This window comes from Cajanus cajan, chromosome 6 (genome assembly GCF_000230855.2).
Source record: "Cajanus cajan strain Asha chromosome 6, NIPB_CcT2T_4, whole genome shotgun sequence".
Lineage (NCBI taxonomy): Eukaryota > Viridiplantae > Streptophyta > Magnoliopsida > Fabales > Fabaceae > Cajanus > Cajanus cajan.
The window spans coordinates 64,462,637-64,534,725 of NC_138522.1; the positions used below are offsets into that span (position 1 = coordinate 64,462,637).

The 72,089-nt window shown below is 32.3% G+C and overlaps 4 protein-coding genes across 4 annotated transcripts; 3 read left to right on the top strand and 1 right to left on the bottom strand.

The window, feature by feature from the left end:
• The first annotated feature begins 2,022 nt into the window (after positions 1-2,022).
• On the top strand, positions 2,023-5,188 carry LOC109798067 (fatty-acid-binding protein 1). Its single transcript, XM_020358274.2, has 5 exons — positions 2,023-2,434; positions 2,559-2,770; positions 3,088-3,337; positions 3,696-3,787; positions 4,789-5,188. Exons 2-5 carry the CDS (start codon positions 2,584-2,586, stop codon positions 4,920-4,922), a joined length of 663 nt encoding a protein of 220 aa, XP_020213863.1. The 5' UTR covers positions 2,023-2,434; positions 2,559-2,583; the 3' UTR covers positions 4,923-5,188.
• Positions 5,189-14,633: 9,445 nt separating this feature from the next.
• LOC145958816 (uncharacterized) lies at positions 14,634-19,557 on the top strand. Its single transcript, XM_083076363.1, has 3 exons — positions 14,634-15,266; positions 16,472-19,205; positions 19,508-19,557. Exons 2-3 carry the CDS (start codon positions 16,475-16,477, stop codon positions 19,555-19,557), a joined length of 2,781 nt encoding a protein of 926 aa, XP_082932489.1. The 5' UTR covers positions 14,634-15,266; positions 16,472-16,474.
• Positions 19,558-24,101: 4,544 nt separating this feature from the next.
• Positions 24,102-31,823, bottom strand: LOC109797402 (ent-copalyl diphosphate synthase 1). The gene is made up of 15 exons (XM_020357434.3): positions 31,223-31,823; positions 29,203-29,280; positions 29,013-29,065; positions 28,625-28,928; positions 28,222-28,405; positions 27,881-28,095; positions 27,321-27,441; positions 26,999-27,111; positions 26,651-26,877; positions 26,336-26,451; positions 25,813-25,911; positions 25,471-25,710; positions 25,183-25,300; positions 24,694-24,885; positions 24,102-24,509 (listed from the first exon to the last, which is right to left on the bottom strand). Exons 1-15 carry the CDS (start codon positions 31,332-31,334, stop codon positions 24,276-24,278), a joined length of 2,406 nt encoding a protein of 801 aa, XP_020213023.1. The 5' UTR covers positions 31,335-31,823; the 3' UTR covers positions 24,102-24,275.
• Positions 31,824-66,578: 34,755 nt separating this feature from the next.
• Positions 66,579-68,103, top strand: PLP9 (PATATIN-like protein 9). Its single transcript, XM_020357655.3, has 2 exons — positions 66,579-67,626; positions 67,744-68,103. Exons 1-2 carry the CDS (start codon positions 66,700-66,702, stop codon positions 67,939-67,941), a joined length of 1,125 nt encoding a protein of 374 aa, XP_020213244.1. The 5' UTR covers positions 66,579-66,699; the 3' UTR covers positions 67,942-68,103.
• Positions 68,104-72,089: the final 3,986 nt, after the last annotated feature.

A 72,089-nucleotide genomic window follows, 5' to 3' on the forward strand; every position in this document is an offset into this window, starting at 1 on the left:
TAATCCAAGTGCAATTTTTAAAAACACTTAAAAATTTTCGGTGAGTTCTGTCAGTATAATAATAATTATAATGAGTATTTTTTTATATTTTGGACAAAAATATTCTCCTATGATATATTGAGTAAAAAAGAATTTTTATCTTGTTTTTTTCATCTTCTTTATCATATCTTATGATCCTTTTGTAAATCAAAAAACAAATACCATTTTTTTTCACAAAATAAACAGATTTTAATAGTTGTGATGAGATACATTATGTTTAGTGATCTTTTATGTCAAGTTAATTAAATAAATAAAACAAGAAGAATATTCATAATTTACAATAACTTATCTAGAGTACTACTTTCCACTATTACATTTAACATATTTAGAATGATTTGCTTATTCATATTTATTAAAATATCTAACTAGTTAAATTTTAAATTTTAACTAATTAGATGTTAACTGAGATGAAACTAATAAACTCTTAAAAATTTCTTTTTGATACATTACTAGAAAAGTATCATTTTCCTGTAAATTTTCTTACAAAATATTATTTACATAATTTTTTGTGTGAATTTTCTTGCAATAATAATTTCACAAAAAGTTTTTGCGAATTTATTTACAAAAAATAATTTATAAATATTTCTTAAAAAAATTATAAAAAATAATCTACAACTCTTTTTTTACAAATTTCACAACAATTTTAATGACCATAAAAAAATTCCATGATAAAATTTGTAGAAAATGTTGTAAGAATTTTATTTTGTTTCTTGCAGATTTTCTTGTAAAAATAAATTCGGAAATAATATTTACTAAATGGTAGAAAAATTTTACAGGTAACTTTCCTACGAATTTTTCTGCAAATTTTAATCTGCAAGAAAAATAAAAAAAAATGTTTAAATTTATAAGTTTAATAATTAAAATATTTTTAATTAAAAATGTCATTTTACTAAATTATTTATAAATATATTATTATAATTAATTTTAATTAAATTAAATATATAAAATTTTATAAATATGGTAAATTAATAATAATGAGTTTTAATTTAATGATAATTTATTAAATCTTAAAATTAAAAGCATTTACTTAATAAAATATTATTTTACTAAATTATTTATAAATATTTCATAAAAATTTAATTTAAATTTAAAATATTAATAAATTAAACATTTATTTTACTTAAATGTATAAAGTAATGATGATGAGTTTTAATTTAATGATACTTTTTAAAATAAAATTATTTAATAAAAAAACTAATTTTTTTATAATATTGAATATTTTAAGAGTTAAAATAATTTATAATAATATAATTTTGTTGTTTAATATAATGAATTAATCCTCTTTCTAAAGACATGATCTAATTAATATTTAAAGATAACTTTAAGTTCTACATCGATTGGAAATAAAATAATTAAAGAGTATATGAATTGGGACAATACTTGCCTTATAAGTTGATTTTGTATGGTTGAGTATTACACTTATAATCTACAATCTAAGAGACAATCTAAGAGTTTAAAAAGTTATGTATCACATGTTGAAGGCGTGGAAGCAAATTTCTTAATATTTGGGATGAATTCATTGTAAGTATTTGAAAGTTAAAAAATTATTAATAGAATTTACACAAAAATTACCTTTGAATTTTAAATTCGTAATAAACTCTCTGTAGTAATTTTTTTTATTTTTTTTGTAAGAAATTTTCCTGTAGTTTTTCTTACAAAAAAATTCGCTGGAAACTTCTCTGCAAATTTTTTTTACAAGAAATTTCATAGAAAATTTATTGTGAATTTTAAAATTTACAAAAATATATTATCCACAAAAATATTACTTATAAATAAAATTTTGCAGAAAAATTTAAAAGAACAATATTTATTACAAATTTTTATATAAAATTCACGTGAAAATTGCATATAATAAAAAAAATTATAATAATCTTCGATTATAGCTTTTATATTCAGTTATATAATATATTCAGTTATATAAATAAGTCGAGAATAAATAGCATATTCAATAGTCATATACATTTGCTTTGTTTCTAATCTTTTATATTTTGTTTGGATTTTGAAAATTCTAGAAAGAAAGAAGTAGAATAAAAAATAATTAAAAGAAAATTAATAAAAATAAAAATAAATTTTCAAAGTGTTTAAGTTAAAAAAAATAAAAGAAAATGAAAGTAAAGATATGTTCAAAAAATATTTGTGCTTATCAACATATTTATATAATAAAAAAAGAGTAAATATGTTATTTAATTGTTTAATTTAATGGGCTCACGATATTTTTTTCTTCTCTTTTTTATTTCAAATTTGAAAGTTATTTTGTGGTGTGGGTCCACCAAACTTTTATTTCTTCATTTATTTTTCTTGTTTCACAAACAACCAAAAACTTCATTCACTTTCGCACTTTATTCTGACACATTTCTCTCTTCCCAACATCATCCTATCCGAACAATACGTTAAGGTGAATGCATTTGGTTGATATTACATTTACAGCTATCCACCGACCGAGGAATTTCTGAGGAATTTTCCTTCGCTTAAATTTGCAGTGCCTTGACATTTTCTTCATATTTCTTCTAATTGAATAGGAATTTCAAACTGAAATCTCTCATTATGAGTTCTGTCATCTCTTCTCACTCATCGATGCCTCTCAGTTTGGAGGACAATGGTGTTTACGTGCATGAGAAACGAACTGGAGTGCCCTTCCCTTCTGCTTTAGGCCCTTCTCTCAAACTCTGTGGAGTTGGTTTGCGTAAAAAAAGCCTTATTCCATTCATAAGCTTTGATGTTTATGCATTTGGTATGAAAAAAAGAAGAAGAATTTTTTCAATTTAACTTGTACTTTCAGATCTAATGTCTCTATCACCTTTTTCTTTTGTTCTTCATAGAATTGCTTTTACTTTGATTTTACCTACCGGAGATAACTCACATTAAAAATATCTAGATTAATTTTTTTTATTAGATGAAGTATAACTATCTGTTTGGTTTCACTGTAACTTAATTTTTATGTAATTAATTGTTAATTTGAAATATATAACACAAATAATGATAGTGATTATGGGAGAAAATAAAAACAAAAAAAAATTATGGTATTTAGAAAAATTGTTATTTGGGCAGGTGTTTATGCTGCTGATTTGGACATAAAGGAATATCTTTCTGCAAAATATAGGAAATTTTCTGCGTCCAAGTTGCAGGGCAAAAAGGAGTTTACTGATGATCTTATGGAAAGTGATATACCCATGGCAATTAGACTTCAGATTGTCCACAACGAATTGAGCATCGGTTTCTTTCGTAGTATATTTGAAGAGTCTGTGGGAAGCAGACTGCAAAAGTTTGGGGGATCGGACTATAAAGAATTGCTTCAAAGGTGAATACTTCCTTCAACTTGTAATATCATTTTCTTATGTTGAGACTTAGTTATTATATCATCATATTTAGTTTATTAGAACTTGTGGCAAAACTTCAAATTTGAGAATGAATCCTTACTTTCACACACATACACAAATGTTTGTCAAATAATAGGTATGTATGTGCATATAATAGGTATGTATGTGCATAGAAACTATTATTAAAAAGTATTTCATAATAGTTGATGATATATTAGTTTTGGTAATCTGTGAAAAATTTTGTTATGAATTTTTGTTCATGAGATATAACTTTTTTCATTCAAGTGGGTAAGAATTTTTTGTTGCATATTATAATTTTACTTCACTAACGTGATGCAGGTTCACTTCACAATTTAGAGACGAACACAAAATACCTAATGGATCTATAATTCATCTCTTAAGAGAAAAGGGTCATTTCCTTCGCACATTGAGTAAGTCATCTTTCTTCATCTACATTTTCATTTCAAGTTTCAGAATTATAATACAATTCTAAATAATTCTCCTGCTTCAATTGTGTTTTGTATGAGGAAAAATCAAGTCTTTACAGTGATTCATGAATATATTTTTTCTGACACCTTTCTTCATTTAGAACTGAGTCTAAGTTAAGAAGTGTTCCCTTGTGTATACATTAAACCGTAGTCCAAATAGGCTACACATTATAACACAAATAGTTTTTAGTAACATTTGAAAAATGTTACTTAATTATGTATAAATGTTACTAATTTGCTTTAGCAATATATAGTCCATGTTGCTAAAGACTTTTAATAACATTTTTATATAATTAGCTAACATTTTTCAAATGTTAGCAAAGTAGTGTTTTTGTAACATTTTAATGATGTTGCTAATATTTTGTTAATTTATAAAATAATAACTAATTTTAATTTAAATATATTACTATCAATTATTATATTTTTATACCTCTTAAACTCCTAGAAATTCTTAGTCATTTTTTAGGGGAAGACATTCTTAATTAGTTACCACTAATTATATATAAAATATCAAATTTTATTTATCTTAAGTATAACTATATGGTTATATATACTCTTTATGAGTTATTAATCTATTCGATGTGGAATTTTAATTATGGATAATAATTAGAGATAAGAGAAATATACTTTTTTTTACTTGATGTGGGACTTTGATTTTATAAGCAATTATAGTAACATTTTTCAAAAAAAATGTTACAAAATAACTTATGTGAAATTTTTTTACTCGATATGGGATTTTAATTTTAAAAATAATTAGAAAGAATAATATTAAAATAAAAATGTTACTCTATCTATAATGACATTTTTTAAAAAAGTGTTGCAAAATAACCTATTTATTTAATATTTAGTAACATTTTAACAAATGTAAACAAGAAAATGTTGTTAAAGAATTAAAATCTAGTAGTGACATAAAGTTAATGCAATTTATCTTGTTTCTTGTATAGTTGATGGACAGGAAGTGGGAAGCATCCAGAGCAAACTCCTGTGTAAGTCAATCCTAGATATATATGTTGGGGAGGAAGCATTTGATGAACCGGCCAAAGAAGACATTGAGCACAACGTGGCTACATACCTCTAGATGTTGAGTGTTTAACTAAGAATCTTCTCTAAGACATTGATTCTATATTAGTTATATACCTTTGTCTCATTATGTTTACTTTAAACTTGTTGATGCGTACCTTCAACGTTATGTTTACTTTAAACTTGTTGATATATGCATACCTTGAACTTCAAGACTGCAATAAGTATTTAGTTATATTTCTAATATTTGTTTAGAGTATTAATTAATTCTGTTCCTATTTAATTTCCTATCCTACTTGTGTTGTATAATGATATTTAATTATACAAATGACTCTTTGAAATATTCTTCAAAAATTCAAATCTACTTATATATTCTAGATAATTCTATATACTACTCTAGAATTATTTTCTAATGCCATTTTTTTAGAATATGTTTCTAAAATTGACCTTAACATGTTTCTAACAATTGGGCTTTTATTTAGATCAATCAAGACCCAAAATCAAGTTTATATTTTAACAATTACGTTTTTAAGTGGTTGAAAATATAGATTGAAATTTGATCCTCATATAAAATCTATCTCGTCCCTAAATAAAATTGATCTTCAACTTTTAAGTTCATTCTTTTATTTAGACAAATTATTTGAAAGATCTTGTGTGACTCAAGAGATTTACATAAGAAATTTTACTCAATCATATAACTTAAATGGTTGATTTATCATCTTTACTTAATAAAAAGTTATTTATTATTGTGTTATATATTATATTAGTGCCCTTAAATTTCAACTAAAGAAAGTTCTATAACACATGATTGGTGGAATCTCTTGTAGCTAGTTTTAGTTAACAAGAATGCCTAGTCACTTAAAAATTCTCTGCACACTACATCTTAAATTGTAGTAATCTTTCTTTATGATAACAAAGTTTGTCTTCTATAGGTTTTACTCATTTCTCATGACAAATTTACTAGAGGTCTCTGATTACATCAAGTCATCATCAAAGCTCAAGTATCTGGTAATTAACCAAATTATATAGGGAATTGTGTTTACTGAAACTTTGAAACTTGGCCATCTAAGTTTCCTACTAGTAACATTGCACAAATTAGGCTACAAAATGTGATAGTGACATTAGAATGCCCTTTTTAGATTACAATCCCGACTAGATAACAGTTTTTTTATTAAATATTATTCCAATATATAAGAACAATTTAGACGAATTATTTATTTTTTTATATAAAATACAATTCATAATATTTATTATATTAATTATTTTATACTGAAACATTCCAAATTAAAACATGTTTTTTTAAAAGGTGTTTTCTAGCTACTGACCCGGTTGAGTAGCCTTCCAAGTTCCGACTAAGCACCCCATCCATACAATAGGCTTTGTAAAGTTCGGCAGTTCTCCCTTTTTTCTTGTTTAGATGGGACTCCTTCTATCTAGTCCTTCTATCTAGTTCGTTTAATTGAACTGATATAACGATTAACTTCTACATGGAAGAAAGGGCGAGGGCAGGAAAACAAGAGTTAGCAGGGGTCTCCGCTATCACAAGAGTAGGTTTAATGCATCGTATAATAAGATGGCAATGCTAAAAAGATTGGCATTTACTATTTCTAGTTCTAGAGCAACTGTCGAATCTCGTGCAGGGGATGGGAAAGTTTCTCTTTGCATGAGTAGGCTGTTTGCAAGAACAGGTTTCACATGAATCTCTGGAAGGGCTTTCTACTTGGGGTGTCGAAGGGAAGGTTGCTAGCAGCTTCCATTGCTGTCTGGGATAGGCCACAAAGGGAAGTAGAAGGGGAGATGGAGCTGCTCAGAAGTAACTGATCCCGCATTAGCATTAGTAAGGGAAGGACCTGACTATCTTTTGGTCAAGTTTTCTAGGCCTATACTAGAATAGGTTTCGAACGACTCACTTCTCTTACTTTCGGTGCTTATCTTCACTTCTCCCAACGCGTAGAAATCTTATATATGCTCTTCTTTGATGGATTGTAATTGAGTTGACTGACTCAAGAACTTTCCCTTAGGGTGAATGCACGAGGTGAGCGTCTTTCAATGCTTGCATTTTTAGTTGTTTAGCCTGCTATAGCTAGCCTTGTTGCTAAAGCTGTTTGCGCGTAGTCTGTCTCATATACCTCCAAGAGCGGTGAGTGGGTGTAGTAAGATAACATGTAGGTAGGCATACTTATGTTTGGGCACTGAACATGGTAGCTATAGCGAGGGGAAATTAAGATCCATAGCAAAGACCGGTAAGCTCGCTTCCCACATTCCATTCGATGCTTTCCCTCCTTCTTTCTTTGCTTGAAGCGCCGCTCGGTGTGCTCAAATGGTTCTGCTTCATGCTCGTCGACTCTGAGTTCTTAATTTGTTTAAAAAGTAAACAATATTAATTATGAAAGGAAAATAGTATATGATATGTACTCTAATCGGGTAAGAAAAAGCATAAGTATTAATTAAAAAATAAGTAGTACAAGGAGGTTGTGAAAAATAAAATAAAATAAATTTATTAGTATCAATTATATTACTATTTTTCTTAATCTTGATAAATTAAATATTGTCATAAATATATATATATATATATATAAGGAGAGTTCAAACGACATCGGTATAATTTTTACTAAGTATTACATCGCTTATAACTTTATATTAAATATGAATTTTATAAATCTAATCATTAGATTGAAAGTTTATATCACTTTATATGTTTATATCAAATTTTGTTAAAATTGAATAATAACTTGAAGGTAATCAAAGTGTTCATATTTTATTATATTTAAAAGTGTATATATTACGTCAATTTTATTTTATAAGAATGAAGTATCAAATCATCTTAGATTAATATAAAATTTTGTATATATGATCTATGTTTATGTCAACTTAGCCGTGCTTAAGTTGACTTAGTCAATCATAGTATGACTTAGATATATTTAAGCCAACTTAATCACTATTAGACTAGGTAAATTATGTGTAATATTGTGTGATTTGTAACAAATTACCCATATGTAGGATAATGAGTTTCTTTCTCTTACATCTTTCTTTGGTTATAAATAATGATACATTACAAGTATGATTACATTCTACATCAATTTTGGACCCATCATAAATTCGAACAACATAGAATATCCAAATACTTTGTAACAAGCAAACACTCAACATACAATGTGGATCTTCTATAATGGATGTCAACATTTGTCATAGTGGTGCCAAATGTGGTGTATTGACACATTAACACCCACTTTTCTACGACGGTGTGGTTACACCCGCCACAGAAAGTGAGTTTTTATTATTTTTGTTTTTTTAATTTTACCTAACATGTAAGCAGGAAACAACATCCAAGTAATTTAATATAAAATATGATTGTTTAGTTCAATACAACCTTTTATAATACATTATATGTCTCAATTCATATCTACAATTTATGGTAAATTAAAGTAACACCCAAATAATATATATATATATATATATATATATATATATATATATATATATATATATATGATAAACTATCAACCATCCAACATTATGTTAAAGTAAATAATGTTAATGAACTAGAATCAATGTCATGAGCAATATAAATTTTATACATATAATATAAATTAAAAATAGGTCAAAATTAAAGTAATAAATTTCATAAATAAATAAATAAAGCATTATTCATAGAATCCTAAAGAGAAAGTTGCATATCTAGTTCAAATGTCTTACAAATCTTCATCAGTTAATAGAATAAATAAATATTAGTTGATGAATAAATAATAAAATGACAAGTAAATCTATTTTCATATGTATTACCTCTTTCCATAAATTCATAATATTTATGAAGATAATGGTGAAAAGGTACTTCATCACGTAATAATCAATTAGGAAATAATTTAATTTGTTATTGATTATTAAGTTGACATTTTACTTACTTTTAGAGCAATATATTAAAGCTTCTTCCAAGATGCTGAAGAAAATCTTGCAACCTCAAGTTAGCATCCAAATATCTATGAAAATGAATGATAATTCAAACTAATAATGAAGAAAATTACCATAATCAAATTAAAAAGAATGTATTCAAATTAGAAATTTAGAGTTCAATAAGATGTTTAATGGGTAACTCAATAATTTTATTGTACAATGAATAAAAGAGAACCATAAGAAATTGTCAAGGAATAATAACGAGTTGTCTATTAACCCTGCATTTTATAATAATGTTAGTAACAAGTTACTTTAAATTTCAAATAAAATTAAAATTTGTACTTATTCATTCAAATAAGATACTAAATATATCTTTTTGCCTCCAACCAAAAACCTCTCTATCAAATATTGTTGCACCTTAGTATCTTATTCCCAACACATTAATTGGATGCCAACATGGTCAATGAATTTTAAAATAAATGCATTATATTTTTCTAAACAAATGCATCGTAGATACCTTAAATGAAGAAAATAAACTAATGTAGGAAAAATAGTTCAATATATAAGCATCATATATAAATAGTACAAATGATATTTACAATATCCACAATTACGTTATTGATATCGAAAGCAAGTTGTCACAAGAAACGATGTCAAAAACATCACTATTGCATATAAAGAAAGGACTCACATGATTATAATCATCAACTTTTATATTAAACACAAACTTTTATTTTGTATGAAAGAATTTTTAAAAGTTTTCCTTCGATAAAAGTATTTTTAGAAATTTTTTTCACTTCTTATCTATTTTAATTTTTATTTATCATAATTATTTATGAATTAAATTTTAATATTTTTAAAATAAATTATTAATAAATAGAAATAATATTGTGTTACAATATAAAGTATTTATCATAAATCTAAAATAAATTTATATGTTTTAAATATTTGTTTATGCAAATTTTAAATATAATTTATATATCCAAACATAATATTAATTTATATATAATTTATTATAAATTTTATTTATATATGATAAATAATTAATCCATACATTATACAAACAAAAATACTAGTTACACATTAATGGTTTAAACATTATATTTGATCTAAAATGAAAAATTAACATTCACTCACAATCGATCAATCTTAACAATTATAATATAATTAAAACATTTAATGAAACAAACACAATAATATAAATTATATAAGTTAATATCTACGATTATGCAAGGATACCTAAAAAGAGTCAAGATTATAAATACGTACCTAAAATATTTCCAAGTATCAAAATTTAACAAATATTTCTAAGTTAATTATAAAGAAAATAAATAAGTCAAAAACTTATTTTGAATTTACTTAACTTGATTATGGTTACCTATATAATTTTTTAAGTTCATAATACAATAAATTAATATTTTTATAGCTAACATTTTCTAACTTATAATCTAGTTAAATAAATTTAAAATAGGTTTATTTAATATGTCCCTAAAATCATATATGTTAAAGTCTAATTTGGCTTCCTAATTCAAATTAATTGCCCTTAAATAATTTATATATAACTTATGCATGAATTTGTGTTAAGGTAATTTGTTAGACATGAGCACACAACAAACATACAATCAGCCCCAAAAGAGTCTCTAATTGAACGCTAAAAATATCCCAAACCAACCCTCTCACTAAACCCCACACTAGTACAAAAATAGGATTTTACGTCACTCTATTTACGTCAGAACTCCCAAAATACGACGTTATAAATACGCGGTGACATTATCGTAAATAAAAGCTAACTAATTTACGTCGGATAAGGGGGGGTCCGACGTAAATTATACATTCTACGTCGGATACAATTACCCTCCGACGTAGATTGCATAATTTACGTCGGACCCTCCCTTGTCCGACGTAAATAATGCACATCACTGCCCTTAAAAGAAGGTCACAAGCAGCTGGAGATTTGGAGACATTTCAAAAACTTCTTCTCCCGCGCGTTGAAATCCTTTCGCCTCCTATACTCCTTCCTTCCTTATTATAATTTTTCTAACATTTCAGTCTCCATTCATACGACAAATGGGTGAGGAAGCAAAAACAGGTGATATTTCTTGGTGAAACCTTTTTTCTTGTTGATAGTGTTATAACTTGATCTACATTAATTAGTTCTTGTACTCATTATGTGTGTTCCTTTTTATATTTTGAGTAGGAACAACCAGTGGCTGAAGCCAAGCCTGAGGAGAACAGAGAAGAGAAGCCAGACGAAAAACCAGCAGAGGAAAATAAGGAGGAGAGCCAAGTCCGGGTTGCAGAACGGGGCGTTCTGCTTGGAGAACGGGTCGTTCTGCTTGCTTACAGTCATTTTTCTTTTTTTTTTAATTTTTTTACAACTTTTTACGTCGGATTTGTTATGTCCGACGTAAATTTATGTCGTATTTGTTATGTTCGACGTAAATTTTACGTCTCCTGCTTCCACGTCACACATTTTTCTGTCGTAAAATCCGTAAAATAATAGACGTAGAATGTATATTTTGTACTAGTGCCAATTCACATCTTTCTATTACCAAAGTCAACCAACCTAAAATGTGTTTCAAACTAAACATCATAACAGCCCAAAACAACAGCAAATCAGACTCCCAATTTCATTGAAACATTTATCGAACACCATATATTCATATTAGAGGTACCTTCAATCGCATACGTATTACAAATCAGCCACCCAAAAATTAAACAAAACTACAGTCATACAATGTTCAAACAACACCAATACAATATCCAAACGGTGATGGGAATGAAGACAAAAAATGATAAGGTGAAAGGGGGGAATACCTGGAATGATAGTCGCTACGATAAGGGTCACCAACTGTCACTACAAGAAAAATGATTATTATCTACAGAATATTATCTACGGAATTTTTTCCGTAGATAATTTTTAGTTATCTACGGAATATTATCTACGGAATTTTTTCCGTAGATAATTTTTAGTTATCCACGGAATATTACCTACGGAATTATTTCCATAGATAATATTTAATTATCTACGGAAATTTCCGTAGATAAATTATCTACAGATTTTTCCGTAGATAATTTATCTTCCGTAGATAATTTATCTACGAAAATTTCCGTGGATAACTTCACTCATAGATAAATTTCGTAGATAAAACATTTTATTTGAAATATCAATTAACATACTTTATTATCGTTTCATTTTAATTTATTATAAAATAATTAAAATATTTAATTTAGTATCATTAAAAAAATAATCATTATAAAATTTAATTTTTTTAAAATTTAATTATTTATTATAATACTTTTAGTTACTGTATCGACCAAAAAATATATTTTTGATTAAAATATATTTTAAAATTTAGTTAATTCATTATAATATTTTAAAATAAATATTTTTAAAATTGTTATTAGATAAGTTATTTAAGAAAATTTTCGTAGATAAGTTATCTACGGAAATTTCCGTAGATAAGTTACCTACAGAAAAATCCATAGGTAACTTATCTACGGATTTTTCCGTAGGTAACTTATCTACGGATTTTTCCGTAGATAAGTTACCTACGGAAATTTCTGTAGATAAGTTATCTACGAAAATTTCCGTAGATAACTTATCTATGGAAATTTCCGTAGGTAACTTATCTACAGAAATTTCCGTAGGTAACTTATCTACGGAAATTTCCGTAGATAACTTTACCCGTAGATAAATTCCGTAGGTAATACATTTTATTTGAAACATCAATTAACATATTTTATTATCTTTCATTTTAATTTATTGTAAAATAATTAGAATATTTAATTTAGCATCATTAAAAAAATAATTCATTATCATTCACTCTTGATTAAAAAGTAATAAAATATAATTAATTTTTAATTTATTTAATAAAATAAAAACTTTAAAATATATATTTAAAATGTATAACAATTTCTTAAATATAAATATTTAATTAATTAATTTTAATATATACTAAATTTAATATTAGAAAATATATAAATATTTTAGTTATAATTTTTATTATCTTTTGATTTAATATTGGATTTCTTTTGATTATGAAAGATATTTACCTGGATTTGAGTTATGATTGTTATAATCTTTTGATTTAATATTGGATTTTATTTATTATAAAATATAATAAATAAAAGCTAAAATTTGTAGCAATTTCTTTGATACAAATATGTAATTAATTTTGATATATAATAAATTTAATATCAGAATATTTATTATAATTTTAGTTATGATTTATATAATCTTTTGATTTAATATTAAATTTCTTTTGATTAAAATATTTTAATTTATTTTATTGAAATATCAGTTAACATATTTTATTATATTTTCATTTTAATTAAATTATTTTTTAAGAATATTTTTGTTTTTTTGTCTTAAATTTTTGAATTTCTATATTGTAATTTTAATAATTTTTTATTTCTATTATTTATTATTTATTTTTCTTTCTTAATGTTTTATAAAATTATTGAAATTTTATAATTAACAAAAAAACTGAAAATATTTAATATAATAAAATTTAATTTAATTTAATTTAATGTACGATCATTGCAAAGCTTATTACATTGCCGTAATAAAAAATATTTTAGGTATTAATCAACTCATTATATAAAATCATTTATGATTGAATGACAATTTATATCAATAAAATACATATATAACTAAATTAAAAAAAATTAATAATCTCATTTAATAATCATCAGGATAATTGGGTGGGAAATCATTATCGAACCTACTATAATAATGGATTCAAAATCGAGTACGTAATTCAAACTTCAAACTTCAAATATCAAAATTTAATATTAATCGAGTAGGATAATTGTTTAATCTCATTTAATATTAATTGAGTAGGATAGTTGTTTAAGGACATGGGTTTCAAACTTCAAAGTTTTTGATTTGGCAGCCCAATTTTCAGAACCCGCCCAAATATCAAAATTTCTTTTCGTTTCCTCTTCAAGAATACACCAATCCGCGTCGTGTAACGCAATTCAATCTCCGCCCTTCATTATCGCAAGATCAACGGCCTTCCGTACTCCTCCCTGCCACGTCACCAATCCGCGCACTGTCACACTCTCAAACGAATACCACCCATTCATTTTCCCAACAAATCAACGCTCAATATTCCCCATTCATCTCTCTCACCGTTCTCGCACACACCGCAAGTTCAAAATCCCATTCAACTCAACGAATACCACCCATCCATAAACCCTAAACAAATCAATGCTCAATATTCCCCCAATATACAATAGTGAAAAATATATATAATAAAGAAGTATAAATATATATAACACTAGTACAAAAATGGCTTTTAAAATCGAGGTTTTAAAATCGGTCATTAGGCAGCCGAATTTAAAAGTGACGCGGTGACAATTTTGTAAATAATGACATTACTTTTAAAATCGACTACGTTATGACCGATTTTAAAAGTCTCTGACGCTACTTTTAAAATTGGCTCTTGAACAGCCGATTTTAAAAGTGAGACTTTTAAAATCGGCTCCAAACAGCCGATTTTAAAAGTATTGAGTAGCCGATTTTAAATATATTACTTTTAAAATCGGTTATTGAACAACCGATTTTAAAAGTAGTAACAGAAAGTTAATTACATTATCTCTGCTTCCATTGCTCCATTCTCTTCTATTTTGCTTCAATATCATATATATTCTTCTCCTTACTCTCTCGGACTCTCATCTGAAGTGTGCAGCTTCTCATTTTCTGGGACGAATACAACATTGAGGTAACATTCTCGTCTCATGCGTATTATTTCGTTATTTTTGGGCGAACTTTGAGTCTGGAACGGCCTCAAAATGGCCTGTACTGCAAGCAGAACGGCCTGTACTGCTTGCAGAACGAGCCGTTCTGCAAGCAGTACATGTAATACCTTATTTTTTTATTTATTATTATTATTTATTATTAAAATGGCATTTTCGTGAATTTTATAAAGGTATAGGGGTATTATTGTAATTATTGATGGCATTTTCGCAATTTTCAAAAAGTTTGAAGGGTGTTTTGGTAACTTGGAACGGGCCGTTCCAAAAGCAAAACGGGCCGTTCCAAGCTTTAAAATTTAACTAAAAATCTTGAGTTAGAACGGGCTCAGAACGGCCGTTCCGACAAGGAGAACGGGCCGTTCTGATTGTGAAACGGGCCGTTCTAAAGGGAGAACAGGCCGTTTCAAAAGGAGTACGGGCCGTTCTGCTGGAAATTGGGAACGGGCCGTTCCGTATTTGGAACGGGCCGTTCCAGTTCAAAAATTTGCGTAGCTTTTTCGAGCCCAGAACGGGCGTTCCGCTTTTTGGAACGGCCGTACCGGGTAGAGGAGCCAGAATTGCTATAAATAGGGGCTTGGGGAGTTACGAAAATTCATACCTTGGGAAGAGAAAATCCTTAGAGAAAGAGGGAGGAAAGGAAAGGGGGAGAAAGAGGAAGAGGAATCCGGTAGAGGTGGTTCTGTCAGAATAAAGAAAAGAGGAGAAAGAGGAGGAGGTTCTGCTCAAATTTCGGTTCAGGATTATCCAAGTAAGGGAAGTTAGTTTTTGAAATTATTAATTTTTTTATGATTAATAATAAATGAATATTTTTGAACTGTGTCAAATTTTGTTGTTGAGTCGAGCTGAATTATATGTTGATTTTTAACAGTATTGTACTATAAGGATGTTGAACTGAGTTATGAGTAGTAAGTTGTGTTGAATACTACTTAGCTGTGTTGTATGCTGATTTGTTGTACTATATAATGCTGAGCTGTATGCTGATTATACCCACTTGAGGTGGTGTTGTTGGTGCTGTTGTTGCCGCTAAGTCGGTGTTGTTATAGCCACTAGAGTGGTGTTGTTGTTGCCGCTAAGTCGGTGTTGTTATAGCCACTAGAGTGGTGCTGTTGTTACCGCTAAGTCGGTGTTGTTATAGCCACTAGAGTGGTGCTGTTGTTGCCGCTAAGTCGGTGTTGTTATAGCCACTAGAGTGGTGCTGTTGTTGCCGCTAAGTCGGTGTTGTTATAGCCACTAGAGTGGTGTTGTTGTTGCCGCTAAGTCGGTGCCGTTATAGCCACTAGAGTGGTGCTGTTGCTGCTACTAAGCAGTGTTGATATAACCGCATTATGGTGCTGATGTTGTTGAGCAATATAAGCTGTGCAGATGTGTTGATAATTATAACGATGAATTTATTTACATTGCTAATCCTTTGCTAGTATGATTTTTTTTTTTAAAAGAATACTAGCTTACCCTTGCATGTTTTCCATGTGGTTGGAACTGCGATGATCATACTATGTATGGGAGTAGAGCAGGAATAGGTGGGCTTCTTGGGATGAGTCTCCGGCGGACTTTGGAGCTAATTTGCTTGTGTGGATATTTTGCTTGTAGCTACTTGGGATAGTAGCATTTGGTTGTAATTTTCCTTGGTACACTTTAACTCTAGTCAGACTGGAATCTTGTATATTTATATATTCTAGATCCTATATTTATATACTTGTTCTATCTGTCTGGTGTTTTAGTGTGCTATACCGTGTGTAGTGACCAGCCGGGTCGTTACACTTAATGGTATCAGAGCAGTTAGAGTCTAGTGGACACTCTTTGGGGGTAGTTCCTTTAGGCTTTTTGCTGTGTTAGCTCTGTGCTGTGTTGTTTTGCTGTGATGTCTGCTGTACTGAAATTGTTGTGGTGATTTGTTGTGCTATTGATTTTGTGTGGCTTAGTTACTGTTTACTAAAGAAGTTGTTATCTTTGTAGAAGATGACTAGGACAAATGAGCAGATAGCCCGTGCCCTCGAGATGTTGGCCATGGCTATGCAACAACAAAATACCTATTTTGCTAGGATGGAGGTTGAGAGAGCTGCAGTTAGTGCAGCAAGACCTGCAGGGTCACAGGAGAGCCGGGATCTTGCTGAGTTCCGAAAGTGTAACCCTCCACAGTTTACTGGAGATGGGGATTCAGAGGTAGCTGACCGCTGGATCCGTGAATTAGAGAAGATCTTTACCGTACTGGGATGTCCTCCAGAGAAGAGGTTAGCATATGCTGTGTACATGCTTGTGGGAGAGGCTGAGCATTGGTGGAGAGGCACCTATCAGATGCTTGTTGCTAGAGGAGTTACCGTTGACTGGGAGTGTTTCAGGACAGTGTTCATGGAGAAATACTTTCCTGACAGTGTAAGGCACGCCAAGGAGGTTGAATTTATGCGACTGCATCAGGGTGGGATGACAGTTTCTGAGTATGCGATAAAATTCGAGCACCTGGCCCGTTTTTATTCGCAGGTTATGCCTGAGGCTTGGAAATGCAGGAAATTTGCAGATGGATTGAGATATGAGCTGAAGAGGATGGTGGTGCCTATGGCCATCACGGAGTTCCCAGCCTTAGTGGAGAAGGCGAAGGTGGTTGAACAGTTGGAAGGTGGCAACCGTACTGTAAGGACTATTGGGGGACCATATGGGTCCAAGAAGGGTGAGAGTCAGAGGAAACCATATGACAGGCCCCAACCACAGCGAGGGGGTTCTGTTTATAGGCAATCTTTCAGTGCTGCTAGTGGAGATAGACAGAGTGGAGGTGCCACTCTGAGATGTTTCAGGTGTGCTGGGCCCCACTTTATCAGGGACTGTCCGCACACGGAGAACCGTTGCTTCAGATGTCATCAGATGGGCCACGAATCGGCAAATTGTCCTACGGGGGATAGACCAGAGAGGAGCACTCAGAGGAGTAATGTACAGAGGGCTGATACTCAGAGGAGTGGTGCACAGAGAGCTGATACACAGAGGGGTGACAGACCTACTACTGCTGGTAGGGTATTTGCTTTGACGGGTGCTGAGGCTTCGACTTCTTCTGATCTTGTGAAGGGGAAGGGCAAGGCCGCTGGTAAGGATGTGATGATTCTATTTGACTCTGGTGCTACGCATTCATTTATATCATATGCATGTGCTGCTTTGTTGGGTGTGCCTGTGTGTGAGTTGGGGTTGAGACTACTTGTGTCGACGCCCGCTTCTACTTCTGTGATTGCTTCTGAATTGTGCGTGGGTTGTCCAGTTGTGGTGGATGAGAAGAAGTACAAGGTGAACTTGATTTGTTTACCTTTGGTGGATATTGACATAATCTTAGGGATGGATTGGTTGTCTGCCAATCGCATCCTTATAGACTGTGCCAATAGGCGGTTAATCTTCCCTCAAGAGGAGGATGAGCTGTTGATCTCAGCTATTCAAGCTGAGTCCTTGCTGAGGGATGGGGCAGAGTGCTGTCTTCTGCTTGCTACCACGAGTGTGGAGACCGAGAGGATCTTAGCTGGTATCGATGTGGTGAAGGAGTATGCCGAGGTGTTCCCTGACGAGGTGCCTGGGTTGCCTCCTGTTAGGGAGATGGAGTTCAGCATTGACCTGGTTCCAAGTGCGGGACCAGTGTCAGTAGCTCCCTATAGGATGGCTCCTGCTGAGCTGGCTGAGCTGAAAGATCAGTTGGAGGACTTATTGGAAAAGCAGTTGGTGCGACCGAGTGTTTCGCCGTGGGGTGCTCCTGTGTTGTTGGTAAAGAAGAAGGATGGGGGTAGTCGACTGTGTGTTGATTACAGGCAGCTGAACAAATTGACCATTAAGAACAAATATCCACTTCCCCGGATAGATGACTTAATGGATCAATTGAGGGGCGCGACGGTGTTTTCTAAGATTGACTTGAGGTCAGGATATCACCAGATTAGGGTGAAGGAGGGTGACATACCGAAGACTGCTTTCAGGACTAGGTATGGTCACTATGAATATGTTGTGATGCCGTTCGGTGTGACCAACGCCCCCGCTGTGTTCATGGACTACATGAACAGAATCTTCCGGCCGTTCTTGGATAAATTCGTGGTAGTGTTTATTGATGATATCTTAGTTTATTCAAGGACCCCGGAGGAACATGGAGAGCACTTGAGGACAGTGTTGGAGATTTTGAAAGCGAAGCAATTGTATGCTAAGCTTTCAAAATGTGAGTTCTGGTTGGATGAGGTGAAGTTCTTGGGCCACGTGATTTCAGCTAAGGGGATTGCTGTTGATCCGGCTAAGGTGGAGTCGGTATTGCAGTGGGAACGCCCGAGGACTGTCACGGATATACGGAGCTTTGTGGGCTTAGCGGGTTACTATCGGAGGTTCATTGAAGGGTTCTCTAGGATAGTAGCGCCTCTGACCCAGTTGACGAGGAAGGAGCAGCCGTTTATTTGGACAGATGCCTGTGAACGGAGCTTTGAGGAGTTGAAGAGAAGGTTGACTACTTCTCCTGTGTTGGTGTTACCGAATTCTGGTGAGCCTTTTGATGTGTACTGTGATGCTTCTCATCAGGGTCTGGGGTGTGTGTTGATGCAAAACGGGAAAGTGGTGGCGTATGCTTCAAGGCAACTGAAGACTCATGAGAGGAACTATCCCACTCATGATCTGGAGTTAGCAGCTGTGGTGTTTGCCTTAAAGACTTGGAGGCATTACTTGTATGGAGCTCGATTCAGTGTCTTCAGTAATCACAAAAGTCTGAAGTATCTGTTTGATCAGAAGGAGCTGAACATGAGACAGAGGCGATGGATGGAGTTTCTGAAGGATTTTGATTTTCAGTTGATGTATCATCCAGGCAAGGCCAATGTGGTGGCAGATGCGCTGAGTAGGAAATCCATCCATATGACAAGTATGATGATTAGAGAGCTGGAGTTGGTTGAGAAGTTCAGAGATTTGAATCTCTGTGTGGAGTTAGCTCAGGATCACATTAGTTGTGGGGCAGTTACCATAACTAATGAGTTCTTGAGGCAAGTTGGACTTAAGCAGTTGCAAGACACCGAACTGGTGAAGCTTCTTGGGATGTTGGGTACCGATAAAGCTGTAGGCTTTGAGCTGGGAGAGGATGGGATCTTAAGGTTCAGAGGCAGGATTTGCCTACCTCAGGATGCTGAGCTAAGGAGAGTTGTGCTAGAGGAAGATCACAAGAGCAAACTTAGCATACATCCAGGTATGACTAAGATGTACCAAGACCTCAAGAAGACTTTCTGGTGGTCTGGTATGAAGAGAGAGATAGCTGAGTATGTGGCGGCCTGTTTAACCTGTCAGAAGGCAAAGGTTGAACATCAAAAGCCTAGTGGGTTAATGCAACAGATTGAGACTCCCGAGTGGAAATGGGATAGCATTACTATGGATTTCATCGTGGGGTTGCCTAGGTCATCTAGGAATAGTGATGCTATCTGGGTGATTGTTGATCGGTTGACCAAGTGTGCGCATTTCTTGCCTGTCAATATCAAGTGGTCCTTAGAGAAGCTGACGCAGTTGTATATAAGGGAGATAGTTCGGTTGCACGGGGTGCCTTCCAGTATTATTTCCGACCGAGATCCGAGGTTCACTTCCAGATTCTGGCAGAGTCTACACCGAGCTTTAGGCACAAAGCTGAAGCTGAGTTCTGCTTATCATCCACAGACGGATGGTCAGTCAGAGAGGACAATCCAGTCCTTGGAGGATCTGCTGAGGGCTTGTATGTTAGATCACTTGGGTAGTTGGGAGGAAGTATTACCGCTTGTGGAGTTTACTTACAACAACAGTTTCCATGCTAGTATTTGGATGGCGCCGTTTGAAGCCTTATATGGCAGGAGATGTAGGACTCCTCTGTGCTGGTATCAGGATGGTGAGTCAGTGGTTGTGGGACCGGAGTTGATCCTACAGACTACTGAGAAGGTGAAGATGATTCAGGAGAAAATGAGGACTGCTCAGAGTAGGCAGAAATCATATGCTGACAAAAGGCGTAAGCCTTTAGAATTTGCTGAGGGGGAACATGTGTTTCTGAAGGTGACTCCGACTTCTGGTGTGGGTAGAGCGCTGAAGACTCGGAAGTTAACACCAAGATTCGTGGGTCCCTATCAGATAATACAGCGTGTGGGTCCGGTTGCTTATCGGTTGGCTTTGCCACCGTCTCTTTCAAACCTACACGATGTATTTCATGTGTCCCAGCTGAGGAAGTATGTTCATGACCCGAGTCATGTGGTGGAGATGGATGAGGTGCAGGTGAAGGAGAATCTGACTTATGAAAAGAAACCGGTAGCTATAATTGATCATAAGTTGAAGGAGCTTCGTGGCAAGTCCATAAAATTGGTGAAAATTCTTTGGGATGCAACTACGGGTGAGGCAACTTGGGAAGTAGAAAGTCAGTTCAGCGAACAGTACCCATATCTCTTCTAAGTAAGTGAATTTTCGAGGACGAAAATTTTTGTTGTTGGGGAGAATTGTAATACCTTATTTTTTTATTTATTATTATTATTTATTATTAAAATGGCATTTTCGTGAATTTTATAAAGGTATAGGGGTATTATTGTAATTATTGATGGCATTTTCGCAATTTTCAAAAAGTTTGAAGGGTGTTTTGGTAACTTGGAACGGGCCGTTCCAAAAGCAAAACGGGCCGTTCCAAGCTTTAAAATTTAACTAAAAATCTTGAGTTAGAACGGGCTCAGAACGGCCGTTCCGACAAGGAGAACGGGCCGTTCTGATTGTGAAACGGGCCGTTCTAAAGGGAGAACAGGCCGTTTCAAAAGGAGTACGGGCCGTTCTGCTGGAAATTGGGAACGGGCCGTTCCGTATTTGGAACGGGCCGTTCCAGTTCAAAAATTTGCGTAGCTTTTTCGAGCCCAGAACGGGCGTTCCGCTTTTTGGAACGGCCGTACCGGGTAGAGGAGCCAGAATTGCTATAAATAGGGGCTTGGGGAGTTACGAAAATTCATACCTTGGGAAGAGAAAATCCTTAGAGAAAGAGGGAGGAAAGGAAAGGGGGAGAAAGAGGAAGAGGAATCCGGTAGAGGTGGTTCTGTCAGAATAAAGAAAAGAGGAGAAAGAGGAGGAGGTTCTGCTCAAATTTCGGTTCAGGATTATCCAAGTAAGGGAAGTTAGTTTTTGAAATTATTAATTTTTTTATGATTAATAATAAATGAATATTTTTGAACTGTGTCAAATTTTGTTGTTGAGTCGAGCTGAATTATATGTTGATTTTTAACAGTATTGTACTATAAGGATGTTGAACTGAGTTATGAGTAGTAAGTTGTGTTGAATACTACTTAGCTGTGTTGTATGCTGATTTGTTGTACTATATAATGCTGAGCTGTATGCTGATTATACCCACTTGAGGTGGTGTTGTTGGTGCTGTTGTTGCCGCTAAGTCGGTGTTGTTATAGCCACTAGAGTGGTGTTGTTGTTGCCGCTAAGTCGGTGTTGTTATAGCCACTAGAGTGGTGCTGTTGTTACCGCTAAGTCGGTGTTGTTATAGCCACTAGAGTGGTGCTGTTGTTGCCGCTAAGTCGGTGTTGTTATAGCCACTAGAGTGGTGCTGTTGTTGCCGCTAAGTCGGTGTTGTTATAGCCACTAGAGTGGTGTTGTTGTTGCCGCTAAGTCGGTGCCGTTATAGCCACTAGAGTGGTGCTGTTGCTGCTACTAAGCAGTGTTGATATAACCGCATTATGGTGCTGATGTTGTTGAGCAATATAAGCTGTGCAGATGTGTTGATAATTATAACGATGAATTTATTTACATTGCTAATCCTTTGCTAGTATGATTTTTTTTTTTAAAAGAATACTAGCTTACCCTTGCATGTTTTCCATGTGGTTGGAACTGCGATGATCATACTATGTATGGGAGTAGAGCAGGAATAGGTGGGCTTCTTGGGATGAGTCTCCGGCGGACTTTGGAGCTAATTTGCTTGTGTGGATATTTTGCTTGTAGCTACTTGGGATAGTAGCATTTGGTTGTAATTTTCCTTGGTACACTTTAACTCTAGTCAGACTGGAATCTTGTATATTTATATATTCTAGATCCTATATTTATATACTTGTTCTATCTGTCTGGTGTTTTAGTGTGCTATACCGTGTGTAGTGACCAGCCGGGTCGTTACAGTACAGGCCGTTCTGCTTGCAGAACAGCCCGTTCTGGGGCCGTTCCAGGGTCATTCCAGACACTCAAAGTTCGCCCGGAAATAACGAAATAATACGGTGGCAACATGGGAGAAACCATTGGCAAGTTGAAACTGAGAGTTTCCTAACATAATAGTTTTGCCTTAATGCGCGCATGTGTCACCATATTTCATTTACCTTATAAGTTTTCATTAGCACTTAATTTTAGAGTTTCACTAGTGTTATAACTTCACATATACCTACACATCTTTGTTAAGTATATTTGTGTCTTCTACCTTGTTATAATGCGCTTGTTTCTTTCTTTTCCTTAGATGCATGGTAGATGATAAAAATAAGTGAAACGCATAGAGAAATGAAAACTAGGAGAACTTTGAAATAATGGCTCTCATCATCGAAGGTTCTATGGAGCATGATATTAGTGCAAGTTTTTATTAGTGGGATGCAGCTATTATCAAAGGCCATACTAGTTAAAGGCTCTTTCATCTTTGCTATCGTTTCATATCGTCATACGGTTGCTGCCATTTGTATTCTCCCCTTTGCAATCTACTTTGAAAGGTAAGTTATTATTTTTTTATTCTTTTTATTATTTCATGCTTTGCTTTTATTCTCTCTATTTCTCTCTTACATTGTTTCTTCCTCTTCTTCAACTCCTCAATTCTTCATTTTCTCTTTTCTTTTACCTTCCATGTTTTTGGTTATGAAAGTGAATTGTTAGAGAGGATTTACGAGTTATGATTATAGTTTTACTCATTTTGTAGTTTAGGATGTACATAATTTGTAAGTTACTTTGATTACATATATGGTTGACATTTACCAACTATTGTTATTTGTATGTAATTTAGTATATTAAAAATATATGAATTGTCTGGTATTTTATTAATTTACAGGTTTTGTTTAGGGATCCTCCTAAAATAAGTCAAATATTTAAAAAAAATTAACAACTTTTAAAATCGGTCATGCCATGACCGATGTTAAAAGTAGGACTTTTAAAATCGGTCATGCCATGACCGACTTTAAAAGTGTCATTTTTAACATCGGTCATGGTATGACCGATTTTAAAAGTGAGACTTTTAAAATCGGTCAGCAACCGGTGTTAAAAGTCCCACTTTTCAAAATCGGTTCTTTTAAAATCGGTCAGAGAACCGATTTTAAAAATTAAAAACGACCGATTTTAAAAGTGTTTTTTTCACTAGTATAAAAAAATGTAACAATCAAAGGAAGGTATTTTCTTTATATAAAGTATAAATTCATTAAAATGTTATCTTGTTTCTAGAATAATTATCTTCGTTGAAGAAATGAAATTTTGAATCCCCGTTAAGAGATAATTCCCTTCTCTCAAAGGAGTTATTACAATGATCTGTCCTATTAAGTATTAACGATTTCTTAGTTAGTAATGGTACGGAGATTCTTGAAGATGAAGGGGCAAGTACACTACATTGAGAAACATATCCCACTTTGATGTGACAAGCTCAAAATCAAATAAAAAATTTCAGCATCTGATAAAATTTGCCACGCTGGATTCCTTTTCCCTTTGATTTTATTGCATTCTCAGTTTATAAAATAACAATATAATTGCCAATTTAGCACTTATCCCAACTGGAGAAAAAAAAAAGGAAAATATTATCGAGAACGGTGACAATTGTTCTATTAGTGATTTACATCACTTTTTGAAAGAGAACCTTCTCAATATGAGAGTTTATGGTCTCTGGATCAAAATATGCTGAATAATAAAAGCCCTTCGCCACCATGAAGAATGAATTCTTGACACTGGAGTGCACGCAATCTGAGGAATTTTGGAGCACCAATTCCACAAGTTCTTGCATGTCTGATTCTATTTGAGGGGTAGTAACGCTGGTTGTACTCAAGTTGTCTTTGCCACTATCATGTGCCTGACAATAATAACAGAAACGCAGAATTCAGGATCTGTAAATTATTCTAGGCATAATTTTAGAAGGGCTTGTACACATCTTATTTAAATATATAAAAATGTCTTGTAACATTTTTATAATGATATAAACTTTATTGAATAAACGATTGATTAATATATACCACACTATTGTCTTTGTAACTGACCTTGCTGCTTTGATAATTGCGAAGCCCTTGGCAGACTCTGTTAGTGACTTCCATCAACCTCTGGTACTGTGGATTGAGCTCTAGTTCTTCTGACCAATGACCAGCAATTCCATTTGTGATTTTCACAATCAGCTCAGCTTCTCTTCCGAAGCTGTTCCCTTCATTTTGCCAACTTGAAAGCCAGCTTTGCCACTGATCATTACAAATAATAATCACTTTTAGCCGGAAATTTTTAAGTATTTGTTTCATTTAAGAAAATATTTTCTGTTTTATATTTATCTTTATAATTTTTATCCACGTAAGAAAATATTTTTGATAAAACTTTTAAGATTAAAAATTAATAAATTTATAATATAAAAAAGTAAAAATAGTGTCTACGTTATGGTGCATAGGGCATGCAATTTACTCTTTGCTATAACTGAAACTGTTTTGACTGTGCTTGTCAGAAGTGCATGGAAATTTGCAAAGCTCAAAAGGGTTTCCACTCACCACTTTATACAAATAATGGGAGAATTCCTGAGAACGACTCGGAAACATTTCGAGCTCAAGGTAATCAAGATTTTTCAGCAAGATCTCCAGAAGTTTCTCCTCTCTCTTGTTCAATTGCCTGCAACACAACATTTGTTGCATCAGCGTTTTCATTTTTCCATATACAAGTATCATCTTCCAACAAGCACAAATTTATGCGCAACTATAAGGAACCTCGTATTAAACACATGATGAATCAATAATTGTGTGATAGGACAAACAACGAATATGACATGTTAATTTAATTACTTGTTGTTTGAGTTGTTTCGTCCATTAATGTTGCTGTTGAACGAATCTACAAAAGCACTACTAGTTTCTCCATCCTTTATGTAGGACCTCAGTGTCTCGACCAATGCTGCTGTTACAGCCCATGCAAGTCTCTCTCGAGACCTTTCAGGCTCAAATATGTTGGCTGCTGCTATGAAATAAGCAAATAGGAGACTTTGTTTGCTCAATCCAAACCCCTCTAGTTCTGCTTCCGAGTACCACCTAATATGCACATGAGTGACATGTCATTAATATATTACAAATATTGGAATTCATTTGGATGTTGCTTTTGTCAAATTATTAGAGCATTTTTTTCTGGGTTACCTTTGGATCTTTTCCCATTCTGCAAGATGCACTTTTTGACAGTTGCTGTAATCCAGTTTTGCCAGCTCTACATAAACATCATTGTTCACGTACGGCATCCTGTTAAGGAGAATGATAACTAGATTTATTATGACTTAACTATATATATCTCGGGTATTTAAGTTATTAGCTGAAGATATATGAACAATTTTATATCATTAGAAATACATCGAAGTTTTAATACAACTATAACCTATCTATGTGAAAATCTTGAGTTATTAGCTAAGAAAATAAATTATTTATGCAACGAATTATATAACCAGTTTTGGTACAGTAACCATATTAACATTTTAGTTATTTAAATATATTCTATTAACATTTTGTATACATTATATTAAATATTTTAAATTGATAAAAAAAATAATTTTATTGCGTCTCGTTTTTAAAAAAAAATAGTTATAAATATATATAACCTTACTAAAATTCAGAAAAGTGTCGATATATAATTTCCTCTATTAGTATCATAAATTTAAAAGAGTGGTACCTGTAAAGGGTCTTGCCAATCCAAACATCACTGCTACCACCATATTGTTCAAAGTAAAATCTTGTCTCCAGTCTAGGTAAGCTGGCATACCAGGGCACGTCCAGCGCGTAACCCACCTGTAATGTTAATTGGCTTAAGTAAAAATGAAAACATTGGGAAAATAAAATAAATAGCTCTAACCACATACCATTATCCTTTGTTTTATTGTTTTTTCTCAGTACATGCACACAAACAAAGTACGTAGGATTTTATTTTTATTTCATTTTTGGTTTTCTAAGTTAATAGGCAATTAGTTGTAATGATATTGGTACGCACCTCGGCTGGTAAATCTTTGGTTATGATCCATTTATCTAGGAGCTCATTTGCAGCACGTTTCTGAGTTAAAAATTTGGAAGAAAAGTTCTTGGCATCCTCTAGAATCTTCTCTCCTTGAAATAGCACTTGAGATGCTCTATAAAGGTTAAACATTCCAGTAACTGCTTGGTTTGACTGCCCAGAAAAGCAGAAGAACTTGCCATTTTTCTTAAAGTTCTCAAACACATCTACCAAATTCAGAATAAAAAATACTTAGTCATTTGTGAAAATCATCCCTCTCTCTCTCTCTAAGCAATAATATAAGATGAAAAGAGATATTTTAGCTTTTGTAGTTTAGAAAAAACTTACTGGGTGAAACTTGGTGCCCATTCAACCTTAGGAGTCTAAATCCCATTGCTGTGTCATCTATATCTTGAACCTCTGAATTCCTTGCCCAGCAAATACCCTTCTCATTCCAATACCTGAAAAGTTTTAAGTTGTATTTGTCCGGTGATTAATTAGCCAATTAGAAAGTATTTAATTATAATATAATATTCAATATATTAAAATTAAAAAAAATAATTATTTTTTGTTGTTAAATCCTTCATAAGTATATATATATACACACCAGTACTGGATAACCCTTTTTAGTATTTACAATTGTAGATCAATTCATCTAGATCTTACGTACCTTGAAACATAATTCGCACAATCTTTAATCTCTGACTGAAAATATCTTGAAATTCCAAGCCGATCGAGTCGATCAGGAACCCATATGTGTTCAAACAAATCCACCGGGTAGACATTTGGAACTGGATGGATGAATGAATAAGTAAATAATTAAATACATACTGTCACATGAATATTGGATTGATCAGGTAACTCATTTTTCTCTTCTTTTTGTTGTCAATCTAACAAAAAAAGACATCTTAATAATAAAAAAATCTATTTTAAATATTAAATTATCTTTCTTAATTGTTATTTTTCTTATTGTGTTGTAAGTTTTTTGAGTTGTATTAAATTATATATCTATTTTGAAGGTGTAGGTAATCATTTATTTGCCTCAAATGTTAATTCAATTGTTTTAAGTGACGCCAATTCAATTGGAAAAATACAGAGTTAAAAGAGAAAGAAATGTTAAACAAAATGAAGCTTTTATTTTATTAGAAAATTCCTTTCATAATCTGTAATGACAAAGTTAATTTGTGTACAGTATAATAAAATAAGCATTATTATTCAAGACAAAATTACCTCCCCCATTGAACCTCTTCACTGTTTTGTTCAGATATTTGAGAGCTTTTTCATCTTTAGTGTTCATTAGAGCATAGGCTGTGGAGGATGGAGAGAATAAGAATGATCCGTCTTGTGACTGCAACTTTAGAAGCTGATTCCAGTCTAAATTTGGCATTCCCTCCAAACTATGAAGCAGCGTTGTTGGCACCTTGTGCAGAACTTCTTTCGGTATTCTATATATTTAAGTAAAATATTATAGTCAAGTAATAACAAAATTACTATTATTCATATATATATAACTAAAATGGCCCAAGTAAACATCAATATTGTGTTAAGGTTAGGGTTACAGGAATATATACTTTTTAAGCTTCAGGTCTCTCATTGCTAAAATATCTTTCAAGATAGAAGAGTCATCTGGCACTTCAATATTCAAACTTCGAGCCAAATCGAGAAGAGAAGGGAAAGCAACTTCAAACCCAATAGGCATATGCTCTGCATTCACGTCCTTAAGCTTGTACAAATTTTTCTTAAAGAATGTCATTCCTGTGACATATGAATGCGTGTGCACAATAGAAACATTTTAAATTAATGTCACACTATATTTCTCACTCGTCTACTTAATTTGATCACGAGTTAAAAGTACTGTAGAAAAGAAATGATTGAGGAGTTAAAAGTACTGTAGAAAAGAAATGACAAAATCAAAGTCGGCACAAGGAATTTTCAGAAAGCAATAATGAAATTCATGAATGTAACATTACGTACCCTTCTCACACTTCTCAGGATGCATGTTCCACGATCTTAGTGCTATAACACAAGCTAACGTGTTGAGAATGCGATCATGTGCTTCGAATGATTCACCGTCTCCCCATGAGCCATCGTGTAGCTGATTATTCGCAATCCATTCAAGACACGATGGGAATTGAGGTGAATTTCCATCATCAACATTTTTCACTAGAGCAACCCATGCTGTGTCATAAGCTGATATCGTGATTTCTCCATCTTCCATCGAATCCAACATCAATTTTATTTCATTTATCTTCTTTTGAATCTCGTTTGTTACCAAAACCTTCAAAATTACGGTTACAAAAATCAAATATTAGATGTCCAAATGCTTTTGTGATAGCTACAAATCAAAGGGAGAACACGTTACATTCTGAAGAGCTTCCTCTTCCAAATTATCCTTAGACACTTCATCAACACATTCTGCTAAATAGAGTAATTGTATTAATTCTAATACTGTATAGGAAAAATATAAGTACTAACTGAGTTAATTAAATTAAATGATAGTAATATATATGCATATGGATCTCCTATAACAAACTAACTAAAATTAACATTACCTTGAGCCCGAGAGCGTATTGGCTGAAATCCACAAACCTTGAGATGCTTGATTTCTGTGAATCGAAGAGGACGAATACCTATATGAAATTTGAAGTGATATTCTATCAAAACGCATTTGGAATTATGTGGTGTTTTACTGTTCTAATTAACCTCCCACTACATGTTTTCTCACCAAAACAATAATAAAGGTTAAAACGTGATCTTTCTTTCTTACCACTACACTTGTTTTCTACTCAAGTTCGAAGAATAATTCGGTCCCGTGTTAACAATTTAATTTCCAAGAATTAAATATCTAAGCTTACAACAGTCAAATTTTGTCGCCACAAATATTCTCCAATTCAGTCTTCTTTTCTGTAATCATCCCCCCCTTCCCCAAACTCAATGAGTACATGAATCAATTGGTTTTATTGGTAAGAAAAATTAACAAAAATCAATTATAAATGAAAATAAATATTTAGAGATTAAACTTTAAGTAAGTGATAACATAAACAATTAAGCTACCTGTTAATTCAAACGTTAAGTAGAATTACAAGAAATGAAAATTTAACATAGATAAACATTTAAAAGTTTAATATAAAACATTGTAATCGAAAACCAGTTAGTGACGTTAATAGTAAATAGTCACCAATATAATGTAATTGAAACTTGTGAATATTTCTCGTACCTCTATGTCTAATGTTATTACGCCAATGTTAACCCGTAAGACATATTGGCGTCTATTTGTGTAGTTTATTCAAATAATGAGTTAAATAGGTGATTTTACTCTACCAAGCCTATTTTATTATAAATACAAACTCTATAGTTTAAATATTTAAGACGAAAAATGCTAGTAATATATATTTTCCACATACTTTATATTGAATGAATTTCAAATAAAAATTATTCAGTGATGTTAATTAGTATCAGTGTTTATTTAATAAAATTTGCATAAAACTCTTTTAATAAAATAATTTGTAAAAAATAATGAAAATCCGTAAATACTCACTCATTTTTTCTTTTATCTCATTTTCCCACTGTAAAATATTGATATACAATACACCTTATAATGATATAATACTTATATTAAAAAATATTTTTAGCTACATTATAAATACAATGTATATTTGTGTATTATTAAAAAATATAGGTATAAATTATAATAACATAAAATATATGTTATTAATTTTTATTCAAAATCAATACTTAAATTTTTTATATGTTATTATACATAACATTTCTTGTATTATCCCTTCCTTTTCTTCTTATATCTCTCTTTATTTTTCAATAATATCTCTTATCACATGTATTATTTCTTCTCTATTATTTTCTTTTCTTCATATCTCTCTCCTCTTTCGGATAAATTATTACATAGTGAAGAATCATTGCTTGTTTATTATCTCAGCCAATTTTTATGTGACACGTAGTTAAAAAAAATTAATTTATAAAAAAACTCAACTATGTATTTTATAAAAATTAGTCGAAAAGAAAATTATCATCATACATATAGTTTCTCTTCCATCTCAGTTTTATCCAATTATTTTATGATTTTTCCATCGCTCTTCTCTTACCCTTTTTTATTCCTCCTAAATCCTGAGATGTATGAATCTAGTCAAAACCACAACTATTCAAGACCATAAAATAATTTCCGATTTCCATGACTCAAACACTAATCGTCAACAAGAGTGAATTAGTACATTTTCCTTTTCGTGATGCATGTAGTATGAAGTCTTCTTTGACGCATTTCACATCATAGAAAGGTTGACTTCTTGGTTAGGTGAGGGACAATCAAGCTATACAATATCAATATAGATGGAATATCTTTTTCCACGATGGCAATCGAAAATCGGACACGATCTCCTCAAAAAAAGGAGAAAAAAAAAACAAAATTCAAATGTTAAAACCGTTTTGGAGACTATATATATATACCCGTTGAACTTTAAATATTAAGATCAAAAACGATTGGAAACGAAGAAAATCAGATTAAATATGAATTTAAACAACAAAACACGATTAAAAGAAAAAACATAGATGGACACATACCCCTTGAAATATTATAAGATGGTTGAAAGGAGAAAAAGACAGGAACACGAGATTTTGGTGCACATGAAGAAAGAGGCCTATGACTGAGAGTGAAGGACAACCTGGAAGCCATGGTGCTAGTGGCTCTTCAGAATGATTTAGGTATTGTTGTGGACTATGGCTCAGTAATTCAGGAAGTACTACAATGTATATTTATAATAATGGGATTCAAACCAAGTATTATGAAAATCATTGTCGATCCACCTTACTTACCTTTTGGTTCGTGTATTTTGCCGCAGTGTAAAATTGTGACCATCTTTTCCAATTTGGTAAAATTTGAACTATTCCGTTCGTGTGCATCTCACCTCTTTTCTTGGTGCATATCTCCCTTAATTTTCTAAATACATGGAACTGTGTTGCCGTGTTAATCAGTATCATTCTTTATTTGACCAATTTTTTTCTATAATTGATGTTTTACCTACCACGATGAATACATTTTTGTAGGTTAAACTTGTAATATTTTCTTACATGTGATAATAATATTGAATAAGGAGAATGTGATATCTTTAAGAAATCTTTTAGTTTATAAAATGGAAAATAATAAATATTATTATAAATTTTAAAATGCATTAAATATTTGATTTTATTAATTAAAATTTATTATTTTTAATTAATGTACTATTGATAAGAAATTTTGGTTCTTTATCAAATTAACATATATTAATCATTAAATTTTAACTTTCACACGTACGTAAGTGATGTGACATTTAGTCACATGACATCTAAAAATTAAAAACTAAAAAAAATGTAAATAAGATTTTATTAATAAAATAAATATCTATAATTTATAAAAATAAATATAAATGAAAATCTTTTATAAATTATTTTTTAAAAATTTTCTATAAAAAAATGTCATTAAATATTACATCAATTAAGTGTTGACAAATCATTAGACAACATCAAAAGTTTAACGATTAATAATAAGACCAAAATTTTATATTTTAAAAATAAAAAATTAAATATTTTTATTTTAAAATAGAGGAATCAAAACAAAAATAAAGTCAAAAGTGCAATTTAGCCTAATTACAAATAAGAACTCATTATGTTGATTTTTTTCTATATAAAAATTCATTATATCTCTTATTATTAAATCAAAGAAATTCTTCCCATAGATTTTCTCACCATTTCTATATGTCATATCATATAATTTTTTTGGCATCCAATATAATAATATAATAATACAAAAAATATGCAATAAAATATTATATATCCAATTAAATTAATATAATCATGATTAATTTATGAAAGATATATGATATCTTGTGATTAACTTTTAACTGATATATTAATTTCTGAAAGATGTATAATATCTCGTGATTAATTTTTAATTGATATATAACTTAATTTTTGAAAGATATATGGTATCTCGTGATTAATTTTTAATTGGTATATAACTGTTTCATTTAATGTTGTAAAAAGAAACATCATTTCATTTAAATAATTATATTTCTACATATCTCTTTAAAAAAAAATAACCAAAATCACCATACATCCCACAGATAAACTAACCAGTTGTTATTACATGTACTATTTTATTGATTATGTTGTATTTATTTTTATAATAACTATATTTTCACATTGATCTTTCTTTTTTTACATGTATTATTTATTTATTTATTTTTATTGATTAAACATTATTTTAACACATAAAAGTTGAATATGTAAATACCAAGTTGACCTCCTATATTTCAGAGCACGCCCTACAACCATTAAACTAAGAGACTTGGTTATATTAATCCTATTTTACATGTGCTAATTAATAATATTTAATATGGTGCATGTAATATTTTTAAGAAAATTCTTTTAATTTCAAAAATATAAAATAATAAATGTTCTAAATTTCAAAATGCCTGAAACTTTTACTTTAATTAATTCACTTATCATTTTTATTAAAATACTAACAACCAACCATCAAGAGTTGGCATAAAACTTAAACATCCTCACATAAACACCAACAACACAAATATGATTCAGATACTAACAATTCATGAATGATTTGGGCCTCATCACTTTTATCAAAATAGACAAAATTTCATAATTAGATTATGTTTGAGTTTAATAGACATGTATTGCGTGAAGAGATTTAACTCAATTAGTTTAGCATGATGAGTAAGTGTATTTATATTAAATTTAATTTCCATAGGTAAATAAAATAGGTTACATTGTGTAAATAATTTATTTGTCTTTTAAGAATGGTGATTATAAAAGTCGATAATTGGGACATTTAGCCATCGGGAACCGACAAAGCCGAGGCCCCTTTGATAGGGGTATTCAAAAAATTATATTAAACTAAACTATTGGAAAAACTAAACTAAACTATAAAAAACTAAACTAATTTTTATAAAAACTAAACTAAACTATATTTGAAGTTTAGTTTTAAAAACTAAACTATTATAAAATGTAGTTTAGTGCACTTTAACTGTTAAAAAAAACTTATAATTAGGAAATGTTCTACATAATTAATTAGAACTAAACTAATAAATAATTAAATTAAATTAAAATAATAATAAAAACTAAATTATTTTTATAAAAATTGAACTAAAATGAATTTTATGTTTAGTTTTATAAATCTAAAATTATTTTCTAAAGAGTAATTTGTTAAACCAAGCTATTAATAAAACTGAATTCTTATTATTAATACCTTTTTTGTAGCTTTTTATTTTTGACTATTGTCCACTTTTGAGTCAGTATACTAGTGGTTTAGTGCTATTATGCACAACTAGACATTTTTTTATTTATTAATTTATAGGATTAAAAGAAAAAATTAATTTTCATTTATTAATTGAATAAAAATTTATATACCTTTCGTAATTATTACTCTTTCAATATTTTTAATATAGTTATTATAAAAATTAAAAAAACATATTATATATATATATATGTACAAACTTCTCTCTTTATTATCCAAATAATTTTATTTTTGATGCTAAAAAATATTATTATTTTAATAAAAAAATTATAATATTAATTAACTAAGTTTAACAATTGAGTTTACAACATTATAAAAGTAACGGTATACATTTTTATAATATTTTTTAAAATTCATACTATTTTGTAAAGAACGTATTAACTTAAAAAAATAGTTACATGTAATATTTAGATATTATTTTTAAACTTTTTTATTTAATAATTAATAAGATCAGGAAATTGATTAAAAATTAATAAGATTTTATTGATTTTCAAAAAATATGAATGAAAAATCTATCATGTGGACTTTTATCAATATTATACTTGTTTTACATTTTAAACTATTTTTAATTTAATTCATAATTAATATTAATGATTTGGCAGCTCAATTTAAAAATGTTGATTTTAAAGTTTTTTTTTAATTTAGTTCAATTTAATTTATAGTTAATAATAGTTTAATTTAATTGATATTATAGTTTAGTTCAAACTCCTAGAACTATAGTGCACTAAGCTAGATAATAGTTTAGTTTAGTTTAATCAATATTTATTTTAGTTCAATTTAGTTTTGTGAACTATTTATTATAGTTTAGTTTGTTTAGTTCAATTTAGCAATTTGGACACCCCTACCCTTTGACATATATGAGCCAAAAGAATTGCATGAAAACCTTACAGATACTCTCTTCAGCATCTTTGGTAGTTGAAGGTATCAAGTAAGCACTCCTCTTGACATCCTCAGTAGTTGAAGAGGTCAAATGAGCACTCCCTTTGACATCCTTGGTAGTCGAAGATGTTAAGTATGCATTCCCTTTGGCACTCTTGGTAACCGAAGGTGTCAAATGAGCACTGCTTTTGATACCTTCAGTAGTCAAAGATGACAAATTAACACTTCTTTTGATACCTTTAATAGTTGAAGGTGTCATTTGGTCACTCCCTTCAACACCCTCAGTTGCTAAAGGTGTCCATTGATCATTCTCTTTGACACTTATAAGTATCCAAAGACTTGTGTAAGAAAGACATTGTCGATAGGACCAACAAGATGTGGTGATCTGTAGCTTAGATTGTGATGAGCATAGGTGATTAGAGCATAATCATAAGTACAATATTAATTGTCGACATATTACCTAATTGATAATCATAGGTTGCAACTCATTGAGATCTAGACCCATCACAATTAATATAAATAATCTGTATCTCAAGATAAAGTCATTGTTCATTATTCTTATTTAATACATCGAGAGAGTAACTTATTTGAACGTTAGAGTGTCTTTTGCATATGCATCTCCCTTAATGTGGATAGACATCGGACCGAAGATTGAAGAGAAGTAAAGGCATCTACAAGGGAAAGAAAGAAGTATCTCTTAGCATATACAAAAAAAATTATTGTTTATGTAATTTGTGATTAAATAATAATATAAAAAATTTGTTATATTGTTATTACATATATTATTTATTAATTATATTGTATTTACTTTTCTAATAACAATCTTTAAAATTTATAAAAAAATATTGGTTGATTTTTTATTTTTTATTTTTATAATTAATATTTTCTCTAGTTTAAAGTTTTATATTCTTTATATATGTGTGTGCGTGCGTGTGTGCTTGCGTGCATATATGTGTGTGAGCTTGAAATGTTTTATATGAAAATTAACTTTCAAAGTTCATTTGCTGTGCCAAAACAGAAATATTTTGTGACTTAAATAAAATTTCAAGTTTGAATATTTTTATAATTGATATTTTCTCTAAGTGAATTTTTCCTTTTTTTTTGTATTCATTATTATGTTTTCCAAGTTTGATTATTTATTTTAAATGGTACTCAAACATTTTCAGAACTTATTTGCTGTAATAGAAGGGAGAAAAACAAAACACTTTGTGACTGTCGGTAAAACCCAAGTCCTTTGGAATAGGTTATAATCCGGTTATAGGCCGATTGACCAAAGAGGAACACCTTTTAAAATTTATTACGGAACTAGGGTTGTTTTTCAAACATTTTACCAATTAAAATTGGGCAGTATTTTCACGGTCAAGTCAGTTTTTTATATTTTTTTTATTAATTTTTTACTCACTATCCTTCTACATGTTTGTCAAGTAAAAACAACACAAAATAATTTTGTGTTTAAAAAACCAGAATATGTCTCTACGTTTTTCACATGGCTCTATGTTAATATTCCCTCAGTTTAATATGTAATACTATGAGTTATGGGGTATTATAATTATTTCAAGTTATTTTACGTTATTAAATTGAGTTATTATTTAATGTTAAAAGAGATTTTAGGATCTGAAAATTCTTTAAAAAGATTCTATAATGTTGGAGGCTTTTTCTGAGTAGAGATTCAGTTTGACCCAAGTGGATGAGTATATATATAAGGCTTCTATTTGTAATAGAGTCCCATAAACTCAAGTACTCAAGATTCTAGAGAGAGGATTATAAAGAGAAAGACTCTGATTCATGATTTTCCTTCTGCTCAAAATTTTCTTCTCTTTCTTTCCAGATCCTTACTAATGTAATGTTGTTGTGATTCAGGTCTATAGGAACCTTGAATCAAGTTGTGGATCCGTTCGGAGTTGTGCTACAGATTGTTCAAAGTTTTCTTCTTCTCTTTCCTTGGCTCTTTTCGATTCTAAGGTTAAAAAAAATAGTTGGATTGGATGAAAACTAGCTAGTAGATGATTCTTGTGTTGCATATGATGTCAAACTTTGAAGATTTGTGGTTGTGTTGGTGACTTTTAAAAAGAAAAGCATGTTGGTAGTTTGAGTATTTGGGTTCATGGGGGAGAGTGTGATGATTTGCTATGAATTTTCGTTGCCTGTTACTTTTTGAGCTAGATTTGAGTTGTTTGTGTTGAGTAGAAGTATTATTTCATGTTGTATGTGTTGGATTTTTGCTAAGTTTCAGATTATGAGTCAAAAACAGGTTTTGCATATGCAAAATTTTGATATCGCATCGGACGTGCCTTCATGGTGTTGAGCGTCATTCCAACATGAGGCTCTCTATTTCGATCACGTCAGACACAGGATTGATGGCACTGGGCTTGAGGAAAAAGACTCGTCTCAAATTGAAATGACATCGAGTGTGATTTGAATAGCGTCAAGCGTGAAAATATTGGGAGGTCTCTAACTTGTTGACACTAAACCCAAGGTTGAGTGGCACCTAATATGGCCAAGATAGAGCTCTTTGTCTGGATGACGTCGGGTACTGGTATGGTGACGCTAGGAGTAAGTCAAGCAAAGACTCCCTACCTGAGATGGGGTCGAGTGTGGTAACTTACCACACCAAGCATGAGGTCTCAAGGGCCTCTGCCTTATCCACACCAACCATAGGTTGTGTAGTATTGGGCATGGGTGAGGCAGAGAGTTTCCTGCTTAGATGGCATCGAGTGTTGGGTGTGTAGTGTCGGGTACTAGTTGTTGAAAGAAAATATGTTGATTTATTCAATAAATTGTTGAATATGAGATGTGTGACACTCATCTACCACTCATATGATAACACCTAATAACATGGATAAACTATAAAATCTCAAAACACATCCTTATAGAATTCATAAATAAACAATCCTATTCATTGGAAAATTAAATAAGCGAAGTAGTAATAAACTAATTGTAATTTTAATAAAATACTGAATTAACAAGAAATAATATAACTCCTAAACTACGCCAATCCCCGGTGTCACATTGGCATCAAAGCTACACACACTTAGGCCTCCCCTTGCTCCTCCCAAGGTTGAGGGTCCTGTCTGCAAAACATACCAAAACACACCAACAAAAGAAATAGGGAGTGAGAACAATCTCACTCTATAGGGAATGGGCCGCAACCCTTGACATCTCATTCCTTCGCGATAAAAAAATATAATTACAATAATTAATACTTTAAAATATAGTAACAATAATTCCTACTTCAACTAAATAACAACCATTCATATACTTCAACTTCAATAGCAACATCATCCATCTCATTCACAAAGACACACATATATATGTAATGCATCGTGCACATACACCTAAATGTATGGGGTACCCGATCATCATCATCATCGTAAATATATAGTTGGTACCTAAGTCCCGAGTTAATCTTAGGCTACCAACACACCAGTGTTCCCACCAGAACACCAATATCAGGTTTCCACCTGAACCTCAAATATGCAACTATGATGCATGTCACCATCATGCAAATGCTTCTATACTATCACACCATGTTTATCATTTAAATTATCATTCACCAACATCTATTATCAATCCAAATCAAGTTTATCTATCAACATGAAAATCATCTATCACAAGGTATATACGTCATTCATAATCATGTCATTCGTCGTTCGTCAACATATATATATATATATATATATATATATATATATACACACACACACACACCCACATTCATCATCGTATAAATCAATCATAAACACAAACATCATGAAACATCATAAAATATCATTTGACATATCAAAATACGTTTCCTACACTCAAAACCCCAAAACGCAGAAAATACATTCATTATTCAAATCACTTATATTAACCAGAAATTCATTTTCCCTCTATAATAATTAATTTCATCGTCTATCATGATTCTTTTAGTCAAACATTTAAGAATCGGTTTCATCTAATTCATCAAATCCTCCCCCCTAAGGCTTTGAACCCCCTCGTACAGAGCACTCAATTAATTATCTAAAAATATTTGGAATAAATTACACTTGATCGTCAAATAAATTATGTATTTGGATTCTACACACCAAACCACATTAAATAGATGTCAAATTTTATCCAACAAAAAATTTATGGGATTAGGGGTCAATCCCTCTAGGATTCTAACCTCTTTCTACAGAGCACTCAATTAATTACTCTAAAATATCTTATCATCAAATTAATTAAATATTCCAAATCTACTCATTGAATCACATCAAACGCACATCAAATTTTGTCCAACAGAAATCTTATGGGATTGGGGTCAATCCTCTAGAGTTCTAACCCCTCTCTAGAGAGCACTCAATTATTTATTCTAAAACATCTGATCATGAAATTAATTACATATTCCAAATCTACTCATCAAATCACATCAAACGCACATCAAATATCATCAAACAGAAATCTTATGGAATTGGGGGTCAATCCCTTTAAGGTTCTAACTCCCTTCTACAGAGCACTCAATTCATTATCTAGAAGCATCTAATCATCAATCAAATTACATATTCTTATTCCATTCATCAAACCACATCAAACGCACATCAAATTTCATTAAACAAAAATCTTATGGGATTGGAGGTCAATCCTTCTACCCTTCATGCATACACCTAAATCCCAAGAATAAGTGTTCTCACTCCCCCTTACCTGGAGTGATGTTAAAATATCCGATCTACGCTTCTCACTCCTCTCTGGTGACTTTCCTCCTTGTTCTCTTGATTCGTCCTCCTCAAAGCACCCGAGTGATAGAGGACGTGAAATGAATAATAAATAATAACAGTCCTTCTCCCTTTTCTTCTAATATATAATTAATATAATAATACCTCATTTCTCTAAAACCCCTCTATTCTCTTAGTAATATATATTTCTCCTCTTAATAATTAAATCTATTGAAATAAAATAATAATCATTAATCGCAATATAAAATAAAATCACCCTCATTCCCCTAATTAATAATTATTAAAAAAAATCTTAGGGTGTTACAAGATGAATAGAAATTTTATTGCATACTCTATATATGATGATGTTTTAAGATGAATGATGATTGAGAAGTTGAGTGTCAGTTGAGATGTGGTTTGTGAGTTGTGGAGTTGTGTGCTATTTGTGTGGTTGTGTTGAATATGCAAGAAGTTGTTGTATTGTTTGAAATGATGAATATTGAGAATGCTTTGGGTATTTAGGCATCATGTTGGTGAGTTGTGATGAAAAACCTAGGAATAGAGAAGAGGTTTTAAAAAAATTGCATATTTCATTGTATGGATATTGTGTTGTGGTGTGTAGAGAGCCCAATTTTATTGAAAAATCCTTCTTGCAAAGTTGACCCTAGAAGTGGATAGTTGTGTTGAATTTCCTCTAGAACTTAGTTGATACTGTGTGTGAACAAAGTCGAGGCGCGCATGTATAAATCAACCATGGTATAAGGGTCAAGTCAAATTATATTGATTACAAATGACCAGTTGAATAAAATACAAAGTCAGAATCTTAATTCCTAAATGAGTATCAAAAAAGCATAATATTTGGAGGGTAGTCAGTTGGCTAATTCTATAAGAGGCTTAGTTAAGCTAGCTAATGTCGTTGTAAGCTCATACTTAGTTGGGGTACCCTGATAGTAATACTGGGCTTCCTTGTTTAGGTGGTAACATCTGAGAAACCAAGTTGTTTTGTTGTGAATTGATATCCAATTTTTTGTTGATCTAACAAGCCAAAAGATCACCTTGTGTTGTTGGTTCGGTAAGGTCAAGCCACTTAAACTACTTACCCTGTGTTATAGGAGATCTCCTAGTTGAAATACGTGACAACGCATGTAATTGTTGTGGTGTAAATAATATGTTGTTGTAATGAACAATCTCAGTTGCTAATGCTATGATGTTCAAGTTGATATTTTGTTATAGTAGAATAATGAGTTGTCCATGCTAATATATGTGCTTGTATTATGATGATTGTATGTTAATCGTGTTGGAGATGAAATGAAGATGTAATGATGAATTAAAAAGGTGTTGATGTTTTATGTTGAATATATATTATTTCTTTAAGACTTTAGCTTACTCTTACGTGTTTCCATGTGATTTGGACTGTAATGATTATATGTGATATGGGAGTAAAGCAAGAATAGGTATGAGGTGTTGTAGTTGAGGTGGCTATCCAAAGAATGGCGATGTATTGTTAAAATTTTTGGATGTTATCCTGGAGTAGTATTTTATATAGGAGTTGTTTGACTAACAACTTAGGTTGTATAGTTTACATTTACATGATTAATGTACTTATATTGTAAATATTTATGTAGTTGTTTTATCTCTATATATAGACGATATGATACATATTCTTGTATCTATAGGTATATAATTCTAAGTTAGAAAATGTTTCGCTGCTAGCATATATGTTGTCTAGTGTAGGATCATCGCGAGTTATTACATATTATTATAAGAAAAAATACACATTTTTTCTTAAATATAAATTAATTTTAAATATTTTTTATCTTATTTAGTGTTATTTTTTCTAAAATATATTTTCTTTAATGTATGATCATGTAGTTAGACTACTTTTAATATTTATAACAAAGACAATTTTAAAATAAATACATTACAGAAGTAGTAAAATTTAATGCAAATAATTATTTTTCTTAATATACTTAAAATCAGTTTTCTCACATGGCTCTATGTTTAATGATCTCTTTGTTATCTATTATAAACAAATATATATATATATATATATATATATTATTTTAAATATAAGTAAATTTCAACTATTTTTGCCTCAAATAATGTTAAATTTTTTAAAAATATTTTTTCTTTAATGCATGAGTTTTTCATTAGATTATTTCTTTTGAAATTCATAACAAGAATAATTTACAAAAAAAAATATTATAAAAGTAGTAAAATTTAATGTAGATAACTAACTTTCTTAATATTTTTTGCTTATCATAAATAACAAAAAGTAATATTTATTTATTTTTGTGTGACACTAGCTTAGAAATGCATAAGCTTTGTGTGTGCCTGTATACATGTACTGATGTACGCTAAACTAATGTTAAATTTTAACAATCAAATCTTTGAATTAAAAGTTCTTAATGTATAGATCAAGTTTGTAAATTTAAAAAAAAATCATATGATACATTACTACAATATATAAATTCAACATATAAAATATTTTTATGATTGTTATCAACAATTTCAACTAATCAAACGAACTATCATAATATATATATATATATATATATATATATATATATATATATATATATATATATATATATATATATATGAGGAAGCATCTATTTATTTCAATAATAAATCTACTTAAACTTACTCCCGTCAATAACTTATATTCTACACCAAATTTTAACAATTTAACCGTTAAAGAAAAAGTTCTTAATGAATAAATCAAGTTTGTAAAATTAAAAAAAATTTATTTGATATTCTATTTTATTAATTTAAATTAACATATAAAATATTAATTTGTATTATTAACCGTCAATTTAAATTAATTAAATAAAGTATCATATAATTTTCAATTTTTTTAAAAATGTGAAAACTTAATTTATACCTTGAAAACTTTTAATTCAACTATATATATATATATATATATATATATATATATATATATATATATATATATATATATATATATATGTATATATATTAATAACTTTTATTTCAATTGATGGACCATTCAAATTTGATGTAAAACATGAGTTGTTGAATGAAGTAATTTTATTAAGACTTACTCTTGTAGTAAGTATATCCCTCCTCATATATATATATATATATATACATATATATATATATATATATATATATATATCAAATATATATAAAAAAATTAAAAATTTAAAAATTACTGAATATAGTAAATCTCCGAAAACTTACTCTTAAAATTAGGGAATCTTCCTTGAGAAAGATAATAGAGATAATTGTTATTATAGATTAATATGTGATATATAATATGTTAATATTGTGACACCATCTACCCCAACATTAATACACAATAAATGTAAAAAATAATTTTTTTCTTTCTTTTTGAGTAAATAAAATCTTTCGTAGTTGACAACATCTTTCCTGGATAAAATAAATCAACATTCGTAACTCATAAATCATAAAAAGTCAACATGTAAGTATCAAAACTCAAGAAATCATATAAAGAAAATATAGATTAATCCCAGCAAAGGTAGCAGTGCCTCCTAGTTAGGAATTAATTTATAACTTCCAAATCATGTAATAAAAATAATATGACAAAGATGCACATTTTAGTCTTTTATCAAGAATGTTCACAATTACAAAAGAAAAGAAAACTAAGGCTTTTCAAAATAATAATATCCAAACTAAGCCTAGCTATGCCCGATGTCACATCCTATCAAAGCATGCCCAACTGAAATCTTAAGCCTCATTACCAACATCTTCATGATGATGATCACTTGCAACATAATTTAAACATATACAAGAACAACAAAAGTGTGAGAAACATCTCACTCAGTTTCAGGTGCAGAAATAAAGGTTAGACAACACACACACACAACAAATACAAGTCACATGTAAACAATACACATACATAATCAATATCACATATACACTCATTTATCATGCAATGATGTCATGAACTCGACTCATAAATGCATGCATGTGGCGCCATAAGGAAATTTCACAATTCATCACTGGTGACCCTAAGGTACACCTGGTTACATCACTGGTGATCCTAAGGTACACCTTGTTAGCATGTTACGTCACTAATGACCCTAAGGTACACCTGGTTACATCACTGGTGACCCTAAAGCACACCTTGTTAGCATGTTACGTCGTGGGTGACCCTAAGGTACACCTTGTTAGCATCACTGGTATGCGGCCTCAGGGGCACACCTGGAGTCATATATGTATATGATGCATGTCATACATTCATTATTTCATTGACTCAACATTTGACTTATTACAAAATTTCATTTAGTACATCATGTCCATTTTTCATATTCTCATCATCATAACCTGTCACAATAGTCCATTCTTATGTCTCATGTCATTTGGGCATATTTCACATAGTTGTTAAGTCTCAATTTTACCTCTTTTTGATGAGACTTATTGAACAAATTCCACTCATCCTTTGAACCATTGCAATATAATTGTTCTCTTTTTGGTTCATTTTGTATGCAGATATAACTAACCCAAATTCATCTAACAATACCTTAATCCACCTCATTTTTTGTACAGGTATTGAGCTAGAGATTTGAGGATTGAAGATCTTTTGGATTGGAAACATAAGGAGCCAAGGAGCAGAGCAGAGTGTCTGCGCCGGGCGTAAGATGACGCTGCGCCGGGCTTGAGAAGAACAGAGCAGTGGACTTTTGGAAGTTGTACATGCGCCGGGCGCGAGACTCCACCACGCCGGGCGTGATCGAGGCAGAGAGTACCTCAATACTCTCTGGAACGAATTGCGCCGGGCTTAATAGAGAATTGCGCCGGGCTCGCTCTAAGGCAGAGAATGCTTGAAAGTCTCTGGAAGACACTGCGCCGGGCGTAAAAAGTAATTGCGCCGGGCTTATAACGAGGCAGAAAGTGCTCAGAAGACTATGCGCCGGGCGCGACAACTTATGCGCCGGGCGCAGAACCCTAATCTGACCTCCCAGGCTCGTATTTGAAGCCATTTTCGAGGGTTTCTCCCTCATTCACACATTGGGCGCGTTTTGGGAGCTGTGGAAGGGATTCTCGGAGCTTGAAGCCGTTCGTGTGTGGCTCTTTCCTTCGGTTCTTCATTTCTCCCTTCATCTCTATTTTGTATTTACCCTCTTTGTTGAGTGGTTTCACCCATTTTGTGGGGTTAGATGTAACCAACGTACTCTATTGTAATCTTTACGGTTTTAATGATATATATACATGTTGTTTTATTCTTTGTTGTGTTTGTTTCTATTCTTAATGCTTGCTTTGGATTGATCACCCTTTGCATGATTTAAGGTTCCATGGGTATTGGAAAATAACCTTTGAAACTAGTTCTGAAACATATGCCTAGTGGTGATTGTATCTAGGGATAGAGCTTGACCCATTAGTAGTCTTAAACCCTAGCCCGTAATGCGGGTGTAGATATTGGGTACTCAAGGGATTGATATTCAATATCCGCACCTAGGCTCTTTCTCTAAGGGATTAGGTTTGAGTAAACTTATGGGTTGATTAAGCAATGAATTTAACAAGAGATTAAGGATACATTAGTGTTACGTTCGGTGAAATCTGACCCCCACAACCTCACAATACCACAATACCATTCCTTACCTTTTCCACTCACAAAACAATATTTATTTACAGCTTTCATTCCAATAGTCACAACTTTGAATTCACTGCACAAACTATGAAATTGGAATTATTCTTTAGTCACGAATAGTCAATAAATGCTTATATTACCTTCTAATCCCTGTGGATACGATATTTTTACTACTTGAACGGCCGGTATACTTGCCGTGTTTGAGACCGTTGATAGAATTAAACGAATTTACAAATATTAACAAAAGTGTTTCAACGGAAATCTCAACAATAGTCATGTCATAATTACTCCTCATAAGGTCCGCACAGGAATTCACAGAGAGCATTCTTATTCATATTAAAACTTATTTATTTTTAACATTAATTACACATTCATTTATTACTTCCAAGAAGGAATAAAGTAGAAAAAATAGAAAATAAAAAAGAACACATTAATACTTTGCATGTTCCTAGAAGCATGCAACAGGCAAGGCAAGGGATTGGGGGCCAATCCGACAATCAGACTAACCAACAATTATTCCCACACCCCCGAGCGAGGTTTCTCACTCCCCCCTTACCTGGATAAGCAGGAGCTGAAACTAGAGTAGAACCTCCTCCTCTAGATTCCCTCTTTCTTTCCCTCTCTTTCTTTCTCTTTTTCTCTCTTTCTTTCTCTTTCTCTCTCTCTCTCTTTCTCTCTCTTCTCTCTCTCTCTTTCTCTCTCTTTCTCTCTCTAAGATTTTCACCTTCTCACTCAGTTATAATTTTTTCACTCCCTGCTCCTATTTATAAGCATTCTGGCGTACCCGGAACGGCCCGTTCTGGAGCCTTTGAATATATGTAAAATTTACAACTGGAACGGCCCGTTCCAAAATCAGAACGGCCCGTTTTCAAAAATTAGAACGTCCTGTTCTAAAATTAGGGTTTAGGGTTTCGAGTTCCATTTGGGTTTTTCAAGAACGGGTCGTTCCCAAAGGGAAACGGGACGTTCCGAGATTCTAAAAGTGCCTAAAAAGTTAAGCTGGAAAGGCTCGTTCTCCTTATGGTCAATCTGTGTAAAAAGAAACCCTAGAACGGGTCGTTCTGCTGCTTCAAAAATAGAATATTTTCTTCGTTTGGAACGGCCCGTTCCACTTTTGGAACAGCCCGTTCCGGCGTAACAAAAACAGAATTTTATAAAAAAATTTCATAAATAATTAAATTATTACAAACCTTTAAAATATTCTATAGAACCCCTTTAATTAACTAAAACAACTATAAGAAAATAATCTTCATAAATATAAAAATAAATAATAATAAATAGTCTATTAGTAGAAAATTCGGGATATTACAAATATACTTTGTGATAATCATTAAGTTAAATTTAATAAATCAATTAAATTATTTGATTAATTTTAGAATATAAAGCATAGTTTTAAAAATCGGACCGGTCATCGAACCGGTTAAGGTACTGGGTCAGTGGGTCAAAGGTTGAACCGGTGGGTCACTAGTTGAACCGCATGACTCGATTTTTATTAAAAAACATTTATATTAAATATATTTTATACTTATAAATTTTAATAAATTCATATCTTATTTTAAATTTCAATTTTTCTATCTTATTTAAAATTATTTTTATTTTTATTTTGTAAAAAAATACATAAAAAAATTACATGTTAAACGGTATATTAATATAAATTAAAAATATAAATAATATGTACATATATAATATGCTTGCAATTAATATCACAAAATAATATATGTAATATTTACATAGATATTGCATTATTAAATATATAATTTAAAATTAATAATATACTATAAAATTTATTTAAGTTGTATATATTGCAAACAAATATATTAGAACAAGTAGTCATTGTTATATTTAATAAGACTCCTTGCTTTTTCATTAAGAGATTCAATTTTCATTATTATTTTTGTGATTTATGGTCCCTTAAAAAAAATTTAAAAAAAATAAGAAAAAAAAGTGGTTGAACCGGTTTGACCCACCGGTTCACCGGTTGAACCGGAAAATTGACCGATTCAATCCGGTTTGAAACGGGTCGACTGCATAACCGATCCAACTTCAGATTCGAACCGGCTGGACCACCGGTTCCCGGTCCGACCTGCCGGGTCGGTCCGGGTTTTAAAACACTGATATAAAGTATGTATAATGATTAATTATTTATTATTGAAAAGATTAAAAAAAAATATTTTGAAGAATTAAGGGGGTGTATTGGATTGGGATTTCGAAAGACAATTTTAACATGAAAAAGTCTTATAGATTTTAATGGATTTTAAAGAACTTCGTAGGAATGTCACGATTTTTAGATTTTTTTCTAAAAGACTTTTAAAGCATGAATTTTAATCAAGACTTTGTAATTCAGGTTTTAATGGATTTTGATGGATTTATATTATAATATTTTAACAGATTTTATGAATTTTACAGGAAAACATGGATTTGTAATACTACAAGATTTAATATAAAAAATATAAACAAATAAAAATAAAATAAAATCAGCACAATTTTTCTATTTTTTACAAATAGTTGTCTTTATACAAATAATTAACTTTAATATCCTCCTAATTAACATTTTTTCACATACCTGAAGTTACATTAGTTCTCCATGTATTGGCGTATTATCTTTCATGTACTTCAATCTAAACAATATGTTTAAAATTATAGTTGTTCTTACCGGAAATCTGCTGTAGAGCTGATTCGCCAGGTAAGATCGGTGAGCCTCCTTCGCTGGTATGCTGGTGCTTCAAGATGGGGGTGATACCTGCAAAAGAGACTCTGATGCCAAAGTTAGCGTTTGTATGAGTATGAATCTCGTATAAGTAATGCACGTACCTTGGTGTGATTTAGGGTTGCTTTGGGCCTTGGGCCTGAGATAAGATATCATAAGATTAGATAGTGGATCTCGTCCGAAGCGAGATCCCTCGAGATCAGTTATGATCTGCTTAAATGTCGAGCTGACGTCGCGTAGCACGTGCCCGACCTCTTCTTGTGCTGTGATGCCGAGCTCGGAGCTCGGCTTCGCATACGGACAGTACACTTGCCCCCCGAGCTCCGAAGACCGTAGGTCGAGGAGTTAAGACCGAGCTCGCTGGGGGAAACTGACCTTTCGCGTACGTCTGCCTGTTAAGATGCCATGTGTCGTAACTGTTCATTTTTCGAAAACGTGCAAGTGGCGCGTTAAGGGAAATGACGGTTATGCAATGATGGTCTTGCAATTAATGTGTTGTCAGCGTGCCCTTAGGTTGACACGTGGCATGAAATTTGGGGAAACAAGCCCTTTTCTCTTTCTCTCCCGCGTCTCTCCTCATTCACTTTGCTTTCTTCCACTCTTTGTCTTCTTGAGTATGATAGTCATCCTTGCCTTCTCGTTCCTTGCCTTCTCGTTTCCGTTCGCTTTTCGTCTCCATTTCCGGTAACCCCATCACTACTAGGGTTATTTTCTGAGGAGGAGTACCAGGTACTTCCTTTCTACAGTTCTCTTTTTTCTTTTCCCCAGATCTTCTCTTTCTTTAATGACTGGTGGGAGTGGTGTCGGCTCTTCTGCGCCTGCTAGGGGCAAGGTGCGCGGTAAGGCGGTGGCTACCGGGAGAGCCGCCGCCGAGAAAAGGGATCCGCCTCCGCCCCGGGGACCGGAGCCAGGCATCCCTGGCTACGACTGGGTCAAGCGTGAGATGGTGGGGTCCAGAGCATTTTTCGGTCCTTTCTTGAGGTTAACGGGATCCGCGATCGTGCAGGGTTTGAGACCCTTCTATTTCCCGGATGATCCGGCTTGAACCTTGTCAAGCCGGTGAGGGTGTGTACATGGGGAAGTCTACCGACCCTCCCCATTTCTATATGTATCATTATATTTTTTAGATATTTAGGTGTCTGTCTTCTCTTTACTCAGTTTGAGTGTGACTTTTTGAACTTCGTCAACTCGGCTCCTTTCCAGTTGCACCCCAATAGTTGGGGTTTTTTGAGGGTTTTTCAAGTCCTGTGTACAGTTTTGGGGATAGAGGTGTCTCTTCCCGTCTTCCTTCATTTTTATCAGTTGAAGGTAGGCGTTCCGCCATACGGCATATTATCTCTGAGTGGGAGTAGGGATGGGGGTTTGTTTACTCTCTACTCCCAGTCGTACAAAAATTTCAAACAAGAGTTTTTCCGAGTCACTCTTGTGAACTTTGACCCCTTGGAAGATGGGGCATTTTATTTCGGGGGGTTGCCGAGATTTCCCTTCTATTGGTGTTGTAACATCCCAGCAACCCGCATGTGGATATTGTCCGCTTTGGCCGCAGCCCTCACGGTTTTCCTTCTGGCAATGGCACGCATGCCACCCCAAAACGCGTCCACACAAGGAAGGTATCCACACCCATATATATGGCATGCTTCGTTCTCCTTCCTAACCGATGTGGGACTTCACAATCCACCCCCCTCAAGGGAGTCCAGCGCCCTCGCTGGCACACCGGCCCGGGTCCCGGCACTGATACCAAATGTAACATCCAGCAACTCGCATGTGGATATTGTCCGCTTTGGCCGCAGCCCTCACGGTTTTGTTTCTGGCAATGGCACGCATGCCACCCCAAAACGCGTCCACACAAGGAAGGTATCCACACCCATATATATGGCATGCTTCGTTCTCCTTCCTAACCGATGTGGGACTTCACAATCCACCCCCCTCAAGGGAGTCCAGCGCCCTCGCTGGCACACCGGCCCGGGTCCCGGCTCTGATACCAAATGTAACATCCCAGCAACCCGCATGTGGATATTGTCCGCTTTGGCCGCAGCCCTCACGGTTTTGTTTCTGGCAATGGCACGCATGCCACCCCAAAACGCGTCCACACAAGGAAGGTATCCACACCCATATATATGGCATGCTTCGTTCTCCTTCCTAACCGATGTGGGACTTCACAATACCACTAAATGTGACACCCTTCTACCCCATAATAGATAAGTAACAACAATAAGAATAATTCAATAAATATAACATCAAGAAGGGTCCACATATTTTAATAAAAACTCATAGGTTCACAAGTCTTGAAATAAATAGAAATAATAATAATAATAATAATAAAGTTTTACTCTTAAAAGAAAATTATCAAGGTCTCTAAAGAAAAATGAAAGGGATCCAGAATTTACAAATATAAGGTGAATATAAAACTCCTAAAATAAGTCTCCTCAAACGAAAAATAACAATTCATAACTAAAGCATCCTAAATTCATGCCCCAATGTCACATCCTATCAGAGCAGAACCCTTTCCCTTTAGAACTCAACACTATGAGTGCCTTCGAGAACCTCGCCGCGCTTCCTCGTCCGTTGGATTGGAAGCTCGTTTTGTCGCTTGCGAACTCGGCGTACAGGGAGAGGGGCTTGGAGAGTGAGTATTTCATTTTTTGGTGGCTTGGAATTTGTTTAGCTTACTTTTGCTGATGTGTTTTGTTTCTTGTCTGTAGGTATCATGGGGAAGAACTTGTGGCGCGAGCTTAAGCATCGCTACCACGTCACCGAGCTTGAGGTCCCCGAGCCCCAAGAGGAGGATGCTTCCCCCCTGAGGGTTAACCGAAAAAGAAAGAGGGGAACGAAGGAGGTTGGGGGGACCTCCGCCCCTCCGGATGCCGAGGAGGTGACCTCCAAAGCTGCCAACGCTGGCGCGGTGGACCTTACTGAGAGTCCGCCGCCCATGGGGGCTCCTCAGGTGGCTGTTGAGGGGATAGCTCAGGCTGCTGAGCAGTTTGTTCAACCTGCCATGGTGGTGAGTGCCTTGTCTCTTCGGCTTTTTGTTGTCTTCTATTGTGTTTTTTCTATTTTCTGACCTAAGGCTGTCTTCCGTAGGCAGGAAAGGCTGCCGAGGCGGCGACTCAGGCTACTGAGCAGGCTGCCCACGCTGCTGAGGTAGGTAGTGTACCCTGCTTTTTGTGATTTCCCGTATGTTGTCCTTTTCCTTTTTTGACATGGTTCTAGTTTTTACAGGCGAGGTCGGATATTCCTATCGCCGACCCTCCCGTTGCCGAGCAGGGGACGCCGGCTTCATCCTCTGCCGAGGCTCGTGGCAAGGAGCCAAGTTTTGAGGTCTCGCGCCCACACCTGCAGCTTCGGCGCCGCCGTCTGGTTCGTCGCAGGGGGCTTCCCGGAGTGGGTATATAGCTCACCGCTTCGGGAAAGGCCTCTCCAAGGTGCAATTGGATCATGTGAGCGCTTCGGCTGACATGGGGTCGTTATGGGGCGCGGGGGCAACCACTGAGAAGTTCTTCCCTCCAGGCTGGCTAAGCACTAAAGACCATGGGTTGATAGATGAGGCCGGGCCTGTGGATGGCTTTGACGCTGCACATGTCCTTTTGCAGAGGGCTATGGCCATTATGGGCCACTAGAAGCCTCAGTGGTCCAAGCAGCAGGAGGACCTAGCCAGACTGAGGGGCCGAGTTCAACCTCTGAGGGATGAGAACAGGGTCCTGAAGGAGGAGAATAAGGTCCTTAAGGAGGAGAGCAAGGTCTTAAGCTCTAAGCTACGAGCTGCAAGGGGGGATCTTGCAAGGGTGCAGAAGTCCCTGGAGATTGCTCTGTGCTCAAATGAAAGCTATGCTTCTCAAGTGGGCGAGCTGCAGGGGCTGGCCTCCTCATCCCGAAGTCAGGTGCGCTTCCTCGAGGATGAGGTGACGTCTTCCCGTGGTCGGGTTCACTCTTTGGAAGATGAGGTAACCTATCTGAAGAGCGAACTAGTGACGGCGGCCGAGAAGCGCCTCTGTGACGAGGTCGTGATTGGGGCAAAGAAGAGGAGGTCGCCACCCTAAAGGCGCAGCTGGCGAGGTAGGAGGCGGAGAGGGAGGTGCTGGAGAAGAAGCTGGAGGAAACCGAAAAAGCTATTATTGTCGAGCATAAACGCGGTTTCCTCAAGGCAGCTCGCCAGGCCAGGCTTCTCGCCCCGGGGTTCGACTTCTCTACCATGCACGTGGAGAAGGTAGTTCGCTTTGGGAAGTTGGTGAAGGAGGACGATCTCGAGGGTAGCTCAAGTGAAAACGCCTCTACGTAGGGCGGTTAATGATTTTGTGTTTTATTTCTCTTTTGTTTTGTTGAATTCATGCAGTGAACTCTGTAAACATGGCTTTGTATATGCGTATTTTCTTTGTTTGCTTACGTTTGCTCTTGATTTTTGTTGTTTGCGCATTTTGAGGCACACGTTTGATGTCTGTTGTATGTTTTTGTATGCGGTGATGCCTTCACCTTGTGTTGACCAAGTCAAGGTTCGAACTTGCCCTTGGTTTTTCATTAAGTGAGTGTTTCCGTGAAGGTTCGAGTTCGACCTTAATTTATTAGTGCCGAGTGTTCAAAGTCGACCTCAAATTGATGTAGAGTGAATTGCGCTAAGGTTCGTACTCGACCTCATAAATTTAACGAGGTTTGGATTCGACCTCGGACGGACTCGACCTCGGATGGGCGTAATAGAGTTAAATGAATTTTCATGAGGTTCGAATTCGACCTCAGATGAAAGTGTTAAGGTTCGTACTCGACCTCGGATGAGCGTAATAGAGTTAAATGAATTTTCATGAGGTTCAAATTTGACCTCGGATGAAAGTGTTAAGGTTCGTACTCGACCTCATAGTTTTGGCGAGGTTCGGACTCGACCTCGGATGAGCGTAATAGAGTTAAATGAATTTTCATGAGGTTCGAATTCGACCTCGGATGAAAGTGTTAAGGTTCGTACTCGACCTCATAGTTTTTGGCGAGGTTCGAACTCGACCTCGGATGAGCGTAATAGAGTTAAATGAATTTTCATGAGGTTCAAATTCGACCTCGGATGAAAGTGTTAAGGTTCGTACTCGACCTCATAGTTTTTGGCGAGGTTCGGACTCGACCTCGGATGAATGTAATAGAGTTAAATGAATTTTCATGAGGTTCAAATTCGACCTCGGATGAAAGTGTTAAGGTTCGTACTCGACCTCATAGTTTTTGGCGAGGTTCGGACTCGACCTCGGATGAACGTAATAGAGTTAAATGAATTTTCATGAGGTTCGAATTCGACCTCGGATGAAAGTGTTAAGGTTCATACTCGACCTCATAGTTTTTGGCGAGGTTCGGACTCGACCTCGGATGAGCGTAATAGAGTTAAATGAATTTTCATGAGGTTTGAATTCGACCTCAGTGAGAGTGAAAGAGGTTGGTTCGATTTCGTCTTTTATAAAACCAATAAATAAGAGTGTGGATTGAGCAAAATGGGTGATTTTATTGATCGTTTTTGTGTGCCTCGTTAAAAACCCTTTCAGTCAAGGACTGAGGCGGGAAAAGAGTGCACAACTTCGTTTATACAGAAAATAGAAATGGAACTTAAGGAGCTACGGTGGGGGGACCCCCTTGCTTTGCTTGCCGGACGAGGAGATCTTCAGACTCTCGACGTAACACTGCCGAGCTATCTTCTGATTTTCTTTGACGGAGATGATCTTACCGTCATTCCCTGGGAACTTCATGGTGAGGTGTGGAGTGGATACCACCGCTCCGAGCTGATTCAAGGTTAGCCTCCCGATAATGATGTTATAGGAGGTGTTGGCCTCCACGAGGAGGTATCTAACCATGATTCTCCTTGTATCCGGAGGTACCCCGAAAGTTATTAGTAGGTCTACGTACCCGCGAGTGTGAACTCGCTCTCCTGCGAAGCCGACTAGGGGCTCTGTGTGAGGTTGGATGAGAGAATGGGGGACGTCTAGCCTGAGGAACGTCGGCCAGTACAGGACGTCGGCCGAACTCCCTTGGTCAATGAGTGTCTTCTGTACCTCCCAGTTGGTGACTTCCACCACGATAACCATGGGATCATCTTGGTTGGGGCTGACACCGGCGTAGTCCTCGTCAGAGAAGGAGATCGGCGGTGAGCTTTGGTGTAAGGCCGAGGTGGTAGAGTGGATGCAGTTGACATTCCGTAAGTGCCTCTTTCGGGCCAAGCTGTTGGCGCCTCCCCCAGTGAAACCACCTGCGATTGTGTTAATCACTCCCCGTAAAGGGGCTGTCCCTGTCTCCTGGCTTATCTCGACCTGCACTGCATCGCCGGCATTTTGTTGGGAGCCAGAGGGTTGGTCTGTGCAAGCTCCCGAACCTCGACCTCTGCCACGCCCCCGACCGCCATAGCCTCCTCGGTGACCTTGTTGTCGCTGGATGTATTGGCCGAGGTGGCCTGCCTGAACGAGCTCTTCGATACGGTCCCGGAGCGTTCGACACTCCTCCGTGGTGTGACCGTGGTTCCTGTGGTACCGACAGTGCTTGGACTTGTCGGCTCTGTTGGGTGTGTGACCTGGTGGTGGAAGGGCGAGTAGGTTGTTGTTGCTGGCTTCTTCCAGAATGTGGACTTTGGGTGCGTTCAGGGGAGTGTAGAAGTCATACCTCCCCCCTCTATTTGCCCTAGCTGACTTTTTGAACTGGGTGTCATTGTTGACTTTGACCTTATCATTGTGCCCCTGCTCTGGCTTCGCTGGTCCTTTTCCGCGAACCTGGTCACGAAAGGCGGAGTGTTCCTCCATCTGGATGTAACCTGCAGCGCGGGCACGGAGCTCGTCCATGTCGCGGGGAGACTCGCGACACAAGCTATCGACGAATGGCCCGGGCTTGAGTGCCATGAGCATAGCATGTAGGGCGACCTCGAGATTCAGGTTCCTGATCTTGATCGAGGTGGCAGCGAACCATTCCATGAATGCCCGGAGCGGTTCGTCGTCGTTTTGCCTGAGACTGGCCAGGGCGGCTGAAGTGACATGGTGAGGTCGGCTCGTCGCATATTGCACGGTGAACCTCCGGACTAGGGTGCCGAAGCTGTCGATGGACTCGGCAGGCAGTTGGGTGTACCAGTTGAGCGCAGAACCCTTAAGTGAGGTCGGAAACACCCTGCACAAGATAGCATCGTTGTTGGTGTAGAGATTTACCTGTGTTGTGTACAGGTCGATGTGCTCATTCGGGTCCGTCGTGCCATCGTAGCGGTCGAGGTGGAGAGGCTTCCACCCATGAGGGAGTGGTGTCTCCATAATGCCATCCACAAAAAGGTGGCGGCGGAAGGTTGCCTGATCCCCCGCGACATGAGTAGGGGCCTTGCTGACTTCATGGGTCGGCTTGTGCGTCGGTGCATGGGATCGATGTGAAGCAGGTCTGGGGGTTGGAACCCTAGTTGCAGTCCGGGATTGGGAGACTGAGTGCTCCTCCTCCCCATTGTGGTTGCTCGTATGAGGAGGATGATCGGAGTGGTGTCGAGGGAGTTAAGCGCGGATTCGCTCGTTCTCAGCGCGTAGCGCCGCCAGGTCAGCTTCATTAGCGGTACGCATTGCCGCTAGGTCAGTGTCGTGCTTGGCACGCATGTTTTGTAGGTCGGCGGCGTGTTGTTGTCGCATCTGTTCGACCTGGTCGATTAGTCTCCTCAACGCTGCTTCATTATCCATGGTAGTTGAGTGGTTTGCGTCGTCTGTTGTGCGTCTACTATGGCTTCTGGTGAAAACCATAAGCGTGGCCGATAAGAGCTGTCTTGATCGGCCCCACGGTGGGCCCCAAATGTTCTTACCGGAAATCTGTTGTAGAGCTGATCCGCCAGGTTAGATCGGTGAGCCTCCTTCGCTGGTACGCTGGTGCTTCAAGATGGGGGTGGTACCTGCAAAAGAGACTCCGATGCCAAAGTTAGCGTTTGTATGACTATGAATCTCGTATAAGTAATGCACGTACCTTGGTGTGATTTAGGGTTGCTTTAGGCCTTGAGCTTGAGATAAGGTATGATAAGATTAGATAGTGGATCTCGTCCGAAGCGAGATCCCTCGAGATCGGTTATGATATGCTTAAATGTCGAGCTGACGTCGCGTAGCGCGTGCCTGACCTCTTCTTGTGCTGTGATGCCGAGCTCGGAGCTCGGCTTCGCAGTACGGACAGTACAATAGTATTTATTAATTAGTAATATTAAAGATGAAGATTCTTTCACTAATTCAATTGAAAATTCATTTAAACAATATTCTTTGCAAAGTTATGTAGTATTATATGTTTATATAAGTTTAACTTATGTATTAAATAAAAATAGATACTCTGACTTAAAAATCGTAAAATATGATTTTAAAATACTAAATATCCTCTTAATCACATGTTTTAAGAATGTATAGCGTAAATTAAAAACTTTATTTTTATTTTGAGGGTCGCTTCTATGACTTATAAAGTCTTTTTAATATATGTGTAATATTCTAAATTTCTAATACAATATTATAATATTCTTAATTTTATTATTATCTTACTCTTAAAATAATAATCTAAATTTCTAGTTGTCATATTTTAAGATAAATAGTGATTAAGTACAATGTTTTTATATAATATATTAAAAATTTTATTACAATATTTTCAGTAAACTAAAATAGGAATATATAATATTTAATTATTTATAATATTTTTCAAAATAACATTTTTAATATGTTAAATTTTAAATGCTTAATATAAGTAATAAAATTATCTCTTATAATATATATATATATAGTTAGAAAAAAAATAATTAAAAAACTAAGATAAAATCTGCAGCATTTACGGATCCTTATTTATAAGTAACTAAAATTATCTATAAGTAAAGGGATTTAAACTTCTCATTAATTTCTAACTAAATAAGAAAAAAATCATTACAATATTTTTTCTATAAGGCAAAGCGAGGGGGACCATCACGAGAAAAAGAGAGGGCATGAAGAGGAATTGAGAAGGAAGAGGGAGAAAGCAAGAAGAAGGAAAGTGAAGAAAAAAAAAATCTTTTACGCAGGAGGAGACCTATATCCCTTTTAAATTTTCTATATTATTATATTTATGTATATTTATTTAAGTGAGGTTTTAATAACCTCATTTATTTGTTTAATTTGTGATATTTTTAACTCTAAATAGCTGATAAGATGTTATTAGTTTAAGTTGTTTTATTATTTTATGATACTCACAACTGTCATATAATTAGTTTAATAGATGTAAATTATGTTGTACTAAATTATATATAATTAAAAATATTTTAAATCTTTTAGTTTAAACATTTTTATTATTTATAATCATAATCTAGTTTTGTTAATTTTTCTAAGCTCAACTTATTATTATATTATCATTCCTCATAAAGATAAATGTTAATCTATGGTCATCAAAATGAAAATTTGGATTAATTTATACCTAGAAGTTTGACCTTTGGGATTTAAATAAGTAAAGAACTTAAGGTGAAATATTCTTTTATTATTTGAGATTATAATATAAGTTCATTTATCCTGATTAGTCACTATAAGAATAATTCAATTTCCACTACTACAAGAAAAAATTAAAATATATAATTAATATTAGTTACAAATAATTTTGTACATTCTATTTATTTATTTGTATTTATTGAATAATTTTTTTCACTCCTTATTTTTTTCTGTTATAAAAATTAAATTAAAAATATTGCAAAATAGATAGATCTACCAACAATCACAAATCCTTTTACGGTTGTTATTTCTATTGTTTTTCCGGAAGGAGTTGGAATGTAGATGCAGTTTCTAATTTCATTACTTTTCAAGGGATAGGATTATCCTCCTTTATATTATTGATGGACCAATTATAGTGATTTTCTTTTTACTACCTGTCAACCATAACAATCCTATTGCAACTTTATTTCCACTTCCAATGTAATTATTATTGTAAAAGTGTTAAAAAATATATAAATTATAAATAAGTACCTTAATGTATATATTGTGTTAAAAAAAATATAGATTATAAATATGTACATTATTTCATGCAGTTTTCTTTTGTTCTTACGATAAGTATTATTAATTTTATAACTAAATTAATAAGATATAAGAAAAATATTATTTTGTTATTATTAAATTTAGAACTATAAAAATAGGCATTATAATATGCTTCAAAATTGTATATTTTAATATTAAGTTTAATTAAAAATAAATAGTTAAATTTTAATAATTTAAAATTTTTAATATTACATAAATAATTTTAAATATTTAATAATTTAAAAAATAAATATTGATAAATTATATATCAATTGATCATAGATAAAAATAAAAATAAATAAAACTATAAATAAAATAAAATAAAATAAAATAAAAAGATAGGAGGAGAAGAAGAAGAGATAAACAATGAAGATGGAAAAAAAAAACTAGAGAGAGAGAAGAAAGACAAGAGAAAAGGGGGGAGAGAGAGAGAGAGAGAATATGAAAAGAAGGGGAAAAAAGAAAAGGAAAAAGAAGAGACAAATGAAAGATGAATAAAAATAAAAAGAGAAAATGAGATAAAGAAGAGAAAGAAGCAAGAATGGTGAGAGAAAAGGAGAAGAAAAAAAAAGAGTGAGAGAAAAACAAGAAATGTAAGAGAAAAGATTTAAGAGAAAAAAAAAAAGAGTAGAAAAAAAAGAAAAAAAATCATGCAAAATTTTAAGGACTTTTGTAAGATTGTTTAATGAGTGAATTACATGTAAATTATACTAAAAAGTCTCACAAAATCTAACATTTAACATAATTCATTAAAATCTTAATATTTTTTAATACCAATACATTTTTTTAAGTAAAAAAAAGTTTTAATTAAATACCACAAGATTTTGATGAATTCCTAAAAAAATCTTGATTGTCTTAATTGAATATCACATAAATTTATTATATTAAAAAAAATTGACTAAATATTACAAGACTTCTTTTATAATAAAAAAAAGTCTTTTGAAATCTTAATCAAAAATTTTGTACAAACGTTGTATAAAATATTTAATATCAAGCAACTAATTAACTAAAAAAATTAATTAATTAAATTAATTATTATAGAAATTTTTAGGATAATATTAATCAATTAATATTTTCATAAATAATAAATAAAAAAAATAAAGCATTAAAACTATCACTAAATTAAATCAAATAATTTAATTGAATGATTAAAATTGACTATAATTGAATGTCACAAAATATGTTCAAGTAACTGCACAAAATATGTTCAAGTTACTGCATATATTAATATATTATGAACAGTAAAATTAACAGTTATAATTTAATATATATTTTTAGACTTATCATGCAAATATAATTATTGTGAGAAAATGAGAATAGTTAATCTTAATTCATATATTAAAATAAATTATTTAAAGTAAAAGATTTACTTAAATAAAAAAATACTATCATAATTATTAATGATCATCATCACCATTAATATTATCATTGTTAACATCACTATTATTGCATCTATCACCACCAATGCTATACTATCATTTTTGTCACACCTATATATATGAATTTAATTTTAACAACTTAATTTATATTTTAATTATTAAACATTTAATTTCTAAAAAATTATTTATAGTAATATGGTAATATTTTATGAAACTGATTTTAACTTTTATAAATTTATGGTATATAATCTGTCTTTAAAAAATGATACCTGAATATTATTAATAACATATACTTTTAATAATTTTGTGTTATATAATTAATGTTAGTATATTAATTATTTAGTTGGTGAGGTTTTAAATTTTAATTATTTATTTTGTGAAATATAATGTTAGTATATTAATTATTTAGTGAGTGAATTTATAAATTTTTAATAGTTATAATTTAAAATTTTATTTTTAAATGAGATAATATCTTATAAGCTATTTATGTGATAATGTATTTAGGATATGTATAAAAATAATAATAAATAATAAATAATAAATAAAAACCAGCTTAATTACGATTTAATAGGAATGTTCATATTTGGTTTGAGTGGAATTGGTTCATATTTGAGAAAAAAGAAATTCAAACCAATTAATTTTAATTAGTTTGATTTGGTTCAAATTTCATAATTTTTTTTAACTCAAACCAAAATAATCTGATGTTAAACAAATTGGTTTTGTTTAGGTTATTGGATATTTAGTAAAAAAAATTTAAAAAATATCTTAAAGAAATAAACATAAACATATTTTTGTCTCAATATTAATAGATAATGCTATCATAAAACAATACAAAATAACATATTTTAGTATAATTAACTTACACTAATTCTAAAATAAAATTTATACTAATTAAATAATAGTATAAATTATAAAATTTAACACATAAATAATTAAAATATATACTACTTAATCTATAATAATAAAAAGAAAATTAACTGAGGATTAGAAGTTTTCAATTGTGAAACCATAAGTCTAAACTGAAACACAGATAAATGTTTCAAAATGACACAAAATTTAACATATTAATTAATTAAAAATAATAATATATAAATAGTTGATTAGTTTGGATTAATTCAAATTTAAAAAATGTGAATCAACATCAAATTTTAATTAGTTTGGTTTGAGTTAACCCAAACTAGGATAAAAATTGAACAAATTTGATTGATTTAGTTCAAATCATTAGATTCATCCATTTTGAAGAACTGATGAACATTTCAAGGTTTTATTTAATAAATACTTAAATATATATATTGATAAACACTAGCTTTTATAATTTTAAATTATTTAGATGCATTGTTACATAAACACTTATAAGATATTATCTCATTTTAAAAAAATTAATTATTATTAAAAATAAATTAAATTAAATAATTATTTAATATACTAACATTATATATATATATATATATATATCACAAAAATATAAAAAAAATGAGATAAAAAACACAACTGGACATTTACTTTTTACAAAAATTTAAAAATAAAAATTTAAGTATCATAAATTAAAAAAAAAAATGCGTCATACACACACATACAAATTCACCTTCTACCTACGAATAATTTTAAAAAATTAAAATATTGAATGGCCAAAACATGATTAAAATATAAATTAGGGTGTTAAAATTAAAATCATAGATATCTTAAAATTATGTTATAAGCTTAAAAAAAATTCATGTTTGTACAAATAATTCCCTGTATATGAAAAAAGGTAAATAATTATAAAATAAATAAATAAAAGCAACCACTACATAATTATTGCATAAGAAAAAAAGCTAAAAAAATGCTAGTAACACAAAATAAGAAATTACCAGTGACACTTAATATTGTAAAATTATTTAATTATATTATACTTTTAGCAAAAATAAAGAAATATTAAGAAAAGAAAAACAAATTACTAGACATGAATAATTAGAAATTTTTTGTGCATAAATTAATATTTATATTAATTGAGGTGAAGAAATAAAAAAAATTAATTAGGGAAAGAAAAGGAAATAGAAAGTAGAAATACTTTATATATTTGGCGTAACCAAGATTCGAAGGTGAATATTTTATAAACTCTGTATAATTCCTATATAAGTTATTATGAAGAACTTAAGAAAAATAATTTAATTTTGTAGATAAGATTTTACTTTAAATTAATCTGATTTAATTAGGAAGTAAATAAAATTTGACCAAAAATTATTTTAATAAAAAATCGAAGCTCGATACTATCCAAATAATTTAACCTTAAATTCAATCCAAAATATTTTTATAAGTTATCCTAAATAAAAATATTTATCAATATATATATATATATATGTAAATTTTTAGCACTTATATAATAATTAAAATTTTTGGAAACTGGAAAGTGTAATACGAATTACGAAATAAAACGGTTGAAATTGGAAGGTCCAATTCCAAATTTCAGTTCAGAGTACATTTGTTGCAGCAAACATTATGAGCAGAATTGTGACCCAGTTGCCTAATGAAGAAAACGGCCTGTGTGAGGCTCGCTCTGATTTATATCCAAAAAGAGGTTCAGCCCACGGAATAAAGTCAGCTTTGAGGTTTGGGTGATGATAAATACACCGTTTTCATATAAATACACCCCCTTTTTTTATTTATAAAATATATAAAATCTCTAAATTACCTTTTTTTTTTAATATATATATAATTTTTAAATTTGTATCTTGTACTCCTCTTTTTTTTTTGTTTTTCCCGTACCTCGCACCTTTCTTCTTCTTTGTTTTTCCCGCACCCCGCACCGCTCTTCTTCTTCTTTTTTTCCCACATCCTGCACCCCTGTTCATTCTCTTCCCTACACCTCTCTTTTTCTTTCTTTTTCCTGCACCCTTCTTTCTGAAATAGTAAAGTTTTTGTTCTGACAATTACTTTTCAGAATAATAAAGTTTTTATTCTATAAAATACTTTCCATAATAGTAAATTCCTATTCCGGAAAGTATTTTCCATAAAAGTTTTGTTATATAATTCCGGAAAGTACTTTCCAGAATACTAAAGTTACTTTTCTGGAAATTTCTTTCCGGAATTATATAAGAAACACACTTCCAAAAAATGCTTTTTAGAACAATAATTTTAATATTTCGGAAAGTACTTTCCGGAATGCTAAAATTAAATTTCGAATCTTATTTTCCGGTATGACAAATTTAACTTACGTGTTTCTTTATCTCCTCATCCACTACCGTCGTCTACCATCCTGTTGTCCATAAGTAATGTTAAATAAGTTAAAAAAAATTATAAATATAAAATGTAATTTAATATATTAATTTGTACCTTATATTGAATGTAGAGAATAATGAAAATTGAATGAAAAATTAGGGTTTAAGAAATAATAGAATAGAAAGTGAAAAATAGAATTTAAAAGATAAAAAGATAAAATATGATTATGTTGATTGTAAAAGAAGAAAAATCAAGAATAAAAACGAAAAAGAATAAAATCATCAAAAAATGACTAGAATGATAAAAAAGGAGAATGAGAAAAAGAAGAAAGAAAAAGAAAAATGATGAAAAAAAGGGTGAATAAAAAACAAATTTAAAAATAAAATTTAAAATAAAAATTTAATTAAAAAGATATTTTAGAAATTTTATTTTAAAATTTTTTTAAAAGTGTACTTATAAAAGATAAGAGGTGTATATATCATCAACCTTGAAGTTTTGTTTCAAAGCCAGCTTCGACGTTTGACACGGGAAATAAGACTGAATGGGATGGCCTATTTCCCTATTGGATCAAGCTTCTATTGTTACCCTACGGTTTCTGACGATGATTTAGTTCGGGCTCAAGATATATACACCTTTTTTTTAAAAAATAAGTACATCTATTTTCTTTTTCAAAAAAATAAATATCTAAAATATTTTATATTTGTTTTTTAATTTTACATTTCTAATACTCAATTTAGCATTTTTTCCTTTTTTTACACACTTTCTTTCTTTCATTTTTCAATTTATACATCTACTTCCTTATTTTCTCTCTATTCCTTACTTATTTTAATATATAATTTTTTAATTATTTGGATTTTACATTATTATCTTCCTCTTTCCTTTTTGATTTTTACATTATTGTCCTCTTCATCCCTTCTTTTAGTTTTCATACATACCTAAGACATAGAATTGGTTTTCAAAAGCTTATAAGCATGTACGTCTTTCTTAACGGTGTCAAAAGTGTCAAGTCAAATGCGTTTTTTTCTTAGAACACTTCCATTATTTACACATCTAGAAAGCACAACATTAAACTTAGTGTTACAAATAATTTTGGTATTTTGAAAAGTATTTTTCGTAAATGTATTATTTTATATAATTTTGAAAAGTTCTTTTGGAAATAGCAAATTTAGTATTTTAGAAAACACTTTTTAAAAATATGTTAAAAACAAAATTTTGAAAAATACTTTTTGGAACACTGATTTTGTTATTCTATAAAGAATTGTTTAGAATATTGCAATTAATGTTCCATATATTATTTTTCATATTACTAAACTTAATGTCAAGGCTTCTAAAGATGTAAAAGGGGAGAAAGTGTTTGAAAAAAAAATGTGCATTCGGCTTGAAATTTTTGAAATTGTCAAAAAAAGTCACATGATCCAAGTGCATGTGAAAACTGAATTAAGTGAGGGTCAAAAATAGTAATGTGAAGATTGAAAAAATTAAACTAACTAATGAAATAGGTGGAGAGCAGGAGAAAACAAGGAGATGCATGTGAAATCTAAAAAAAAAATGAAAAACATGTGTGGAAAAGAAGAAAAAAATATTAAATTAAAAGTTTGAGATGTAAAATTAATAAACTAAAAAAAATAAGGATATTTTATGATTTTAAAAAAAATAAGGAGGTGTATTTATAAAAATAAAAAAATAGATGTATATAATATGAGCCTTTAGTTTAGGTTGTGTACAATTTTCTTTTCGACCTTATTAATAAATATACTTTAAAATAAATTCTTAAATACTTTTTTTTTAAAATAAACTTTATTTTTGGAAATATTTTTTCCTGTAAAATAAGATTTTTGGCTTTTAGTAATTTTTTTAAGATTTTTGTCTATGTCATTTTTTTTTTGTTTTATTTTTGTTCTTACATAAAGTTGATTGTTAAATCTAACAAAATAGAAGCTAAAAAATTATAGGAAACAAAATAGAAAAAGCGAGAAAATTACTAGGACCAAAATGAAAACTACTAAATTTTGAGATGACCAAGATAAGAAATAACTAAAATTAAGAGGATTGAAATAAAAAAAAAATACTAAAATTAATAGGATTAATTAAAAATAATAATAGACTAAATTATAAAGTTTAAATTTTAATTTTTTACTTATATAGACTAAATATTTTCATTTTTAGTGAGCATTTAAAAAATAAATAAACCTTAAACATAAAAGTTTCATATAAGTCTAGTAAAGTTGTAAACATCTTCAAGTTATGAAAAAAAACATAATAAATGGAGAGTAACCAAATACAAAAATCATAAAATATGATAAAGATATAAAATGTGTGATGTAGTATATAATATGAGATATTGATAAAAAGCATGAAGAATGTTAATGTAATGTTGTTCATTCTTTAACTGATTTCTTTGTTATTTCATGTTCAAGTGAGGATCAAATTCAATTTTTGACTAAAGAAGATAAGTACTTGACCACTTGAGCTAACAATTTTTGGTATTATATATTAGTGTATTTATTGTAACATAGTAAGTTGTAAAGTGTTCTAATTATTTATAAGTTTTTTTCACATTAGTAAGTTGAGTTGTCAATCATGTTTGTATTGATATATGATCAGTGTATTATAATGATGTATTAAAGTTGTTGTTTTGTGTTGAATGTTATTTATACGTTGATGTTTTTAAACTCTAGCTTATCCTTGTGTATTTCTATATGGTTTGGATTATGATGATCATACGTGGTATGAGAGTATGGTATAGGGATAAATATGGAGTTATGCAGTGAAGACCATTTAGTGGTGTTGAAGTTGGATGTTCTTTTGTTGATTACCATCTAGGGTGATTATTGTGTACATAATATCAGTTGTTTGACCGACAATTTAAGTTGTATAATTTATATTTATGAGATTATTGTACTTATATTGCACATATTTATGTAGTTGTTTTGCCTTTATATACATATGATATAGTATATATTTTCATATTTATAGAATTATAATACTAAATTAGTTGTTTGTAACGATGTTGTTTAGTGTAAAAATTATAACGAGTTGTTATATTTATCATATTTAAATATTTAAAATTTAATAAAATTTATTCAAATAAATATTCAGTACCTATAAAATAAATATGTTTTCATTTTAATTATAAATATTTTTATTTAGTTCTATCAAATTCATATTTTTTTCGTTTTATTTATTTTTTTAAATTTTTATAATTTTTTTGTATTTTCTTCGTTAAATTTAACAATGTTTCTAATGATAAAGATGAAAATACAATATTTTTTTATACTAATAAATTTTTAAAAAATAATAAAATTAAAACCTCCCATCTCACAAAAATATAATTATGTTAAATATGATATAAATATATTAGAACAATATTAATTAGAAACATATGATATAAATATAAGTTTTAGTGAATAAAATATGAAAATTGAATACTGATACTTGTATTATATATTTTGAATTAATTTTTTATTGAAGTATTAATTATACATTAATATTTTGAATATTTTGAAAAAAAGAAAAAAAAAACATTATCTTCTTCTCTTTTTTTTTCACATCCCACTTCACCATTTCATGTCACAGCACATTATTATCTATATTACCATTATTTTGACAGTGCCACATCATTAATAATGTTATGTCATCAAAATCCTTCACCTGGTAATATCATATCAATAAAATCGCAAAATTACGATGTATGAAAATACATTTAAATAAGTAAATTAAAAAAAAAATTATGAATATATATAAATACTAATTTGTTAGTTTTCATTCTTACATAATTACTAATAAAAAAAAATAACACATCATGGATTATTTTAAATTTGACTACATATTTATAATATCACTACTTTTAAACAAATTGTGTATAAGTAGCAAATTATAGAAACTCCCCTGGCCTCTAAGGATTAAAAAGGCGTTGCTGTGTGGACGTTGCCGGAAACGTGAGTGAAGATTCCCCGTTTATCTTCCTCAGCGTGCACTAACAACCTGGCAATGGCATAAATAAGTTATTAAAATTATAAAAGGAAACGCCTACGAACACACAAACCAGAGCAAGCCATAGCCGAGCCGACTCACAAGTCACAACCCCACTTCAGCACTTCCCGCAAAACAACACGCGCACTTGCACCTGCACGTGCAAACACACGTAACGTAACACTCCCTCCCTGCACCACTAGTAGTAGTACAAGAGTGAGTGAAGTGAAAACTAATTATTAATCACATCACTCGATTAAATAAATAAATAAACAAAAACACCAAAATATCAACCACAAGGACCAAGGCATTATAACTAAGTACTAACCCATTCCCAAACACACCTTTCACTTCCCCTGCTTCTCTAACGCATTCTCAACTCATAACCGCGTTTTCAGATGGACCTTAGCAAAGTCACGTTGGAGATCTTCTCCAAACTGGAGCAACAATGGCTCTCTCACTACGAAGCCACCGCCAAAACCCGCATTCTCAGCATTGACGGCGGAGGAACCACCGCCATTGTCGCCGGCGCCGCCCTCCTCCACCTCCAGAACCAGATCCGCGCCCAAACCTCCGATCCCCACGCGCAAATCGCCGATTACTTCGACATCATCGCCGGAACCGGCATTGGCGCGCTCCTCGCCGCCATGATCACCGCCGACGACGGCTTCGGCCGCCCTCTCTACACCGCCGGAGACGCCGTCCACTTCATCGCCGAAAACAACCGCGAACTCTACAAGGCGAAGGGCGGCGGCGTGTTCCGCCGCCGCCGGAGATTCTCCGCGAGGAGCATGGAAAAAGCGCTGAAGCGAGTGTTCCGGCGAAAAGAGGAAGAAGGACGGTTGTTGACTCTGAAGGACACGTGTAAGCCTCTGCTTATCCCTTGCTTTGACCTCAAGAGCTCTGCGCCATTCGTGTTCTCGCGAGCCGACGCGTCCGAGTCACCGAGTTTCAACTTCGAGCTTTGGAAGGCATGCCGCGCCACGTCAGCAACGCCTGGCCTCTTCGAGCCCTTCCACTTCGCCTCCGTCGACGGGAAAACCTCCTGCGCCGCCGTCGACGGTGGTCTGGTGATGAACAATCCGGCAGCGGCGGCCGTGACGCACGTCCTCCACAACAAGCGCGACTTCCCCTCGGTGAACGGCGTGGAGGATCTCCTCGTCCTCTCCATCGGAAACGGAGCGCAGGCGAAGAGAGTGAACAGCGTCGGCGAATGCTCCACTTCGGCGGTGGTTGACATTGCTCTCGACGGCGTTTCCGAGACCGTTGACCAGATGTTAGGAAACGCCTTCTGTTGGAACCGTACGGACTATGTCAGGATTCAGGTACCCATTGATCACACTCTTTCGTTCCCTAGAAAATGAAATTCACAAACAAATTCGATTCACTGAATTAACTCTGTTTAGACGGAGTTAATTGACGGCGTGTGTGTAATTGTGTAGGCCTTTGGTTTGGAGGGAGAAGGAACGCAAGCGGAGGAAAAGAAAGTGCTGAACGAAAGAGTGCTGGAATCGTTACCGTTTGGTGGGAAACGATTACTGCAGGAAACTAACGGTAACAGAATCGAGAGCTTTGTGCAACGTCTTGTTGCTACCGGGAAAACAAGTCTGCCACCTAGTCCCTGCAAGGTTCCGCTGTGAGCCTCTCGTGACGGCCGTTTTTCTTTCTTTTTTTTAATATTTTAACGCTGCAACTTATTGTTAGCATGTGATTAAAAAAAAAAAAGTTCTGAAGTTTTATTTTATCTGTTGTCGGAGTGAATAGCGGTTAATTAATAATTACATGGTAGAGTTTGTTTGGCTTTTCCGGTGTGCTTCGGATTTTGACTTCGACTAATGGAGTGTGGTGAGGTGAGACATATTTTCCAAACGAAACACAAGGATTGGAGTTTGATAATTTACGGTTTTTTTTTTCTCTTTTATGGGACACATGGTTAGATAAATGGTGATTACGGTTCCATGTGACTGTAAATTCCCCAAAATGGATGCGTGATTCGCGGAGTTGGAGCACCACGACTAGGCTCGTGATCAATCTCTTTTTATTAACAGACAAAAACTAAAGTACTACCATGCAATCCAGGCTAAAAGGTTCCAAATCAAGTTTTACCTGATTGATTTAACTTTTTCTAGAAAAATATTTTTATTGTATATTCACTGGATACAGATAAATCAACTATTTTATTGGGCGCAACTTCATTCTAAAAACTAACTTAATTCTAGAATTTATTTAAACAATAATAAAATTATCTTTGAGAAATTAAAGGCGTAGAAACATAGTTTAACAAAAGCAAAAGGCGTTGAATATAAATTTTTTTTTATATATTCATAAATTTTATCTTTTAAATTTTATAATTAAAACTTTTTTAGACATTATTTTTTTTAGCCTCTATAATCATATAAATTTTCTCTTTTATTCCTTATAGTTGCATGTATATACTTTCCTTTTTTAATTTCTATAATTGTCTAAACTTTTATTTTAAAACTCTATTAAAACAAACAAATTAAATGTGCATTTGATACATATTAAGGTATAATACAAAAAGAACACAAATGCTTAAGGTATTAGAAGACTTTTATTAACTTTAGTTCTTAACATTTTTTATTAAGTAATGGATAACACTAACAAAAAATAGTGTTAAAATCATTACAATACTTTTTTCTTAATATTAATTATCATATTAAATTATTCTTAATAGAAATAATGGTATAAAAAATTATGATGACCAAAATAATATTGGTGGTGGTGACAATGGTAGTAACGACAACAATAAAGACATGATAGTAAAAGATGTTGTCAATTGCAGTGGTAGATTACAACAGTGATGATGGTCAGAGATAATGGTAGTAGGTGACAAAGGTGGTGGTGTTGGACAATGATGCTAAGGATTATAGTAGTGTTGATACAACACCATGGTAGGGAAGGTTTTTGTACCACCACCCTGCCCTTTACAATTGTCGCCACCCTCCACTACTATCTTTTTGACATTGATTAATTATCTCGAGAATTTTTTTGTTTATTATGTAAGGTGCAAAATTGAAGTAAAGTATTAAAAAGTTGGTTATTTAGATAAAATTTCCACATTGTTAAACATTCTCGATAAAATTTTAAAAATAAAATAACAACAAGTATAAAAGGCTGAAAAGGCACCCTAAGAACCTTTACAATTGAATACTAAATCTAAAGGTAAACCAATATTTTTTACCAAAAAAAAAAAACAAGCAAAATCCATAAGTAATAAAAAAAATTAGGAGCCTAATTAAGTTTCACCAACAACATTCTCATCATGCATATCTAGTTGGATCTCACATTTAGATGATGTATAACCTAAACAGTAGAAACAAAAAAGAAAAACATAGGGAGTGAGAATACATCCCATGACATGTCTTTATATGAAAAAAAGGTCGTGCAACATTTAAGTACATAACATGCATATATACGACTAATTAATCACAAATCTAATGGCATATTAAAATATTAACTTTGTGTTCTTTTTCTCTATTTCATGTGATACAATTTCTCAATCACACATAAATAAGTATCTTGAGAGCAAATGAAACTCAATGAATCACTAGTGTTCGTATCACCACTCTCAACTAGGATGAACATTCAATAGAGTTCAGTTAGAGTTTCTTTAATGCGTACAAGATACTTCTTTCTCAACATGTTGATAAGGAATACCCCAATTGTGAAAACCCCCAAGGTCAAGATAGATTATCATAGATATCTCCTTAACCAAATATCTTTTCTAATACCTCCAACAAAAGTATGCACAATGCTTAAACAAGTGCATATTACAAATAAACTCAATTCTCAAATGGCTTAGTCCCCGACCTAGACTTGACACAAATGGCTTAGCATTTCACTTATACTTTAAGGAATGACTAAGCCCTAGGTTTGATCTTACACAAATGACTAAACATAAGCTTAGACTTTAACAAGTCACACAAATATTTGTACCTTTCTCACAACACAAGTCCTTAATAAATTATATTATCATTTTTTCTTCATTTAATGTTTTCATAACTTAATTAACTACTCTTAACTAATTAATCTTTATAACATTCAAACATCTAGATCCCAATGCAATAACACCATACAAGGATTTCAACATTAGTATGACCATGTTGTGCACTAGCATAGTTGTGTTAGGCTTGGTGAAGGCAAGGCACAAGTGTCCTGCCTAGCAAGCATGGTCACTCCCACTTTGTCACATTTTTGCTTTGTTTATGAGCACAAATATGCTATACTCAACATAGTTGTGTTCAAGTTCTCACTTTCCAATTTAAAAAAATGGAGTGCAGCTATGGCTGCTCCTAACACAACCTTGCTCCACTTGATCATGGTCTTGTTCCCCTTAACATAAGTTGTGCTCCTTTTAGCATGCATGTGCTCTTGGAATGAAATTCTTAAGGATTACAAACTTTATTACTCTTATGAATATGACTCCAAAATCTTCCTTTTCCCTAATTAAGTCAAAATTACACTAGTTTTACAACCTAATTAACGAGTAATCAAATTGATTGTTTAAACATTATATAGTAATTTCATAGAAAATACCAAAATAAGAGCCTTAACATATAAAACAGAGAAGATATCAAATTATGTAATTCACTCATGTAAAGAAAATTATTTATGGAATAATCAATCACAATACAATTTATTACCTTACAATTCTATCAAGTATATGTATATAACAAAGAACACTCTTTTAGGGTGTTCAAAACCCCTCCATTCACATGCAATTTGAATCCTAAAGAGATTTGGGCATCACTTTGCTACCCACAAAATCAATTCATGTGCATGGTGAGATAAAACTCATTCCTCCTTACCTCAATAGTATGATATCTATTACAAAGGCTGCAGTTTATTTCACCATGCTTTCTCTCAAGTGTCAGAAACAAACCAAAACTTTCTCTAAAGTATTTTCTTACTTACTCCGTAGACTCATAATATATTAAGTTGGATTTCTAGAATCTGAGACCTACCACTTAGTTTTAGACTAACATAACCCAACTTGTTTTATTTTTCTAAAATTACCTCCTCGATTTAATTTAAAAACCCAATTAAGCTAATACAATAAATTGTATATTATTATTATTTCAAAAACAATAGGTTATGTTGTTATTACACCACCACCTTGGCTTCTACTACTATTGTTATCGTCATTAATGTCATTAGCACCATTATCATCTTCTTTATCGCTATTATCATTGTCTCAAATCATTATCATATTATTGTCACTATTATTATTAGCAATATTAATATAATTATTAAGAATTTATTAAGATAACTAATAATTATTTTTGTTCCATAGACACGATCTACTGGTGACCTAAAGCCAATATCAAAAATTAATTTGCATTTGTGAAATTTAACTTCTATTAGCTAAGCATTTTTTAACACCGAGAAAATCGATCATGAAATCACTAAATTGACTTTCATATTCTAGGACGAGTCTTACAATCACTAAATCAAAGAGACTTGATTTAAGATAACTCATATTAATAAAAATAGTATAATAAATTTAATATTATTTTATTTATATTATCTATTATTCAATAAATAATGTATAAAAAAAATAAAAAAAAATGTATTTATTATGTACTGTTCGATTATTCTCTTTATACTATATTTTAGTAAATATCAAATGTACCCTAAATGATTTAGTTTAAAAACCCAAATCAGCCACTTGGATAAGAAGAGAGCGGATTACATAACCTACTTATTATAACCTTTGGAGAATATAGCAATAATTTCATGCAGCAACGTGTACCCATGGAGGGGGAAA

Excerpts from the sequence above, each read along its gene's own strand:
- LOC109798067 (XM_020358274.2), top strand. The coding sequence starts at position 2,584 with ATGAGTTCTGTCATCTCTTCTCACTCATCGATGCCTCTCAGTTTGGAG. Across the intron at positions 3,338-3,695 it reads TATAAAGAATTGCTTCAAAG|GTTCACTTCACAATTTAGAG; the intron begins GTGAATACTTCC and ends AACGTGATGCAG. Across the intron at positions 3,788-4,788 it reads TCATTTCCTTCGCACATTGA|TTGATGGACAGGAAGTGGGA; the intron begins GTAAGTCATCTT and ends TTTCTTGTATAG.
- LOC145958816 (XM_083076363.1), top strand. The coding sequence starts at position 16,475 with ATGACTAGGACAAATGAGCAGATAGCCCGTGCCCTCGAGATGTTGGCC. Across the intron at positions 19,206-19,507 it reads AGCTCGATTCAGTGTCTTCA|TTGCAAGACACCGAACTGGT; the intron begins GTAATCACAAAA and ends GGACTTAAGCAG.
- LOC109797402 (XM_020357434.3), bottom strand. The coding sequence starts at position 31,334 with ATGGCTTCCAGGTTGTCCTTCACTCTCAGTCATAGGCCTCTTTCTTCA. Across the intron at positions 29,066-29,202 it reads AATACGCTCTCGGGCTCAAG|AATGTGTTGATGAAGTGTCT; the intron begins GTAATGTTAATT and ends TCTATTTAGCAG. Across the intron at positions 24,510-24,693 it reads GCAATTATCAAAGCAGCAAG|GCACATGATAGTGGCAAAGA; the intron begins GTCAGTTACAAA and ends TATTATTGTCAG.
- PLP9 (XM_020357655.3), top strand. The coding sequence starts at position 66,700 with ATGGACCTTAGCAAAGTCACGTTGGAGATCTTCTCCAAACTGGAGCAA. Across the intron at positions 67,627-67,743 it reads CGGACTATGTCAGGATTCAG|GCCTTTGGTTTGGAGGGAGA; the intron begins GTACCCATTGAT and ends GTAATTGTGTAG.